At 38.8% G+C, this 72089-nt stretch overlaps 3 protein-coding genes across 5 annotated transcripts; 2 read left to right on the forward strand and 1 right to left on the reverse strand.

Annotated features, from left to right (window-relative positions):
* Positions 1-3351: 3351 nt before the first annotated feature.
* On the forward strand, positions 3352-10999 carry LOC131953550 (neuralized-like protein 2). Its single transcript, XM_059316775.1, has 4 exons — positions 3352-3404; positions 5269-5485; positions 5592-6126; positions 6849-10999. The coding sequence occupies exons 2-4, from the start codon at positions 5285-5287 to the stop codon at positions 6968-6970; spliced, it is 858 nt and encodes a 285-aa protein (XP_059172758.1). The 5' UTR covers positions 3352-3404; positions 5269-5284; the 3' UTR covers positions 6971-10999.
* A 659-nt stretch (positions 11000-11658) lies between these two features.
* Positions 11659-24493, forward strand: LOC131953549 (cytoplasmic tRNA 2-thiolation protein 2). 3 transcript variants are annotated; one of them, XM_059316772.1, is made up of 16 exons: positions 11659-11766; positions 13988-14109; positions 14482-14559; positions 15929-16067; positions 16253-16313; positions 16572-16681; positions 16872-17044; positions 19424-19559; positions 20697-20746; positions 21068-21149; positions 21407-21498; positions 21848-21908; positions 22081-22199; positions 22660-22723; positions 23405-23466; positions 24385-24493. In XM_059316772.1, exons 2-16 carry the CDS (start codon positions 14045-14047, stop codon positions 24437-24439), a joined length of 1347 nt encoding a protein of 448 aa, XP_059172755.1. In that variant the 5' UTR covers positions 11659-11766; positions 13988-14044; the 3' UTR covers positions 24440-24493. The 3 variants fall into 3 exon arrangements, with proteins under 3 accessions (XP_059172755.1, XP_059172756.1, XP_059172757.1); XM_059316773.1 differs by lacking the exon at positions 11659-11766 and adding an exon at positions 13074-13177; XM_059316774.1 differs by lacking the exon at positions 11659-11766 and adding an exon at positions 13085-13221.
* Positions 24494-24606: 113 nt separating this feature from the next.
* Positions 24607-37016, reverse strand: LOC131953551 (uncharacterized). The gene is made up of 8 exons (XM_059316776.1): positions 36617-37016; positions 35325-35555; positions 32637-34325; positions 31705-32594; positions 26436-30660; positions 25917-26014; positions 25449-25622; positions 24607-25238 (listed from the first exon to the last, which is right to left on the reverse strand). Exons 1-8 carry the CDS (start codon positions 37014-37016, stop codon positions 25014-25016), a joined length of 7932 nt encoding a protein of 2643 aa, XP_059172759.1. The 3' UTR covers positions 24607-25013.
* Between the last annotated feature and the right edge of the window lie 35073 nt (positions 37017-72089).

The raw sequence follows: 72089 nt of genomic DNA on the forward strand, positions 1-72089 counted from the left end.
ACCACACACACACGCCATCTTCCAACACAACAGACACACACTCACACCCCATCTACCAACACCACACACCCCATCTACCAACACCACAGACTCACCACACCCCCATGTACCAAAACCACACACATACCCCATCTACCAACACCACACACACACCCATCTACCAACACACACACACCATCTACCAACACCACAGACACACAGACACCCCATCTACCAACACACACACACCCCATCTACCAACACTACACACACACCCCATCTACCAACACCACTTACACACCCCCCCATCTACCAACACACACACACCCCCCATCTACAAACACCACACACACACACACATCTACCAACACACACACACCATCTACCAACACCACAGACACACACACACCCCATCTACCAACACACACACACACCCCATCTACCAACACCACACACACACGCCATCTACCAACACCTCAGACACACACACACACCCCATCTACCAACACACACACACACCCATCTACCAACACACACACACACCATCTACCAACACCACACACACACACCCATCTACCAACACCACACACACACACCCATCTACCAACACACACACACACACCCCCCATCTACCAACACCACAGACACACACACCCATCTACCAACACAACAGACACACACACACCCCATCTACCAAGACCACACACACACACACACACATCTACCAACACACACACACACACCATCTACCAACACCACACACATACACACACCCATCTACCAACACACACACACACACCCCATCTACCAACACCACACAAACACACACCATCTACAGACTAATGTATGATTTAAATAGTTTGTACACCAATTGTTCGACTGGACGCCCGGCTACGTAAATTACTATATAAAAATGTGATGGGGGAGGATAGTTTGCTCTCCCCAACTAATGTCGGTGAGCCTCTTTAGCCCGTGTACATGAGCGCTACCGAACGGAATCGCCTCCACCTACCGGTCCCCCCGAGTACCAATGCACCGGCGTCGGTCTCCTGAAGTCTCCGTACCGCTAACGGCCAGTGTAACTAAATTCGCGTTATTGTTAAAGTAACAATACAATCCACATGCTTTAATTTCACGCGCACCCCAGTCTTCGCACTGTCCACATCATCCCGGAGCCCCCACCCCCCACCCCCAAAGGAAGTCCCCCCCCACCCAAAGAAGGAAAAGGAATTTATATTGAAAATATATACTTATACCAGTACGTCCCCGCCCCGTCCGCCCCCGGAGAAAAAAAGTCTGGAATAAACACTGCATTTAGTCGTTTTGTACTGACCATAAAAAAATGCCAAAGCCGGCCAATGCGGGCTTTGGCCGCACTTCGGGCTTTGACTGTAACATATATTATACTTGTAACAAGGGAGGTCATATAAGAATATCTCATATTTCAAATTTACTTTCGCTTTCTCTCCCTTTTAACTAGGACAATGACACTGACAATGTGTAGATCTTCCAATGTTTAAAATATATATACTGTTTCAATACCAATAACCAGTTCGCCGCTACAGACGTAGAGTTCTAATGATGGTTAATATTGACGTGAATTATACAGTTGGACAGTAATTAAAATCGTTTGAGAGTGTTTTTTTTAAATGTAAAAAAAACAACAACCTACTCTTCCTCAATTTTTAACATTATAAAAACCTTGTCGAACATTCATTTCTTTGTTGAAAGCGAGGAATAATATATATATATATATATATATATATATATATATATATATATATATATATATATATATATATATATATATATATATAGGGCCTATATATATATATATATATATATATATATATATATATATATATATATATATATATATATATATATATAAATCGTAACAACTAAGTCTGTTTCGTTACCTGGAAAAAAAACCAACGACATCGACATGACTATTTTAATGCAAGTTAAAATAGTGTAATATGCATCCTGCTCTGCTTGGTACCTAAGTCAAGTTTGGGAAACTAAGGCGACTGGGCATAGTACTAACCACACTATCCCCTTTTATGCCGAGGTCATTGAAACACGAAGTTTATCTTCCCCGTGTGTCTTGCTTGGGTACGAGCGGGAAAAGATCATGTATTGTGTCCACTGTGTAGTCCTTCTGTCTAGATCTACGTATTTAATAGTTCTAAAAATAAATTTCAAATTTCAAAAACAATTACCGCAAGAGGATTGCATCTAGATCTAAATACCATATAAACGGTGGGTTTTTTTTTTCAGATTTTTCTCTAGGGGGTGGGGGGCGGCACTTGAAACTTTCGAGGGGGGGGGGGGGGAGGAGAGAAAGGCGTTGGATACTGGTAAAAAGTGTACATTTTATTTGCTCTAGAAATGCTATTTAGTGGGGGGGGGGGGGGGGGGGGGGGGGCGCACGGTTAATCGAAGAGATGCCTGATAGAAACACTGCATGCATATTCCAGCAGAGACGTAGCGACGGGGGTGGGGGGGGGGGGTACATATGTTCCCAGGGGCGCCGACCCTAGGGGCGCCAAAATGGGTTGGAAAACATAATTAAAAGAACATTATAGTTGCAGTTTTGAATTATAATTAAATATATTAAAAATATATGGGGAGGGGGGGGGGCAAAATGAAAGTTTGTCCCCGGGCGCCGAGAGGGGTCGCTATACGCCTCTGCATTCCAGACTTTCTATGACTGAACACAGATCTAGACTGTCTTATACGCTGTCTTGAAATTTTATTTTAAAAATTAAGGCATTCTATTCGCAGTTAGAGTTATGACTATTTAAATTTGTGCGAAACCTTTTCAATTACAACGATAAGACTCTCACTCTTAGACTTAAATGGACCAAATTTATGTCTCCATGTCAGGCACTGTTAAAAAATTGGAAATTTAAAACTAAAAATTATGCCCCATAATATTTTCTATAGTTTATTATTATTTATTTATAACTAGCCTTCAAAAGCTACAAGTATTAAACTAATTTAATTTTAAGCAAAGCAATCGTAAAAAAACTCGATCTAGAAGTATAGTTGGCGCATTTGGGTATCTTGAGAATGAGATTAATATTTTAACTCCTTCAGCGTTTAAAAAATATTGTCAAAAATAATCCACCATAGTTAAATTAAAAAAAAAATGACAACTTAATATAAGCCAAGCATTCTTAATTTTCTAGCCATTTTCTAGATGATATGGCATTTTGATTATTCATCCGAATAAACAATTATCTTCTTTTGTCAACCTTAAAAAAATGTTTGGCTTTTTATGTTCTAGTTCTAGATTCTAGATAGAAGAGATTTTAGAAATTGTGAGACAATTTAATAAATGATCTGGCAACCCTGAACACCAGTGAAGCATATATCATCATCTACATTTAGAAATGTCAGCGAAGGCTAAGATCTGATAAGTTAGTAGCATTGATTATGTTTACAAATATGCTCATTAGTTACATTTACGTTAAGAAGCTTAGCCATTAGATTAATTGACAATTCAAAATTTCTGAGACGTCTCTAAGATAATTCAAAAGCTTTTATTGTGGTTTAAATTTGTTGATTCGTCTGGCGGCTGGCTCGGTCAGTCACTCATCACAACTGGTCGGTCAGTAGTAAAAACTTATTAAAAACTATTAGAATCTAGATCTAGATCTAGATCTAGAGTCAGTCCTGTGATAACGAGTTTGAACCAGGTCACCGATATCTGAATAAGTGAAATTATTGATTTATTCAATTGATTAGAAATGTGTATTTGGCTTAATTCAGTTAACATTGTTGATTGTAATTAATTCATTAGCAAAGCATTAGGCCTAAAATTAAAAATAAAATAGTAAAAATAGGCCAATAAATCACAATCAGTAGGCATATTCAATGATATTCTGATCAGTTTTTAAAAAATAATATTATTACTAAATATAGGCCCTAAAAGTAAATATCTCCATTTCTGATTTTATATCATTAGGCCTATTCCTTAATCTTTATTATTCTAATTTTATTCTAATTCACTAATTTTTATTTTTCAAAACAAGTGTACTGAAGTAGAAGATTAGGAGGTAGATCCATATCCAGATGATTTTTTTAGATACTAGACTAGACTCTCTCAAAAATAGGTGTGTTGGGTTGTTAGTAACTTAAGTAGTATTGTAATCTCGACTAATTTTGTAGGGTTAGCATTAACTTTAGCAAGCCATGTGTGTAGTTTTGTTATAAGTTAACAATGAGCAATCGTACACCTTTTTTAAGAAGATTCTATTACTGGTATAAAATAAACAGGCTATATAGGCCTATAATATATTACTGGTATAAATATTCCCCCTTCCCCCCCCCCCCCACACACATATTTATAGCAAGTTACAACTTCGGCATTAGACTAAGAACATCAAGTTTTTTTTATATCATGTCAAGTTCTACTTATGTTGTTAATAGTTAGCCTACATGTTGAGAATCTATTTTCAAACACTAAAAAAAAACTCGCATCATTTAGGCCCATAAAAGCTAGTAGAATGAATTTACTTTAGCCCTTATTTACTTCACCTACCTAAAATAAACAGCATCTTTGATACATATTGCATTGCTCAAGAAGTTTACATTTATTTTTCAACAATGTAATAATTTATCTACTCTATTCAGGCCTAAATAAAAACATTTCTTATTTTAAATCACTAGTGCTTATCAATAGACCATGTGTAGCATTGTAAGCGTAGGGTAGGGATCCAACATAGTAAGTAAGCGTACACTGTATCATTTTTATTTAGTTAAAAAAGTATATAAAAGTTCTTTGTCATTCTCAATAAATTTAAATAAAATGCAACTGCCAGTAAAAAAGGCTATGCTAATTTATACCGACAATGCAATAGTCAAGCACAAAAATGTATTTAAATATACTATTTGAGCTAGAAAGAAATGTTTTTTATTTTATATAGGGCCTGTTTAAAAAAAATTCAATTCTTAGTAATTTAATCACTTATTGAGAATCCATGAAGCTGTTGTAATTGGAGAGGTCGTTTTTTTATTTGCTGCAGTACATATCAATAGCCGAAAAGTAGTCTCTTACAATTTGATGGTACTAAGTTATACCAGTATTAAAAGTAATGGAAGAAAGTGTTTTAAAGGATTAATGCACATTTATGTTAATAGGAGTATTACTCGGAGTATTCCCATGAAGCTTTTTAAACTGACTTTATTAGATAAAAAATAATCAACTGTCAACACTGTTAAAAAATGTCATTTTATAACATGCAGCTTATTTTAAATACAAATTCTTCATTTGTTTTACAGCCAGCTATTATAGGAGATGCCTGTGAGGAGGTTTCATAAGTCTCATGGTCAAAATATTCGCCTTCTTCAAAATAACACAATAGCATTAAGAGAAGTAAGTTTCGCTCACGCCTTGGTGTTTAGTGAAAAACCTTTACAGCCTGGAGAAATTTTCCTTGTTGAGATAGAGAAGACGGAGAGAGGATGGAGTGGTCATATGAGGATTGGACTTACTGAGGTATTTGAAATTCATGATTATTTATTTCTTCAGGCATTTTTATTCTATATTAATAATCAGATTATTCTTTTACATTCCTTACATATTACTTGCATATTGGTTACAGGTAGATCCTGCAAAACAACAAAATGGCTTGCCTCAATATGCATTGCCTGACCTCGCCCAACTTGGAAGATGTTGGGTTTCAGCTGTAACAAAGTCAAGAAATAGACTTCAGTACCACAGCCCTGAACGGGCGGTGTCAACACTTCAAACACCATACACTTCTGTTCTCGGAAACAGCGAGGTTATTAGCACATCATGTGGTAGAGTAAGACGCTCTATGCTACAGCCGTCCTATTCATTATTTAGGTCTACATTTGTTAATGGTTCAAATGGTCAGGCTTCGTTTGAAGGGGAAGAACCGTCATTAAAAGCTGCAAAAAAACTGATACTTGCAACAGATGTTGGTTCCAGAATTGGAGTTATGTACTGCCCTGATGAGACTGGGTTTTTTGCTCGCATGCATTTTATTATCAATGGTGAAGATCAGGGTCCAAGTGATGAACACATACCTTTAAATGGGGATTCAGCTCCGTTATATGCTGTGGTTGATGTTTATGGGACTACTAAACAGATTCGCCTGATTGAACTTTATAAAGGTAAATATAATCATTATTTTTTTTTATTATGAAGTATTGCTCAACAGAAAGGTTTATAGTTCATTTAGAGGGTTTTTATAATCTTACTTAGGTCAGTATAAGCGTATGTAAGGGAATAAACTCACACATGTATATGTAATTTTATTTTCTGAACCCCTTCTCCCTCCTCCTCTCCCTCAAACAAAACCCTGCCTTTGTCACTTAATTACATAGTAAATTAGTCATACATTGTTGAAATAAAGATTACAAAAATGAAATTGGAAAAATAATAGTTGGTAGCGAATACAGGTGAGCAGCTGTTCATTAATCTTCTCTTCAAATCCTAGAGCCGAGATAGACACTAACAATGTGATAGATTATTATGCTTTTTTAGAGTTATTATTGTAAACTAATGAAATATTGCTGCCTTGGTTGTTGGAAATATTTTTTCATTGTACACCCATAAAGCACACAAACAATAATTAACTAAATATGAGACAATATTTTTACCATTCTATATGATGAACAATATTGCATGCAATAAATATTTTTGCACTACATTAAAAAAGTCTAGATCTACTTTTTTTAATGGTAAAAATATTGTCTCATATTTAGTTAACTATTGTTTGTGTGCTTTATGGGTGTAGACTTTTTGAATGTAGTGCAAAAATATTTATTGCATGCAATATTGTTCATCATATAGAATTTTGTAAAGAAAACAATTCTTTATATTTTGTTTACAGTGAGTTCCTTACAAAATGCTTGTCGTGATCTGATTCTACAGACAACGTCTAAACATCAACTTTCAGCACTGCCATTACCACAGAAAGTCATTCATTTTCTTTGTGAAGGGGATAACTCCTAGCCCCCACCCAGGAATTTTTGTTTACTGTGTCTTTTACATATCTTGATTGACCAGGTTTTTCTTTTAATGAGTCTGATGCATTTTAATAATTAGAATGACACTAATTGTGATTTGCTTACTAAGTGGTAAGTGTTCCCTGATCCCTCCTGCATTACCCATTTGTAATGGTCACTGTTGTTTTAAAGATTTTAATTACTCTCATATTTCCAAGATTTCCTTCTTGGAAACCAGCACAAGCATCAGTGTGTCATTATTCCATCATCTCAGTATTTAAGGTTAATTTTTAAATATTTGAAAATGAGTTTTTAAGTGTATAATGATACAAAAGATATTATTGATTATTCTGTTATTTTTCATCTTTTTGAATATAAGAGCATTATGTCCAAATTTAATTCAAGATACTGTAAAAATTCGTTCCCCTCCCCAAGTATTATTAATGAAATAATTTACAAAGCTAAAATTTATTTTAGTGTTTGTTAGTCCTAGTTTCTGGTTTTGATGCAGTTACAATTGTGGCCTGAACTTGCTTTATGTCTGCAGATAAACTTGAGTTATATCCTATCTTTAACTTTTTTGCAAAAAATAATTAATTTAAAATAGATAACCTACATTTATTAACACTCCTATTGTTAGTATGAAGGTTTAATTACATTAGCTCAAGTCAAAGGTTATTTGGTTGGTTTTTATTTTTGTTATTGTAATGTCAATGTTAGCATTATTAAATTCTACAAATAAATTTTCTGTAGTGCTCATTTAACATCAGGATAGAATGATACCGCTCAAACATCTGCTGTTTATAATACAAAAATTTGCTGTTATAGGAGTTTTGTCTTTTTTATTTAGCCATTTTAAAAACTACATTTTTGTATATAAACATAAATTATAATTTTAAAGCATGCTTAGTTATAACATTGGTTGTGTCATAATGCATAGTTATTGTAAATATTTGCAATGTTATGATTATTGAAGTATGTTGAATTTCCCCATAGGAATCTTGTGTATTTATTCACAAATGTGAATTATAATTATATTAATTATAACAGCATTTTGATGTATTTAAATTGAAGTAAGTGTAAACAATTTGATATTTTTAGTAAATCATTTAGATTTTTAAATTTGAATAATTGACAAGAGTTAACAGTCAGTCTTCCACCAATATAATTTGATACATTTTACAAAAGGTTAGATATATTTTAAGTATTAGATTTGAAGGCTCATGAATGTCTTATATACTTAACAGTGACATTTTTAAACCTATCAACACCTAGAGTTGTAAATTTATGGTGTCCATCATTATCATTATGACACACACAATTGATATTATCATCATTACTGAACATTTAAATTTTCCTAGTGCCAAAACAGATCTGATTATAAAACAGTTTCACTTTTTATTCATCTTCTACATTAAAATCACATAGCTTTTACCTTAATGAATTTTTCACATAAATATTGGTGTTTTCAAGGAATAATATAATGTAGTATTTTTAAAAAATAACATATTTATAGTTTCTTTGTGACTTAAGTTGCTTAGTTAAGCTTTTGAATACTTATTTCATTACTTAGTCCTTAACGTTTTTTTTATATCATATAATTGCTGTTTTCTTGTGTAGCTATGAAGTATCTTGAGTATCAGATTGGGTGATAATTGAAAATTTGAAATATAATCTAAATGTGAATATAGCACACATGGTGGTTACAGGGTACTTGAAGTTATTATTAAACAAGTATACACAAAGGCCAACTTAGAAATAAAGAAACAAAAATATTTAATGCTTAACACCTGAAATGTGTGATTATTTTTTTCGCTTGAGCCACATCTTTTATACCATTTTAACATATGTTGAAAAGTTATTTTAAACTTGGTAAATCCTAGTCACATGATCAAGTTTCATTAGTAAAAAGATTTAAAGATGCAATTTTATCATTACTTTTGGGTATATTTTTTCTTCTCTAGAATTTAAGAAAGAATTATCCAACAAATATGCATTGTACGACTAATGAACTATAAATTTCAAATTATAAGAAAAAAATACTGGTATATAAAATTATTTTGGCAGTTTCATAAAAGTGATATAGTTTTGGAGAGGAAAATGTGTTTGTATAAAAACAAGTATATGACTGTTAAGTTGGATAAACTTTTTGCATAATATTTTTTGATGAAACATGTTTTAGTGCAATGTGAAAAGCATTGGTTAATTTGAAAGAAATAATCATACAGATTTAATCTCTAACTTTTCAAATTTTTTCTCTCCAAAATTTATGTCTTTCATTAGCTAACAGAAAATGAGTTGCAATCTATGAAAAGAAAGCTATAATGTTTTAACAAATGTATAAAAGCTGAATATTCTTTAATAAGCATTTGATTACCGAGCTTGTTGGTAAGAATAAACAAGCTGTCCATTGTTACTTCCTTTGATATAATTATCAATTTACATGATTTTGGGTGTTAATGAATGAATATTTTCTTATTTTAAAAAGTTGTAAAAATGTTGGCAAAGAGTTAAAAACTAGTGACTAAAAATTTAAGCAATGACAGTACTCTGATATTGATGTTAAAAAACTTTGAGGTGAACTGAATTTTTGAAAAGATTTAATCTAATGAATGTGATTCTTTTACCATATTTTTTTCACATGACTGCAAGGTGTCGCTAGAATTTAATAAAGAAGAATATACTCTGAACAAAATGATGGGCAAAATATTGCATACAAAAAGCCACAGTATTGACACATTTGATACACTTATGGAGTGGATCTGCCACTACTTCAGCACTTCCCTAGCCTGCCATTGTAGACTTGCAGGCAGGGAATTGACATCAGTCTCTGTGCTGATTCACACTACAAGACTCGGATTTTCCCACACACTTTGGTGTCCCATTTTGTTAAAAATGTGGTACTTAACCAAGGTGCATGTAATTAAGTAAGAATAATTCTTAAACAGTTTCAAAGTGATAACATTGTTACTTTGAAACACTGTTTAAGGTTTGGTTATTGCCTGAATGTGATCAGTCTCATTTTGTTAAACTTATAACTTATAGTATGATTTATAGTATGATTTTAACACTTTATTGTGTGGCCAGTATGTTCAAGCTTTCAATGTGTAACAGTTTGTATGGTTATATATATTCTCCTATATTGTTATAGCAATTCTACCTTTTGAAGCTACATCTCTACGTCTGAATTTATTAGTCAGTCAGTGATTTTTCATGTCATAGCAATTAGTGAATAGTGAGACAGGATTTCCTAAATTTGGTTTTTATTTAATAGTATTTTCTTATGCTAAAATGCAAATGATAAAAATGTTTCCCATGTCAAAATGTTATCTTTTGCCTTTATTCTGGTTAACATTTTAAAATATTTTCTGCTACTTTTTGCAGAAAATAAATGGTTATGGTAATACTGATGTATTAAAATTTTAGAAAAGATAAAGTTAAACCATTTTTTAAATATTTAAATTAAAAATAGTTTCTTGGTAATAAATGAGAATGGTAGGCCTGCAGTTTTTATTTTATTTTGTTATTCCAAGGCTGGTTCTATTATTTTTTAAAAAATATTTAATAACTGATATCTAGGCATGCAATCTGATTAAACAAGTTTCTCTATCCTTAGCTCAACTTCAATGATTTGTATTATAGATCTAGTAATAGGGCATTTACAAAGAGGGTATATAGGAATCACAGGACTAGGCCAATATTTATTCAAATATTTCTTTGATAATCACATTAAAAGTAGTATTATGAGCAATGTTGATTTCCTGATTTCTAATCATTTGAAATCTTCCATCTCTGCTTTTTAAATTGCTAACCTTAACCCTAACAGTTATCTGGTTTAACTAGGCCATATCCTACTAAAATATTATCAAATTGTGATATGTATATGTACATACAGTTAGTACAACATTGTGTACACAGTTGTGCAACATAACCAGTATTGACAGATAAGTGTGTGTGTGAGAGAGAGAGGCATGGTTCACTTTATTATGTATTGTATGTGTTAGCATTAAAATTATGTCTAGAATCTCGTGTTTTATTATTATGGTTGTTTGTTTTTATTGAAAAATAACCCACTTTGTCAGAGCTTTGGACATATTTTAACATCTGACATTCATAACACTAACCCTAACACATCTAAGTTTATTATAACATAGATTGTATGGGGGATTCTAGTGCTATCATTACATTTCTTCAATTGTTTTTTTAAATTTTAAGTGAAACGAAGATGGGTCAACCACTCACCCACCCTCTACGTGTTTGAATGTGGAAGGGGGGGGGATCATCCATCTCTCTGAGAGGGAACGCCCACCACATGGGTAAGCGGGTTGAGGGTATATAGTATATACACTACGGCCTTTGAAAATGGTTCCCACCAACTCAGGTCGACTCTGACTTTATTGAGAGTGTGTGGAAAGTAGGCCTATGGGTTGGGTGGGTGTGTGACGACTAATCTATGCGGTGGAAATATATTATTAAATACATATAATTATAATAGGCTAATAATGGATCCATTAATCGGGAACCCTTTTGTTCTAGCCGTTTAGAGTGTCAGGGTGCTGTGTATGTTCTAATGTAATGTAGGTGCGACGCTACTAAATCTAACTACTAAACCGCAGGACACCAACCATCTCGATAAATGGTAACACTGAGCAAAAAGAATCTTTCTAAGTTACTCGGTATTTGGAGAAACCGTCACATCTAGACATACACCACCACACGATTTAGATCTAGAAATCTAGATTCTAAGTCTAGTCTAGAGATTGTTTATTCTAGATCTAGTCTAGTCTAGTACGGGTTTACACAGTGAGTATTAGATCTAGTTAGATCTAGAATCTAGGGTAAAATCACGATATAGCGTCGGTTATTATTCCGGAACTGTACAGCAGTAAAAAACAGTAAAACCATGGCGTAGTCTGTCGAGCCGTTCCGGAAACCACCGGAAATACTGTAAACCATCATTTATTTGCCGCCATATTATTTTTAATACATAATGTTTAAAACTGTGCAAGGATTGATTTTAGTTGCATTTTAAATACTGTTTTGCTAATTATTTTGTATTTCTAATTATTTTAAGTGTTTGTGCTAATTATTGCTGCTACTAAACATTATTCTAGTTATTCTTACTACTTTTAACTTTAGTTAATCTAATCGTCTTATTTACTAACAGAACAAGAGCTGGTTGTCGCAAATCTTCTGCAGGTTTTTTATGTTTCTTAAAAAAAAATAATTAATTACTACACTCGAGTTTATTAATAATATTTAGATTTTCTATCTGTTATTAATTTTCTGTCAATTAAACTGTAAATTAAGTTAAAACATTAATTTAATGCACTTGACTTTATTTTTATTTCACCGGTCAAATAAACTATGGTTTACAGTAACAAATGTTACCGAAACTCAACGAACATTACCCAATAATTTCCGACGCTATATCGTGATTTTACCGAATCTAGATCTAGAGATTCTAGAATGTCTAGATGATATTACTATTTATTAGATCTAGATCTAGATCAGATCTAGATTCTAGATCTAGATCTAGATCTAGATCTAGAATCTAGATCTCGATTTCTAGCTTTCTTAGTTAAGTAAGTTAAGTTAACTTAAGTCTTAAGTTAAGATACCGGCAGTAGCGTAGCGAGGGGGGGGGCATATGTCCCCGGGCGCTGACCTCAGGGGCGCCAAAATGGGTTGGAAAAATAAATTGAAAGGTTGGGGGGGGGGGGTGCAAATCGAAATCACGAGGGGGGTGCAAATCGAAAAGTTTGTCCCCGGGCGCCGGGAAGGGTCGCTACGCCTCTGGATACCGGCCAATGTCCGTTAATAAAATCATAAATTAAATGTATTTTAAATGATAATACTATCATAATACAACTCTTGTATAATTAAATACTAAATAGTCATCTAGATCTAGTATAAATAGGTCGACACACATACTAGATTCTAGATCTACATCTAGAAGATCTAGATTTTTTAGATCTTGATTCTAGATCTATTGGTACTTGACAGAAACAAATTTTGTATTAATTTTCAAATGGGTTATTTCGGGCGGTTTTGAACAAGGTGGTTTTCTATTCTGTATTCTGAGTTGACACAAAAGAAAGAAGTAGATAACTCATCAGCACTTCAAGTGACAAAAAATTGGACATTATAACAATATAGTTACAAACTAAATGTCTTTGAAGTCTGCATCAAATCAAAGTTCTTTGTAAATTGGGTGCGGTATAATTTTTTCAGACATTTTCGCATTTTACTTGCAGTGTAAGTATTGGTGGGGGGTAATATGCGAGGCAAAAATGTCACATGACCTGTGGTTTTCATACCCTTCTTGCAATATGTCAATAAAAATGTCACGGGACTTGTGGTTTTTGTACCCTTCTCACAATTTACAGACTCGCTGTTTCGCGTCTCGCAATTTACCAACACCCGTCACACTGTGACTGATCACCGTGTAGTAAAGTAAGCCAATTCTAGATCTTGATTTCTGCTTACTAACTAGATTCTAGTAAGACTCTGAATCTATATTAGATCTTCAAAGTACTCGAAGTAGATCTGATTGGATGTAGATCTAGATTCTAAGTAGTGTTTCTTGCATACTTTTTCTCAGGATGGGGGACACATGAAACTTGTGGGGACAGGGATAGGGGGAGGGGACACTGGTGAAAGAATATAGACTATAGACCTATATATACAAATTCTGTTGAAATCCCCCCCCCCCCAGAGAAGAAATGCCTGAAAGGAACACTAAGTCTCTATAGGTAGACAAGCCTAATACTATGCATAAGGCTTATGGACAATCCCAAAAACTACATTAGTTTAGCTTTTACCTCTATGTCTACTGCCTTTTTCACTTTTACTCTATTTCAAATTTTGTTTAGTCTTACAAAACTTAATGATTAATGATTTTCAATCTGTAGAAATAAGATTACTAGATGCATTAAAATATATTTAATAACATTTCACAAGAATTTAAAATATTTAATCTCTGAGTTTGTCTACTTCTCAGTCTTCATTTGTAATAATATAGGCATAGATTCAGATCTACAGTGGAATAATCCAGGCTGAAAAGAAAGTGGTTAAAGAAATGTGTGAAGCATATGGAGAAGAGGATGGGGAACAAGTACCTGTAAAATTGATCCGAGATAAAAGGTAATTTTGTCCTTATTTTATACCAGTCAGCATGCTTGACTAAATAAATTATTACTATCTGATGGTGTCAAACCATTTAAAAAGAGATATTAAGAATTTCCTGCCCATGTAATTTTAAAAAAATTGTGAGGATCTTATTTAGAAGAAGCGTACGCACTAGTAAGATAGAGATTAAATCTACATAGTTTTTTTTTACTATCATTTTAGCAAAATGTTTTAATGAAACCCTCCTCAGCTTATAGTCTCTACATTATCCTTTTAGTAGGCCATAGCTTAGTTTAGGTCATTTAAAATTAACCAGAGCTAGATGCTAGAATTTTGATTAAAAATTTTTTTTTTAAGTATTTTTTGTTAACTTTTCCATTTTTTCAGCAACAACAGAGAGCAAAAATGTGTCAAATGCAATGAGTCTGGTGTACTTAAAATACGCCTTAATGATTCATTCTGCAAGTAAGTAGTCTTAATGCTTGCCAACTAAAATGTTTAATACATCATGTTTGAATTAATGTCTTTAATTCTAGTTAATAAAGCATTTGGAAACTCTAAAACTCTCGTAGTGGTGTGGATAATAGTACAAAACTTTCTCAAAATTTCCAAAGTTTTACTTGCTTACAAAAGCAGTTGCATTTAATTACAGTCCTGTCACTGGCATAAAGATGACTAATTATGTACCAGTTATAGTCTGAAATCCTAAAATATTAAAGCCCATGTGCGCACTTCTGTCTGTTTTTTTGTCCGTTTGTCCCGAAGCTATGAGAAAAGTATCTTCAGCAGTATACATGTAGAGCTTAAAAATACTGACTTTTTAAAAAAATGATATGTTGAATGTATGAAATGTAGATCTATAAACTAAATTTTATTTAAAGAAGAAATTAAAAATAAAGGCATATTTGAATGTAGAAACACATTTTTAATTATGCAACCTGAAAAGTGTTCATAGTTGTGACTAGAAAAAAAAAATAATGATGTCATATGTTTAAACTACGGAAAGTATGCAACACTAATATGAATAAATGAACAATTTCATTTAAATTTGATTTAGATCTATAGTTCTACTTATCAAGAAATGTATACAACTTTCTCAGCCAAAACTAGTACAAATTTCTTTAAAAAACAACATAAATACCATTGAAAAGCCGGGTTTTTAAAAGAATCATAACTCTTAATCAGCATTAAAGATAGTGTTGTGTTAACTTATTTTATTATAATGTATATAGATCTAATTTGGTTTTAATTTTTCTAATTAGTATTGGTAGCCTATGTTATTTTAAATGTGTCAGATTTTTAGCTATTTGGTTATTTCTTTGCTTTGTCACCAATATCGTTCAACGTGTAGTAAAGCACATTGCGTTTTGATCAATAACTATTTTATAAATTATTTTTCCAAAAAAGCATAACATTATAAATATATAGGCCTATAATTCATGTGAAACGGGTACCCATCGCTAGTATATGCATAATATGTAATTTAAAATATTCTTGGATTATTTTAATAAATAAGTTATCCTTTTGGACTTGCAATCTATGGGGCAAATAAAGTTGAGTTCACCTGTTTCTGGGATCTCTGCATATGAAGGGATATTGTGGATATATGCCGTGTCACCTTTACTTTCCCTAACATGATTCAAATAGCAATCAGAGCAGGGTGGACTCAGGGACTCTAATCTTGAGACTTTGGGTTAGCAGTCATACACTCTACCATTCAACCATGTTGTCCCAATATAGTTTACAAATGTAAGATTTCTTTCACAAAACAAGTAAAAACTGTGCATCTACTTGTGAATATAAACAAGAAGTTAACTTAAAAACTTTACTTTAGGAACTGCTTTCAGGTGTATATTGTTCACAAGTTCCGAGCATCAATTGGCAAGGCTAAAGTCATCAGGAGTGGTGAGCATGTTGTGGTAGCTTTCTCAGGGGGCATCAACTCTGCTGCCTTGCTTCATCTCATTCAAGATGTAAGTGTAAACTACAACAGATGCTCCTATCATACAACTCAATAACCTGGTTTAAAGCTGGGGTATATTTAGAGTCAAATTTCTTTGGTTCTTGTAGCCTGTTACTTTTGACTTCCTTTACTGAAAGCAAATATTTAGTTAAAAGCGCAGGTCAGCCTTTCCAACAATTCTTGTTTCTTTTTTAGGGAAAAAGTGAAAGAGCACACAAAAAGTTAAGATTTATTCCTTCTCTGGTGTATGTTGATGGTAGGTCTGGTTTTAAACTTTTTTTTGCATTTTTTGTTCAAGAAACTTCTTGAAAATAATTAGAAAAGACTGTTTTGTAGTGTCACGTGTATGTAAAAAACAAAGTTTGGAATAATCTCTAAGGTCTCACAATGGAAGGATGTGTTGAGTGCAGGCACACATGTTCAACCTATTTTAAGTTTTGACTGTGCTACTGTGTACCAAAATTTGTCACACTACTTGATTTGTTTACAAACATTGGAGCTCTCTTGTTTACAGAAACCAGTTTACTAGATGTTTCTGATGAAGAAAGACAGACTGTCAGGTCTAGTGTCACAAAACTGATGTTAGATTCTGGATTCCCAACTTACATAACAAACCTAGAGCAAGTAGGTGTCATTAATTGGATGTATTATACTTACTTATATACAATACAGGATGCTATATTATGATATATATGTAAATAAGTATTTATTGATGTCTCACGTACATCATCTGTCTGACTAATAATTCAAAATTGATCATTTTACTTTACCGTAATAAACACAGATTTAGTCAGTCCAATTTTGGTATTTGCAGGTGCTGGAGTTTGAGAAACAGCAGAGTACATTAGATTCAATGTGGCAGGTTCACCCCTCTGATGGGTGCTCCAACATCCCCATGCCAACACAGTCTCAGTCTGGAAGGTTAAAGGCTCTAATCACTGGCTTAGGATCACTCTCTAGTGCTGAAGATTTTATAAGAAATTTAAGGTCAGTTGCATAGCAAATCAAATTTTCTTTCTTTAGCATGTCACATTAAACTAGTTCAGGACTGTCAGTGAACCACTCTAACTCCTGGATAGTCTTAGTTCAGGACTGTCAATGAACCACTCTAAACCCTAGATAGTCTTAGTTCAGGACTGTCAGTGAACCACTCTAAACCCTAGATAGTCTTAGTTCAGGACTGTCAGTGAACCACTCTAAACCCTAGATAGTTCAGGGCTGTCAGTGAACCACTCTAACTCCTGGATAGTCTTAATTCAGGACTGTCAATGAACCACTCTAAACCCTAGATAGTCTTAGTTCAGGACTGTCAGTGAACCACTCTAAACCCTAGATAGTCTTAGTTCAGGACTGTCAGTGAACCACTCTAAACCCTAGATAGTCTTAGTTCAGGACTGTCAGTGAACCACTCTAAACCCTAGATAGTTCAGGGCTGTCAGTGAACCACTCTAACTCCTGGATAGTCTTAATTCAGGACTGTCAATGAACCACTCTAAACCCTAGATAGTCTTAGTTCAGGACTGTCAGTGAACCACTCTAAACCCTAGATAGTCTTAGTTCAGGACTGTCAGTGAACCACTCTAAACCCTAGATAGTCTTAGTTCAGGACTGTCAGTGAACCACTCTAAACCCTAGATAGTCTTAGTTCAGGACTGTCAGTGAACCATTCTAAACCCTAGATAGTCTTAGTTCAGGGCTGTCAGTGAACCACTCTAAACCCTAGATAATCTTAGTTCAGGGCTGTCAGTGAACCACTCTAAACCCTAGATAGTCTTAGTTCAGGGCTGTCAGTGAACCACTCTAAACCCTAGATAGTCTTAGTTCAGGACTGTCAGTGAACCACTCTAAACCCTAGATAGTTCAGGGCTCTCAGTGAACCACTCTAAACCCTAGATAGTCTTAGTTCAGGGCTGTCAGTGAACCACTCTAAACCCTAGATAGTTCAGGGCTCTCAGTGAACCACTCTAAACCCTAGATAGTTCAGGGCTCTCAGTGAACCACTCTAAACCCTAGATAGTCTTAGTTCAGGACTGTCAGTGAACCACTCTAAACCCTAGATAGTCTTAGTTCAGGGCTGTCAGTGAACCACTCTAAACCCTAGATAGTTCAGGGCTCTCAGTGAACCACTCTAAACCCTAGATAGTTCAGGGCTCTCAGTGAACCACTCTAAACCCTAGATAGTTCAGGGCTGTCAGTGAACCACTCTAAACCCTAGATAGTTCAGGGCTCTCAGTGAACCACTCTAAACCCTAGATAGTTCAGGGCTCTCAGTGAACCACTCTAAACCCTAGATAGTTCAGGGCTCTCAGTGAACCACTCTAAACCCTAGATAGTTCAGGGCTGTCAGTGAACCACTCTAAACCCTAGATAGTTCAGGGCTCTCAGTGAACCACTCTAAACCCTAGATAGTTCAGGGCTCTCAGTGAACCACTCTAAACCCTAGATAGTTCAGGGCTCTCAGTGAACCACTCTAAACCCTGGATAGTTCAGGGCTCTCAGTGAACCACTCTAAACCCTGGATAGTTCAGGGCTCTCAGTGAACCACTGTAAACCCTGGATAGTCTTAGACTCTTAGTTCAGGGCTCTCAGTGTACCACTAGACAGTCCATCCATTTCCAGATTTGCTGGGATTTGTGTTATCATCTTCTTTGTTTCTTTTTAAAGCAACTGTTAGTTTTTTACAAATAAGTATTTACTTAGATTTAGAGTAATGTCCCTTCTATTTACATGTCAACATTACCTTTCAAGTTATAGCCTGAAGGGACGCTATTCTAAATGGACGCAAATACTTATATGTGACAATTCTCTGAAGGGTAATGTAAACATGTAAATAAAAGGGACACTACTCTAAATCTACACAAATACTTATATACGAAGATTAATTTTTCCTGGATTTTTTTTTACATTTGTCTTAAAGTTTGGTGAAATAATTTTTTCTTAATTTACTGTTTTTAACGGTTGAAGTAACAACTGTGAGTGACATGTTGATAAATATACAACCTCTTTCAGAAATCTGAAATAGCCACTGTGACATGTTGATAAATGTACAACCTCTTTCAGAAATCTGAAATAGCCACTGTGACATGTTGATAAATATACAACCTCTTTCAGAAATCTGAAATAGCCACTGTGACATGTTGATAAATGTACAACATCTTTCAGAAATCTGAAATAGCCACTGTGACATGTTGATAAATATACAACCTCTTTCAGAAATCTGAAATAGCCACTGTGACATGTTGATAAATATACAACCTCTTTCAGAAATCTGAAATAGCCACTGTGACATGTTGATAAATATACAACCTCTTTCAGAAATCTGAAATAGCCACTGTGACATGTTGATAAATATACAACCTCTTTCAGAAATCAACTTCTAGCAGCAGCTGCCAGAAAGCTGGGTGTGACTAAAGTACTGACAGCTGAAAGTGCCACCAGACTGGCGGTTAGAATACTGTCTGATGTTGCTCAGGGGAGAGGGTCACAAGTTTCACTCAACACAGTAGGTGAATAGGTCTTTGATACGACTGCTTGTTAGTGAATGTCTTTGATACGACTGCTTGTTAGTGAATAGGTCTTTGATAGGACTGCTTGTTAGTGAATGTCTTTGATACGACTGCTGTCAGTGAATATGTCTTTGATACGGCTGCTTGTCAGTGAATATGTCTTTGATACGACTGCTTGTTAGTGAATATGTCTTTGATACGACTGCTTGTTAGTGAATGTCTTTGATACGACTGCTGTCAGTGAATATGTCTTTGATATGACTGCTTTGTCAGTGAATGTCTTTGATACGACTGCTTGTTAGTGAATGTCTTTGATACGACTGCTTGTCAGTGAATGTCTTTGATACGACTGCTTGTTAGTGAATGTCTTTGATACGACTGCTTGTTAGTGAATGTCTTTGATACGACTGCTTGTTAGTGAATGTCTTTGATACAACTGCTTGTTAGTGAATGTCTTTGATACGACTGCTTGTTAGTGAATGTGTCTTTGATACAACTGCTTGTTAGTGAATGTCTTTGATACGACTGCTTGTTAGTGAATGTCTTTGATACGACTGCTTGTTAGTGAATGTCTTTGATACGACTGCTTGTCAGTGAATGTCTTTGATACGACTGCTTGTCAGTGAATATGTCTTTGATACGACTGCTTTGTCAGTGAATGTCTTTGATACGACTGCTTGTTAGTGAATGTCTTTGATACGACTGCTTGTCAGTGAATGTCTTTGATACGACTGCTTGTTTGTGAATATGTCTTTGATAGGACTGCTTGTCAGTGAAAATGTCTTTGATACAACTGCTTGTTAGTGTATATGTCTTTGATACAACTGCTTGTTTGTGAATATGTCTTTGATATGACTGCTTTTCAGTGAATATGTCTTTGAAATGACTGCTTGTCAGTGAATATGTCTTTGATACGACTGCTTGTCAGTGAATATCTTTGATACGACTGCTTGTCAGTGAATATTCTTGTCAGTTAATATGTCTTTGATATGACTGCTTGTTAGTGAATTCTTACAGGAACTCTGGTGGGTAATTTGCTTTTTTTATGGATGAACCCCGAAACCCACAGTTATCCAAGGGATGACGGGTAGTCTAGTACTTTATAAAATAGTCTGAATTTTTCTCTTGTTCAGGGTTTTTCTGATGAAAGAAATGGAGATGTTATGTTTATTCGACCAGTGAGGTAACTTCCTAGTTGTAGTTGTGTTTTCTGTAAACATAGATCTATTTACCTGATCCTGAGTTGATATTAACATGCTTTTACAAAATGTAAATTTTTTTTTGCATTAGGCCTACGATTAACTATTGTAAATTTGTTTTTCCATTTTCATTTCTAATTTATAACAAATTGTTTGTTTGGATATTAAAGTACCTGGACCTGGTATAATTAAAAAAAAACCTGAATAACATAAGCCAGTCAATAGTTGTGAAAGTTCATGAAGCAAGTTATACTTAATTCAGTTTACACATGACTGTTCACTTGGTGTTGTGCTTCTCTCTACAGAGACTTGAATGCTAAAGAGCTGGCTATGTACAACAGCTTGTTCCATGTTGACAGTGTTTTCATACCTACCATAACCACTAAGGTAGGCACGGATACTGCTACATTTGTCTGTCAGTGTTCACCTATCATGAACTCAAGGTTGGGTAAATCATCAGTAATCAGGGATTCCCAACTGTCCACATGTGATTCATGTGGTCAGTATAAAGTGTTGCCTTCTATCTAAGTACATGAGTTGTAGTTCACTGTTGAAGTCTGACATCCATGTCTGTAGATATTAAACCAAATCACAGCAGAATACAATGAGCACACCTTGACTGATGCAAGTGTTTCAATCCACAGACTGATCCAGGCTCCAGCATTGAGAGATTAACAGAAACTTTTGTCATGGGACTACAAGAAGAGTTCCCCTCAACAGTCAGTAACATCAAAAGGTACTGAAACAAATCCTTCTAGAAACAGCAATTTTGTCAATGACAGACCTAAACATTACTAAAAGCTTTGATCGTTTTAGTCAACTGAATTTATTTATCCTCATGACCTGTTCACAAGCAGAAGCCTCTACTTTTCCCTAGAAGTAATTTTTATGTTTAACCCTGATAACATTTTAATCATTTAACATTTGAAAGCTGAAACTGTGGCTAATTTTGCCCTTGTTGTTGTACTTTAATGGGAATCTTTTCAACTTGAAACATACTTGGACATTCAAAGTTAAGCCATTAATAATTGTATGTAGAGAGTTGTTGAAAGTTGAATGAAAACTGATCAAATTGTGATCTGCAGAACATCAGAGAAACTTGATCTTCCAGATGTGAAGGACAGCATCAAGTGCTGCTTGTGTCAGGTAAATCAGATTTCATTGCTAATCTTTCTAACAGAAAGCATTTTGTGTTAATTAAAAAGGAGAATAGTTCAAAAAGTTTTCAAAACAGTGCTCCATAAATACCCTATGACAATCTACCTCCATTAAGTTTGGTGTTATATATTTTGTTAGAACTTTGATTGTACTATTTCAGTCTCCCCTTGACACTGATGTTGGACTAGCCTCAGCACTAAATGCTATTGAACTGTCCAAGCAGTTGTCCAAGTCTTCAGGACGGACACCAGTGGATGGCGCTGATGTAATTACACTAAGGTACAGATACTCTTTTTTTATTCGGTGGGATTTTTGGCACGGGCTAACACATCTGTTTTTCAATAGAGGCACATTGGTATTTATTCTGCATGGGTTTTTGAGTTTTTTAATGTCAAAGTTAGCCTGGTTCTTATGTACTCTTTTTATTAAGATTGTAAAATGAATATAAACCCAAAAATTCCATATATTATTCACTGAGTGTTCTTGTGTAGCACCTCCACTCCTGCTTTATGTGGAGGAGATTTTCCTTGCCTCCATGATCAAATACAATGGGATTAGTTGAATTCTAAATTACTGCTTACTTTTGATACTTAACTTTGATTTATACCATCTAAGCTACATTATTTTTAATTTAAAATATTACATGGAGAAGAAACAAGATTAATCCAGAATATTATTTGACAAAAGGAACAAAATTGATTCAGTATATTATTTGATAAGTTTTTCTATTTGATTTCAGTGAGCCTTTTCAAGATTTGAAAAAGTTACTTTGTTATGGCTGTAGCTTGGGTCTTAGTCAATTTGTAAGTCATTTCAAAAGTTTGTTAATATCAGCCATCAGATTTGTCATTGATCCTATTACCCATTTCAAAAGTTTATTTATTAATATGAGCCATCAGATTTGTCATTGATCCTATTACTCATTTCAAAACATTATATTTAATAATATTACATGATCAGATTAGTCATTCATCATTTGACCATTTTCAAAACATGTTGGTTTTATTAATGTGATCTGTCATCAGATAAGTCATTCATCATTTGACCATTTTTAAAACTTGTTGGTTTTATTAATGTGATCTGACATCAGATTATAAGTCATTCATCATTTGACCATTTTCAAAACATGTTGGTTTTATTAATGTGATCTGACATCAGATGAGTCATTCATCATTTGACCATTTTCAAAACATGTTGGTTTTATTAATGTGATCTGTCATCAGATAAGTCATTCATCATTTGACCATTTTCAAAACATGTTGGTTTTATTAATGTGATCTGTCATCAGATAAGTCATTCATCATTTGACCATTTTCAAAACATGTTGGTTTTATTAATGTGATCTGTCATCAGATGAGTCATTCATCATTTGACCATTTTCAAAACATGTTGGTTTTATTAATGTGATTCATTCATCATAAGAGCCAATTGTTTTATTAATGTGATTCATTCATCATAAGAGCCAATTGTTTTATCTCTTACAGAAAGGTGATTTATCCACACTGCCACCCTTTGTGATGTGTACCAGCAAAGAAACAAAAACTCAGTAAGTTTGAGATTTTACAACAAAATCTAGAAACAACTCACATCTGAACAGTACAAAAAAAATAAAGGCAGATCATGAAATAGTTGATAAATAAGTAAAGTTTTGGCTTTTCACAACTGTCATCATTTTTATATATAGTTTTAAAAATTAATTTTGATAGAGCAGTCTTAGCATGTCTGTTACAATTGAAATGTCTTACCATGTTATTACAGTCCAATGTTTTTGTAATTTTCTATTGGGAATGGTGCTTTTTACTTTCTCGTATATACGAAGTATAGAGAAAGTATTGTAATCGTGCAAAAAAAAAAAATCGAGATTTTTACAGATCTCGACGTTTTACACCTCACTGATACAGAAAAACATAATTTTGCAATCTTGTCCGTATGTCTGTGTGTGTGTGTGTGTGTGTGTCTGTGTGTCCGTGTGTAAACACGATAACTTGAGTACCGTTACAGCTAGGTTGATGAAATTTCATATATAAGTATTATATCAAAATCGTAGATCCGTATCTAATTCTCTACCTTCTGTTAAATTTTGAGTAATTTCCGTTGACTGGAAGTAGTAATTTACGCTACTTCCGATTTCTCAAAAAACTAATGTAAATTTTAAAAGTACTAATAATATTGCGCACTATTATGCGCTTTTTTATTGGGCGTTCACTTGGTGTGCAATTAATTTGTCTACGAGATTTTATTCTATTTTTAAAACTTTAAGTATTTAAAATGGATTAAAAATCATGTCTATAGCCCGAGTTCCCATCCCCTGTTATTTTATATAAGAATATTCGAGAAAGTTTAGGGGAGATCACTCCCGGTTTATTTTCTTTGTTAGTGTAAGAGTTGATGTTTCTACTGAAAGATTTTTATTGGCAGTGCCAAAAATGTCTTGTTAAATGTCATTTATTTTTCTCAATCCCAGGGAGTGCCTTAGAGAAAAAATTTCCAGTTTTTTGTTGACAGATGAAACAGAATGACAACGCAAATGATGACACAAAAGTAACTAGGAATAAAGACAATTTTAAAGCTGTTTTTTGTTTTATATCTTTATGTCAATCTATCATCTGAGATGACATACAAAAGTCAACATTTAATAACCTTCAGATGGTACAAAAAGGTTTTTTTTTTAAATAAAAAAAAATAAACATTTGTAACATTAAGTCTTATTCTTATACATTGTCTTGTAAAAAACCTGCTCTTATTTTAAGAAACAAATTTTAAAAGACGTTACAAAGTTTATAATTGACCTATCTAAGGCCATATAAGTTGGTAACATTGAAAAACAATTTTTCTTTAAAAGAAAACTGTTGGTACATGATTGTTTTGGTACATTAAACTCAGCTGATGGTAGCTGTATGAACTATGATCTTTACATTTGTCAGTTTTATACACCGTTACTAAAACTTGAATTTTCCTAAACAGAAGACATACTTTTTCAAATATATAACCACTTAAGCAATTTGAAACAATCACCGTTTGAACAATTTGAATTGTATCACCATTGAGCAATTAAAATAGTATCACCATTGGAGGAGTGTGAAATGTATGGAGTCACCAAATGAACAATGGCCTGTGGTCACAGTTGGACAGGTAGACGAGACTGTTGAGTAAGACGTTGAGGTGGCTCATTTCACTGGGACCTTGAGCCAGCTGCTGGATCAGGGTGGAGATGGCTAGTGGGTCGTTGAGGCGGAATTCTTCAATGGTCACCTGGTCTGGCGGGCAGGCCAAGAGGCCATATTTGTTGACTATCTCTTGGGCGAATTCAGCATGGAACTGAAATACAAAGGCCAGAATAAAAATAAATTGTATTAAGAAACACTACAAGAATTCAGACAGGGTTCCTTTTATTGGAACTATTTTTATTTAATTTTTTTGTTGACGAGTCTACATTACGTGTCTAAAAATACTAAAATAGAAGTTGATGTAAATATGACATCTGAACTATATTCAAGCACAAAATAAGGGTCAAACCTAAACTCTCACCTTGATATTATAACCGTACTTCTCCAAACCAACCATTAGCTTTCTGAGTCTGCAGACCAACTCACTTTTGGTTATTGCGTCACTTCCGCCTCTTGGGTTTTTTGATTCTCTTTCCATCATGGAGAAAATATTTCCCACGGTGTAGCCGTAAAAACGTTTGCGTTTGGTGTCTTCCTGGATTTAACAGGAGAAAAAAGACCAATCAAGTAGCTTGTCTTACTCCTAATCATTTAAAAAGTAATAATGTAGTCATATCGCAATCCCACAAAACCATCTAGCTCTCATGTTTCCCCTCACAATCAAAAGTAACTCACACAATCAAGTTACTACATATTTACCACAAACAAAAGTAACACAATCAAGTTACCACACATATTAACCACACTGTCAAAAATAACTCACAATCAATTTACCACACGTTTACCACACAAGTTACCACACGCGGTATAATACAAAATCAGCACTCACCATACCAAAAACATAATCTAAGATCCTTCTCTCCAACTGAAATGCCAGCTCTCCTAAAATTTTTAAACTTGGTCTTTTTTTCTTGTCCTCACTTTCATCTTTTAGGAAAAATATTTATAGTCATTTCATACTCAAAGGAAAAACAACTTGTTTTCTCATCTGATCATTTATATTGTTTAAAAAAAAAAAAAAATCAGTGTTGTTGAGTTTGATGGAAAATAAAGGGAAAGTAAAACAAATGGAGTAAAATATCTAAAATAGTTTAAAATTTTAAAACATTGACATAACGACAAAATACGGGCATTAATCTATAAATCTACAGTAATATACATCTACGCATAGGCCTAGATCTATACCGTGGAGTAATATTCAAATTCTCCTCACGATCGAAATGTGTTGTCAAAGTGGACAATGATTCAAAGCCCACACTTTTTATACAATACACTTTTGATACATTTAAAAAAAAAAGATACTTTTTAAAATTCAGATAATGTAAACTTAGCAAGCACCCATGTTTACCATAGCAACAGTTGGTATTGCAGTTTTCTGTAGAACAACTACTACATTCACTTGAGTTGTCGTCTTCGTCAGATCCTGAATAACTTTCATCTGTATTGTCTGAAGAATCATCAGCTGAGTATGACGTCGTGTCACTTCCGGTGGACATAGGACGCTGTTTGTGCGAGCAGTTTTTGTCATGCTTGACGTCACCAGAGGACCATGTAGGACAGTTTTTGTCATGCTTGACGTCACCAGAGGACCATGTAGGACAGTTTGTGTCATGCTTGACGTCACCAGAGGACCAAGTAGGACAGTTTTTGTCATGCTTGACGTCACCAGAGGACCATGTAGGACAGTTTTTGTCATGCTTGACGTCACCAGAGGACCATGTAGGACAGTTTTTGTCATGCTTGACGTCACAAGAGGACCATGTAGGACAGTTTTTGTCATGCTTGACGTCACAAGAGGACCATGTAGGACAGTTTTTGTCATGCTTGACGTCACCAGAGGACCATGTAGGACAGTTTTTGTCATGCTTGACGTCACAAGAGGACCATGTAGGACAGTTTTTGTCATGCTTGACGTCACAAGAGGACCATGTAGGACAGTTTTTGTCATGCTTGACGTCACCAGAGGACCATGTAGGACAGTTGTTGTTGGCGCACACGGTGTAGGACTGTGAGGAGACAAGACGTGTCCTGCCACCCTGACTGCCCGTCCCCGCGCTGGACGAAGACTGGATGGTTCTGACGCTGAACTTAGGGGACGAGCGGAGCGTGTCGTAGGTCTTGACCACCACAGGCACGGCACTGTCCGCGCTGTACGTCTTGACCACCACGGGCTTGCTGACACGGCTGTCCTCCACGTCTATGATGACAACGTTGCCGTAGCTCTCACCCTTGACATTTTTCTTCTGGCGTTGTGGACTAGTTTGGTACTGGCCGACACGGGACGTTCGTATTGCGGTGGGTTTCAATCGCCGGTGAGTTTTGGGTAAATCCGTTTTTAAAGTTCTACTCAAGCTTTGATCGTTGTTTAGTTTTTTATGTGAACTCACGGCTAGTCGTCTACTAGTCGCAGGCGTGCCACTGTACGTTTCAGTTTTACTTTGGTGATTGTTCTCAGACGACACATACGCCCTAAGCGAGTTTCGACGAGCTTCCGGTGTCCTTGACTTCCTGTACTTGGAGCACCAAAATTTGATGTTATTGAAGTTCTGGATGGAGGTCTCATCCATGCTGCAATGCCTGGCTTCCCTAGAACAGTTGCTCTTTTGGCCACTTCGGGCTCCATCTGTTTTTCTAGCTTTTGGGGGTTCTTCTGCCCAAACTTTTTGAACATTGACTCCATTTTGTTTCAACTGTCTGACACCTGGCCGTGCACACCTTTGGGAGGTCCGTTTGTCCTTTACCGCGCCCCTTTCTGCACTGTTGTCTTTGGTCGCGGGGCTTGAGGCTGAATCCATGACGTCATTTTGTTCATGAGAACTCTCTCTATGGCAGACGGCGCTCGATTGACGGGGCTTTGCTTGGTCTTGACATGGCCGGTGTTGATGTCCACAGTGTGGTTTGACTTGACTAGACACTCGCGACTGACTGACTTCTCCGAGGTCAACTTTTGACCTCCACCCCGACTCAGGCTTAAACCCACGAGTCGACTGTTGAATGAACTTGGTACGCTGTGGACTCATCCTGAAGTTGTTGTTGTATGCCGCCCCGCGCTGTGAGCCTGGCTCCCATGCACGCTCTGAGCTCTTTCTCCGCGAGCTGCTACTGACAGCTCTCTGCGCATGCGCAGCTGGAAGGTCCGGTTCAATTGTTGCCGTCCAAAACTCCTCAAATTTATTGAGGTAAATAATCTGAGGCTCGTCTTTGTGTTGTTTCATTTTAATTGGATAGCGAAACACAGACGATTGTTGATTGGAGGATTTCGAATTTCTCTGCACCAATCGACGAGCGACACTAGTCTCACTGTCAAAGGATTTGCTATTGGAAGTACAAGTTGTAGACTTGTAGTTCAAGTCTCTAGCCTGAGGACCAGCCAGATCTGAGCCCTTCCTTAGTTCCCCAGACACACTGGTATCTTCCTTGGAGTTGTCAGCACTGAATGAGAGGCTGGTCTCAGCGGTGGTGTCTAGATGGGTGACGGTCGCCGTGTCATGTCTGGCACGTGTCTGCTCGTGCGTTGAGGTTTCTGTTGGATCACCAGTAGAGCGCACGTGCTCAGCGCTGGAGGGGTTCTGCGAGGGGGTGTTGGTCACTTGCTCGCGCTTTGGCGTCACTAGCTTAGGCTGGCTGTTGAGCCTTTGCTGCGGTTCTAGCTTCTGGTTTTGCTGCAGTTCTAGCTGTTGATTTAGCTGCGGTTCTAGCTGTTGATTTAGCTGCGGTTCTAGCTGTTGATTTAGCTGCGGTTCTAGCTGTTGGTTTTGATTCATCTCTAACTGTTGGTTTATCCGCTGGTGTGCCGAGTCCGTCTTGTTCTGGTCGTGTGTCTGGGCCAGCAGACTGGCATTGAGGGAGTCGTTCCTGCAGGAGGTCGACGACTTGCTGGCCGTCGTCCACGTGCTGTCGTCGTCTGACAGCTCGATCTCGCCCCTGCCGCCCGCCCTTCTGTTGGATATCAGCAGCGGGTACTTGGTGTTGATGTCCACAGGCGTGATGGGAGAAAAGTTCTCGAGGAAAGACAAAGCTCTGCCCAAGTCAGGCTTTCTGATGTTCAGCAAGGAGTGAACCATTTGATCCAGGCATCTACACGGTAAGTGATTGTCACCTGACGTCATCATAGTGTCTTTAGTAGCAGCTGTTTGGTGTTTATTGGTGTTGTCAGCAGGTGTCTGGTGTTTATTGGTGTTGTCTCTGGTAAAGTCCACGCAAACATTGTCTCCTGAAGCGAAGCTGACACGCGACTTTGTTTCCGATGACGGAGTTTTGGAGTTCACAACATAATTTTCGTTAACTCCAGTCACGTGATTAGACCCCCGCCAATCAGATGACCTACACGATTCTGTTGGCCACGCAGGCTGTCTTGGCGTCTGCTCTTGTGCCGCCTTGCTTGTAGTTTCCAGAACCCGGGGGCTGTAATGAAGTTCAATCACGTTCTTGCCATTTGTTTGAGGTGTCACCCCCGACCCATCACGGCCCGTGTTTCTTGTGGTGACCTGTGTTAGCTCGTTACATTTCCCAGTTGGCTGTGTTGCTGAGGCCACACCGTTACGCCCACACGAGCCTGGTCGTCTAGATCTAGTGGCTGTGCTGTTAACGGAGCAACGACTGGCTCGGTGCTCAACATCGATGTTTAATTTCTCATGTGGACATTTGATCATTGACGAGCTTTCTTTAATATTAATTGTTCCCTTACTCTCCCCGCTCAACTTAACAGAAGACTTGGCGTGTTCTATAGAGTTATCCTGGAAGTTGGCCTTGACCTCGGCCAGCTTGGTGGTTAGAGAAATGCTGTTGTCCAGAGTATCCACTGACACAGACAGAGCGTCCAGGTCCACGGAAGCTACCGAAGCTTCTACCCGGGCAGTGGTGAAGTTGTCCCAGTCGTCGGTTGTACAGAGAGAGGGATCCGTCGACTTACGGCCACTGGCCTCAGCCGGTGGGTTGGTCAAGCTGCTCTGGTCAGTGTTGATACCCACAGACACGGGGTTGCTTGTGACGTTTCCCGCCTCGACCTGTTGGCTGAGGGAACGTGCTGACCTCACTGACCTGAGGTCATAGCCAGCGTCAGCAGAGGTTCTTTTTGATTGGTCCGTTTTACTGAGCAATGTCTGCGTTGTGGGTAGGAGATCGGCGTCACCGTGTGGATACAAAGATGGCGGTCCTCGGGCAGACGCATTCTTCTGGCATGGTTCAACTGTCTCCTCTACAGACCGATTAGAGCTAGTTGGGGATTTTCGTTGGCCGGCATTTGTCGGCAGATAAACTGGCTCGAAGCTTGTTTGTAGACCTCTAGAACCTGCCTGCAAGTCTGGCTGCTGATGAGCTTCATGCAGCGATGGCTCCAAGATCTGATTAGACAGAGGTGCTGCTGATGAAAGCTTGAGAGTCTGGTCAACTTTGTTTGTTGGTGCTGCTGATGGAAGCTTGAGAGTCTGGTCAACTTTGTTTGTTGGGGTTTGGGAACTTCCAGTCGTTGGAGTTGAGTGAATGTTGTTAGACGTGTTACTAGCAAGCTGGTGTCGTAGCTGGTCAGTGCTAGATTGGTGTCGTAGGTGGTCAGTGCTAGATTGGTGACGTAGCTGGTCAGTTTGGTGACGTAGCTGATCAGTGCTAGATTGGTGTCGTAGCTGGTCAGTGCTAGATTGGTGTCGCAGCTGGTCAGCGCTAGATTGGTGACGTAGCTGGTCAGTTAGGTGTCGTAGCTGGTCAGTGCTAGATTGGTGACGTAGCTGGTCAGTGCTAGATTGGTGACGTAGCTGGTCAGTGCTAGATTGGTCACGTAGCTGGTCAGTGCTAGATTGGTGTCGAAGCTGGTCATTACTAGATTGGTGTCGTAGCTGGTCAGTGCTAGATTGGTGACGTAGCTGGTCAGTTTGGTGTCGTAGCTGGTCATTACTAGTCGTTTGTCGTAGCTGGTCAGTGCTAGTCTGTGTTTGTCGAAGCTGGTCAGTGCTAGATTGGTGTCGTAGCTGGTCAGTGCTAGATTGGTGTCGTAGCTGGTCAGTGCTAGATTGATGACGTAGCTGGTCAGTGCTAGATTGGTGTCGTAGCTGGTCAGTGCTAGATTGGTGTCGTAGCTGGTCAGTGCTAGATTGGTGTCGTAGCTGGTCAGTTTGGTGTCGTAGCTGGTCAGTGCTAGATTGGTGTCGTAGCTGGTCAGTGCTAGATTGATGACGTAACTGGTCAGTGCTAGATTGGTGACGTAGCTGGTCAGTGCTAGATTGGTGACGTAGCTGGTCAGTGCTAGATTGGTGTCGTAGCTGGTCAGTGCTAGATTGGTGACGTAGCTGGTCAGTTTGGTGTCGTAGCTGGTCATTACTAGTCGTTTGTCGAAGCTGGTCAGTGCTAGTCTGTGATTGTCGAAGCTGGTCAGTGCTAGATTGGTGACGTAGCTGGTCAGTGCTAGATTGGTGACGTAGCTGGTCAGTGCTAGATTGGTGTCGTAGCTGGTCAGTGCTAGATTGGTGACGTAGCTGGTCAGTTTGGTGTCGTAGCTGGTCATTACTAGTCGTTTGTCGTAGCTGGTCAGTGCTAGTCTGTGTTTGTTGGAGCTGACCAGCTATATTGTGTTGATAAAAAAATAGTTGAGTCTCAGGATCACGGCCATCTGATGTATCTTTAGCCGGCTGGATGTCCTGGTAGCCTAGGATGGGAGGCTGGTGGCCGTGGGTGGTAGGCTGGTGGCCGTGGGTGGGAGGCTGGTGGCCGTGGGTGGGAGGCTGGTGGCATAGGGTGGGAGGCTGGTGGCCGTGGGTGGGAGGCTGGTGGCCGTGGGTGGGAGGCTGGTGGCCGTGGGTGGGAGGCTGGTGGCATAGGGTGGGAGGCTGGTGGCGGTATGCAGATCCTAGAGGACTCAACGCCCCGGACACAGCGGGGACAGACGAAGTTTGGGATGTCGGATGTCGGTGTGGTGAAGTGGATGTCGGATGTCGGTGTGGTGAAGTGGATGTCGGATGTCGGTGTGGTGAAGTGGATGTGGGCCAAACGGATACATGTCTGTCGTGTGACTGACATGGTGGCTTATCAGCAGTGCTAAGATACAAATTTGGTTGCATCTTGGACAACGTTGGTGGTATCTCGTACATTGTTGGTGGTATCTTGTACATGGTTGGTGGTATCTTGTACATGGTTGGTGGTAAGTTGTCGAACAGTTGACGGTCAGGCGAGCTGTCCGTACTCTGGTCAACACTGGCCCGTAGATTATGGCTAAAGGCTGGCTGCAGGCAGGGCTGGTTGTTGGCGTCGGGCGGCTGATTGTAGGGTTGTCTGTGGTTGTACGCGGTGTGGTTGGTGTGTGTTAGTCGGCTGGTGTGTGCTACTAGGCTGGAGTGTGGAATTGGGCTGGAGTGTGGCATCAGGGTGGTGTGTGACAATGGACTGCTGTACGTAAAAGCCTTGTGGTCCCCACCCACTGTATTGCACCAGTCGTCCTGATGACACCGCCGATCTAGACGTTGTTTGAGCTCGTTCAGCCGGTCAGAGCAGTAGGGCACCCTGTACCCACTGGCTGGACCTTGCAGCTGGCCAGTGGGCACCCTGTACCCACTGGCTGGACCTTGCAGCTGGCCAGTTCTGTATTTATACGTCATCGCCTCGCTAGACTGGTCGTTAAGACTTGACTCACACCAAGGTCGTCCGTCTTCGCTCGGCAGTTTCTTCTGTAGGATCGATACAACATTTTTCATCAGCGATTTCGATTCCAGAGTTGACAAATTGTCCGGGAGATTTTCTAAAAGTTGAGTGAACTTCCGTTTGTTGACGTCACTCTCGTCTGTGTCTTGTGTCTCCAGCGACATGTGGTACGACGGATGAGGTTCGTCCGCGTGTCGGTCCGACAAATGCTGCATATCATACGTCATCGATCTATTAAAGTTGAGTTCTCCGTGGTGACAATGCGATGCGTTCAAGTGATGTTTGGTCCACGGGAAATCTTGGAGTAGACGGTCCGTTCTGTCGTGGCTATAGTCATTTCGTTTTTCCTGTTCGTAGTCCGTTCTGTCGTGGCTATAGTTGTTGAGTTTTTCCTCTTGGTAGTCCGTCTTGTCGTGGCTATAGTCATTTCGTTTTTCCTGTTCGTAGTCCGTTCTGTCGTGGCTATTAGTATACGCGTTAAGTTTTTCCTGTTTGTACTCTGCTCCGTTGTGGCAATAGGCGTTCAGTTTTTTCGAATGGATGTTGTTATACAAACGCTCAAATACGTCTGTTGACCTACAGTTCCCTTTCTGTTTGTTTCCTCGCACGCAATTCTTTCGTTTTTGTTTTTTCTGGACTTTTTTTCTTCTCTCTGTTGTCGCTGGTTTTGTTTTTATCAGTTTCATCTCATCTTGGCTGTGAGGAATACCGTTTGTAGTAGTGCAGTCGTCTTCCACGATACATTTCTTCAGTAAAGTTTCATCCAGTTTGTCTAGGTAACTCACGTGATCTGGGTCCATGTGTTGGATCACTATATTCTTGTTGGCCTGAGAGCCCAGGATGAATTCCTTCCCCTGATAGTTAAAATAGCTTCGAGGGCGAGTTGTTTCCCTTTCAATACAAATTTTCGCTCTTTGAATTTCTTCTTTTAGTCGATCGGCGACTTGGCGGCGAATATGGGCTTTAGTACTGGGGTCAAAGTTCGCCACCTCTTCTAAAATCAGGTTGTCTATCTTGGGTGGACTGGAGGATTTTTTCCCGCAGGAAGATTTAGTTTTATGGAGCTTACAAGAATGAACTTGGTTGCCCGAAGCTAAGCACTTGTTGTCTCCGCGGATAACGGCATTGTTTGCAACATTTTGGGCACATTTGTCGTGACAACAGTCCACAACATTTTGGGCATATTTGTCGTGACAACAGTCCACAACATTCGGGGCACATTTGTCGTGACTCCCGTTACATTTATACATGTCCCCGAACCTTTGATCTAGGATATTCCATTGTTTGACTTGACGTACCTTACTGGTTATCTCGTCGTAACCTTCACCTTGATCCCGAACATAATCTAGAATCGAGCTAGTTTGAGCGCTGGCCAGAGCGGAGCTAAGTTGGCCGAAGGACTCAGGCGAATGACAACCCCAAGCCCAACCCTCACGTTTCGATACCTCATTGGTCTCTCTGGCTGCATGGGACAGAACTCTCGCCCAATAATCGTGGGCGACCTGACTGTCCTTGTCATAGGCTGTCGCTTCTACAGCTGGCACAAAGCTCAGAGCTGACTGAAAGGGGGCGGGGGTACACACGCGTGAGCTCAACTCACTACTGCCCATTGCTAAAGTTTAGATCAGGAACATGTCACTTCCGTCTAGGAATTTCTGTTCAGCTGAAGAGCTGATGTGAACGTCTGCACCGCCAGTGTTGCGCATGATGGTGTGCAAATAGAGGTCACGTTGAGTGCTGTTGTTGAGTGTATCTAACACACCTCAAACACTTTCTAACACAAGCAATTCGTCAGATGAACAAATAATTGACTTGATTTGTTGTATGCTTGACACGGAGATATCATCGTTTGCTGGAGTTATGGTAAAGACTGAGAGAACGGGCCAAGTTATGGGATAAGTTGAGCGAGTCAACTATGGGTTTAGAGACTATTCGAGGTCAAATCTTTTTTTTGGGGGGGGGGGGGGGGCGGACTAAAATTTCAGGGGGGGTGCACAATGTTAAAAGTATTTATTTTCTATATAAATTCCATTTAGTACGGGGGGGGGGGGGGGGAGTAGACTTTCTTCGGGGGAGGGGGCGGAACCCCCCCGAAGAAGATGCCTGGAAGAAACACTGCAAACATGGGTTTAGGGACTATTTGGGGAATTCAACAATACCCGCCCCAGCTGCTAGTCTTATGGTGCTTTATGTTTAGAGCAGATTAAAATGGAGCATGCTGTTTAGATAAGACACACTGTCTGTGGTATTATCTAAAAATTTAGACCGATGAGGCATTTATTCTTTTATCTACAAATAACTTTTGTGATTTGCCTAGTTTTAAGTTCAATATTTGCATCCATACAACGCACATAAAATTGTTTGGGTCTTAATTATCACCAGAACTATAGATAGCAATAAAACAAAAGAACAATAATATATTCAATTTACCGGTCAGCTTAAATCCACTTGAATTAATTATCTACAGGGAACGTTTGCTTGGTTTAATTTAATTTAGAACGTGACGCTGGATGAAAACATAACTCGTCGAATTATTAACGCCCCTAGTCTGGTTGTTTCCCCTGAAGGCGCCCTGTCTAACAGGAGAGAAATTGAAAACGAGGCAACCTACCATTGGGCGCGCCCTGTGAGTTGGACGCGTCTGCGCATGGGTTAGGTTTGCACCGCGGCTTCCGTTTAGGTGGGCACGGGGTGCACGGGGTGCACGTGCACTCAGCCTCCTGTTCCTGCATGAGCCGGCATTTGGTCATGAGCTTGTTCCAGCCAGATGGAGTGTAGCCACCACAGCCGCCCTTGCTGCAGCCAGCGCCCAGTCGGCTGTTGTCTCGGCAGATGGCTGGCACTGGAACAATAACAGGCAGGTGTTGGCAAGGTGGGGACAGGTAACACGGGGACATTCACATTAGGGACAGGTAACACGGGGACATTTACATTAGGGACAGGTAACACGGGGACATTTACATTAGGGACAGGTAACACGGGGACATTTACATTAGGGACAGGTAACACGGGGACATTTACATTAGGGACAGGTAACACAGGGACATTCAAAGTTGGGACAGGTAATACAGGGACATTCAAAGTTGGGACAGGTAACACGGAGACATTCAAAGTCGGGACAGGTAACACAAGGACATTCAAAGTTGGGACAGGTAACACAGGGACATTCAAAGTTGGGACAGGTAACACGGGGATATTCATATTAGGGACAGGTAACACAGGGACATTCAAAGTTGGGACATGTAATACAGGGACATTCAAAGTTGGGACAGGTAACACGGAGACATTCAAAGTCGGGACAGGTAACACAAGGACATTCAAAGTTGGGACAGGTAACACAGGGACATTCAAAGTTGGGACAGGTAACACGGGGGCTTTGAAAGTCGGGACAGGTAACACAGGGACATTCAAAGTTGGGACAGGTAACACGGGGACATTCAAAGTTGGGACAGGTAACACGGGGACATTAAAGTGGGGACAACTCGTGGATAACACAGGAATATGCTATTCTATAACCTTAAAAATATACAAGGAATATAAACATTTTTTATTCTACATCTTAATGTGCACGAGTTCAACTTCCTGTAATCAACTGTAATTGTGTATGAAATGTTGATGTTCAGAGAGAGTAAGAGAGAGAATAAGTTAGACAGGGATGGGAAGAGAAAAAATGAATTGGAGAAATAGGTAGAGAATGTGAAAAAGAAGGAAAGATAGTCGGAGAACTAGAGATAGGAAGCGAGAGAGACAGATAGAGAGAGAGAGAGAGGGGGGGGGGAGGAGGGAGGAAAAAACCCAGAGAGAGAGATAGATAGAGAGAGAGAGAGAGAGAAACCAGAGAGAGAAACCAGAGAGAGGGAGAGAGACGAGGGAACACACCACATCTGCACTCCGGCGGCTCACAGCAGCAGCAGGCTTTTCTTGGTTTTGGTGACGTGCAGGCGCTCGCTGGGCGGGGCTTGGGTTTACACACACCTTGACCCCTGACCTGAAACGTGGACGAACACGAGCTAGGGAACGTCTTCTGGTAGCAGGACGTACACTTGGGCGTCTGGCTGACCTTGTCTAGACAGCAGAGGCAGCAACAGGTCGCACACTTCTTGGGCTTGGACGAGCCTCGTTTTGGACAGCGGTCAGGTTTAGCTGGGCATTTGCCGCAGTTACCGCTGCCCTTAGAAGACGGAGTACACTTGAGGCAGCGGCAGAATGCCGGGCAGCTGGACGGGCAGCTGGGCGGGCAGCTGGGTGGGCAGCAAGCTTTCGATGGAGCGATGGGGTAGCAAAGTTTCGGACATCTAGACATATAGCTTTTGTTGGGTGTGTCGGTACATTTCCCGCAGCAGCTAGGATCCGGGCATTCCTCTTGGTTTCTCTTTGGCGATCGGCTACATTTCAGGCAGCAACAGTATTCTGGGCATTCAGATACGTTGGGGCACTTCTTGGGTGTACGGATACATTTAAGGCAGCAACAATATTCTGGGCATTCCTGTTTTTTTGTTGTTTTTTTCGGTGATCGAATACATTTCAGACAGCAACAATATTCTGGGCATTCCTGTTTTTTGGTTGTGTTTTTTGGTGATCGAATACATTTCAGACAGCAACAATATTCTGGGCATTCCTGTTTTTTGGTTGTGTTTTTTGGTGATCGAATACATTTCAGAAAGCAACAATATTCTGGGCATTCCTGTTTTTTGGTTGTGTTTTTTGGTGATCGAATACATTTCAGACAGCAACAATATTCTGGGCATTCCTGTTTTTTGGTTGTGTTTTTTGGTGATCGAATACATTTCAGACAGCAACAATATTCTGGGCATTCCTGTTTTTTGGTTGTTTTTTTCGGTGATCGAATACACTTAAGGCAGCAACAAAAAGCCGGGCACTCGGTTTCCTTAGATTTTATTTTGGACGTGCAAATACACTTGAGACAGCAACAATTTGCTGGGCACTTAGAAGTCGTCCCCCGTGGAGAGCGGACACACTTGGGCGAGCAGGATCTGTCGGGTGGTGGGCAGGGTGACGTCAGCTTCTCGCAGACTCCAACCGGCGCAGCAGTCGGTGTCTCCTCGCATTTCTTCTTGCAGACGGCAATAATTGATGACAGAACCTTGTCGCACTCCAGGAAAGGGTTGTCGCTCAGGTTCTTCAGGGTGCATTTCAAAAGTTGGTTGGTGTTTCGTATCACGCAGTTTCTCCTCCTCAGACAGTCGATTTCTTCTTGCCTCACGCGGACCATCATTGTGACAGACTTTATTCCAGCTGGCAGACTTTATCTCAGCTTATACACAGACAAATCTATTTTTATCTCACCACAATTGGAACATGCATCAAGCTACAGGAAACCATAAAAACGACAGCTTTAATTTTGTTGATGTTATATAGTTTAATTATCTAAGAAATATTTTTACTCTAAACTTCCTAAACAAGCACGTCTGCCCACGGTGTACAGACTCATAGCATTATGTTTTGTTAATTAATTTAGCTACCAATCAAAAGATCATTATGTTTTGTGAATTAATCTAGCTACCAATCAAAAGCTCATCTAAAAGTGTAGAACGAGTGAAACTCCGACAGACGGAGGACCTAACAAACTAAAAAGGCAATGTCTTTGTTTTGTTTCACATTGCCAGAAGATCAGACGCTCTTATCATGGAACTTCCGTGAGGGTGGGGTTCCCTGCGTTCACAAAGCTTTAGTGCGCACTGGTGCGACACAGCCAAGAGATGCGCGCAGGTGCAATACAGCCAAGAGGTGCGCACGGGTGCGACAAAGCCAAGAATTTGGACAGACTTGGAGGTAAACTAATTGCACACGAAGTAAAATAGAAACGTTGGAGGTAGGACAGAGAAAACGTTGGAGGTAGGACAGAGAAAATGTTGGAGGTAGGACAGAGAAAATGTTGGAGGTAGGACAGAGAAAATGTTGGAGGTAGGACAGAGAAAATGTTGGAGGTAGGACAGAGAAAATGTTGGAGGTAGGAGAGAGAAAATGTTGGAGGTAGGACAGAGAAAATTTTGGACAGGAGAAAGATTATTTGGTGAAATGGCCAAATTTTGGAAGTGGAAAATAAGAAATGTTGCATGTGGGGAATAACATATGTTGGTTGTGAGTAATGATAAATGTTGGAAGTCTCACAAGATAGACCTGAACATATTCTACCAATCTCCGTGGCTCTACAGACCACTGAGGTCTCTGTCTGCTACACCACCAGCTTCCCTGCTCACCCCAGCCCTACAGTTGCCCATTGGGGTTTATGTTTTATATCATGTTTACAACCCTCTCCCCCCCCCCCCCCCCGTTGTTTGGCATACCGTCCAGATATATCGCTACTGAAAGGAATCATTGTGTCTGTACAATTCATTTACCTCTTGGTTAGTTGAATTCTTCATCCTTTCAAATTATTAGCATGACTATAATTATCTTCTCTGTAGGATTTTCATTTACAATGTGTTAAAATATGTTTTCGGTTTTTAAAATCGTCCAAGTTTACTGGCATAAATTATTACTAATCGGATTATTGTTTTACACATTATTTGTCTGGTGTTCCTATTGTTTTCCCCATTATGACTGCTAAAATAAGTCCTGTCCCGCAGAGATTTTTTCTTGAAATTGTTTTACTTTGTCAAATCTGTGATTTGTAATTGTAAATGTTTCTTTTATCTGTTCATCGCTTGCCATTGCCAGGTCTATACTTTGTTGGCCATTTACTTCTATACTGCACGTCAAGATGTTGCTTTACATTCAGTAAAAATAAATTGTGAAGTCTTTAGTTGTTTTACTATTTTAAAATAATACTTGATTTCTTTCGAGTGTATATAGCACCCGTTCCACATATCATAAAAAAGGTAAGCACATTTTTAATATAACAGATGATAGCTAATGACATACGATGGCAGTTGATTGATGTAAGGAAATAATTGATGATAGCTAATGTCACATGAGAATAAATGACAGATGCCAACTGCTTTCGTTGGATGAACTGAGGAGTGTTTACACTGGCATTTCTCCCACAACACACATCAACATCAACCTACAGCCCCCAGCAACATCAACCCACAACACATAGCAACAGCAACATCGAACTACAAAATCCAGCTACATCAACCCACAACACACATCAACATCAACCCACAACACACATCAACATCAACCCACAACACACATCAACATCAACCCACAACACACATCAACATCAACCCACAACACACATCAACATCAACCCACAACACACAACAACATCAACCCACAACACACATCAACATCAACCCACAACACACATCAACATCAACCCACAACACACATCAACATCAACCCACAACACACATCAACATCAACCCACAACACACATCAACATCAACCCACAACACACATCAACATCAACCCACATAACCCAGCAACATCATCCTACAGACCCAAGCAACATCAACCCACAACACCCAGCTACATCAACCTACAGCCCCCAGAAAACATCGACCCACAATACACAACAACATCAACCCACAACACCCAGCTACATCAACCTACAGCCCCCAGAAAACATCGACCCACAATACACAACAACATCAACCCACAACACCCAGCTACATCAACCTACAGCCCCCAGAAAACATCGACCCACAATACACAACAACATCAACCCACAACACCCAGCTACATCAACCTACAGCCCCCAGAAAACATCGACCCACAATACACAACAACATCAACCCACAACACCCAGCTACATCAACCTACAGCCCCCAGAAAACATCGACCCACAATACACAACAACATCAACCCACAACACCCAGCTACATCAACCTACAGCCCCCAGAAAACATCGACCCACAATACACAACAACATCAACCCACAACACCCAGCTACATCAACCTACAGCCCCCAGAAAACATCGACCCACAATACACAACAACATCAACCCACAACACCCAGCTACATCAACCTACAGCCCCCAGAAAACATCGACCCACAATACACAACAACATCAACCCACAACACATATCAACATCAACCTACAACACCCATCATATAATGTTTGCTTATTGTGTACGCACAAAGGAGCAAATATTGAGGCGCATTTTCAACAAACTTTACGAACTTTGGTTTATATTTCAATATCACGAAAATAAATGCACATTTTAACGAAAACAAATGCACAGTTTAGTAAATATCACGAAAATAAATGCACATTTTAACGAAAATAAATGCACATTTTAACAAACATCACGAAAATAAATGCACATTTTAACAAACATCACGAAAATAAATGCACATTTTAACAAACATCACGAAAGTTGATGCACATTTTAACAAAGATCCCAAAAGTTGATGCACATTTTAACAAAGATCACAAAAGTTGATGCACATTTTAACAAAGATAACAAAAGTTGATGTTTTTATGTAATCTTACCGTCACAAAAGTGGATGTTTTTATGTAATCTTACCGTCACATTTCCCACTCGCTTTAAAGATGGCGGCACACTCAGCGCGTGCTTCACAGTATCTAATTATAGCCCTGAGTATTTTGGCGCACTCTGCTGCAGCTATCTTCTTCCTCACTCGAATGTTGTTTCTGTTCATGGGAAGAAATGCCATCATTACATTCAAATAATGTTAATTTAAACATTACAATGTAAGTTGAAGGAAAAAGAAATATTTTATTAAGAAGAAGAAACAAAACATTCTGTGTGAGCACTCTTGCCATTCTATTCCCCCCCCCACCTCCCCCGCCAGCGTTACGACCGCGAACTGACCAGGCGTGTTGATGTAAACATCAACAAAATAAAACTACAGGCGTCTGTTGATGGTGGCAGGTTTACTACATACCTGCAATACAGTGGCAAGTTTACCACACACCTACCTCCTGTGACAAGTTTACCACACACCTACCTCCTGTGACAAGTTTACCACACACCTACCTCCTGTGACAAGTTTACCACACACCTACCTACTGTGGCAAGTTTACCACGCACCCACAATACAGTGGCAAGTTTACCACACACCTACCTACTGTGACAAGTTTACCACACACCTACCTACTGTGGCAAGTTTACCACGCACCCACAATACAGTGGCAAGTTTACCACACACCTACCTACTGTGACAAGTTTACCACACACCTACCTACTCTGGCAAGTTTACCACGCACCCACAATACAGTGGCAAGTTTACCACAAACCTACCTCCTGTGACAAGTTTACCACACACCTACCTACTGTGGCAAGTTTACCACACACCTATACTACAGTGGCAAGTTTACCACACACAACTACAATACAGTGGCAAGTTTACCACACACCTACCTACTGTGACAAGTTTACCACACACCTACCTACTGAGGCAAGTTTACCACACACATATAATACAGTGGCAAGTTTACCACACACCTACCTACTGTGACAAGTTTACCACACACCTATAATACAGTGGCAAGTTTACCACACACCTACAATACAGTGGCAAGTTTACCATACACCTACCTCCTGTGGCAAGTTTACTACACACCTACCTCCTGTGGCAAGTTTACCACACACCTACCTACTGTGGCAAGTTTACCACACACCTACCTCCTGTGGCAAGTTTACCACACACCTACCTACTGTGGCAAGTTTACCACACACCTACCTACTGTGGCAACTCTACCACACACCTACCGTAGGGGGGCAAGTTTACCACACACCTACATACTGTGGCAAGTTTACCACACACCTACCTCCTGTGGCAAGTTTACCACACACCTACCTACTGTGGCAAGTTTACCACACACCTACCTACGGTGACAAGTTTACCACACACCTACCTCTTGTGACAAGTTTACCACACTCACAATAAAGTGGCAAGTTTACCACACACCTACCTCCTGTGGCAAGTTTACCACACACCTACCTACTGTGGCAAGTTTACCACACACCTACCTACTGTGGCAAGTTTACCACACACCTACCGTAGCTCATAGTTTTCAGCTGTGAGTGAGCAGTTCTCTTGGCGCACCCGTTCCAGCTCTTTGCTCATTTTCTTGGCCATAGACATGTTGACGATCCTGTGGTTGTTGATGTTGAGTTCTGGCTCCCAGCCGTCACCCACCTCACTGTCCACACGTGTGTCCCACACACCCACCTCACCGGCCGCACGCGACTCCCTCACATTCCCCCCACTTCTCTCACGTCTCCGCTTGCCTGTGCATTCTTCACGCAGCAGGAACTTTAAGAAGGTAAAAATGGTCAAATGCAGATCCTTTTCATCCAGGTGGGTCTTTAAAGACTTGAGAAACCCAAGGCAAATCAAGTCCAGGCTAGTGCCGTCGTCGGCTTCTAGTTCTCGGCAAGTCTCATCTAAGACCACGCCTTCTTTTTCTAAGAGCCCAATGAAAAAATCACTTTCAGAACTTCCATGTTTGTCTGTCCTCCCTCTATGTTCCACAAGTTGAATGCCTGGGTTAATTTCATTGGACGATTGATCTGACCACGTGACCTGTTGGCTTTCTCCCTCATCATCAACCAGCTGAAGATCCTCAATGAAGAAATCCTCGCTAGCCTCGTCCATCTTGTGACACCGTTCTTTGCTGTCACTTGGCGAGGGGTGTCCACTAACACTGACCGGCTCTTTGTTTCTATGTAGCCTTGTAACTTACAACTGAGTAATTTACAACAAATTGCAATCTTGGGACGATATTCGTTGACTTATTTTATTACATAAAATTATGAGCACTGGCTCTTGAAAATTTAATCTTAGGCATGGAGATGTTACAGACGGACTAGAAACTGAGCACTGGTCACATACAAGAGCTAAGCTCAAATCCGAGAACTTATCACATAAAGAGCTCAACTCAAATCCGAGCACTGGTCACATATCTAGAAAGCTCCAGCATACATGTACCCCGGCTACCCACATATAAGAGTATGCGGTTAGATACTCGGTTATATTTTCATTGCTTTGAATAACGTATGACCATCAGGTAAACATTTATTTCTCATGTCGCCATTTTGTGTGAAAATACAAGGGGAACCGGATGTTTACATGAGCTTATGAACACATTTGTTCAGTGACTTTACAAAGTTGAATTTGTGGGGATTTCCGTTTACTTTATTGGATGCATACATTTTGCTCACTCACTTCAAAACATTAACTGGTTAGCCTATAATTTGTTTGAAGTTCTAAATCAGTCAAATGGTTGAAATGTTAAAATCCCAAATCGTGCTTCCTTGCTACATATTTTACACGCTGGGCATATTTTACACGCTGGGCATATTTTACACGCTGGCCATAGTTTACACGCTGGTCATATTTTACACTTATGTCAGGGTTGGTTAAGGCTTGGATAAATAACATACTACAAGATAAATGGTGGTTCCCATAATATGCGCAGACGGAAAACTGCGCAAACAGAAAAATCCCAAATACAAGAGAATTAACTAGTTAATATAAATTAAATTTGATAATATTTCGTGGAAAAGTGTTTAATAATGCAGCTATGTACATGCGGTCAAATGCCATTGCGCACATTTTCCGGTCACCGCTACGGGTAGCCTAGGTCCAATCTTTGACGTCTTCCGTCCAGTCACGCCTTGGAGTATGTGTGGTGTGGTCAGAACTAAGTGTCACATGGCGCCGCCCACACCTCTCTATGCCTGACTACAGCGTGATGCCTCTATCTAGGTGGCTCGCCTTGGTCACGTGGGCGTTCTTATTTAGGAACTTTGGTGTGGCCAGCTAGCTGGGTTGTGGCGCCTGGAGCCACGTGTGGGAGATGTAGGGGATGGGAGGAGCCCAGTGAGGCACCAAGTTAATAACATAATGCACCCCCCCCCTCTCCACAAGACCCGATGCCGAAACCTGACCCCTACACGACCCAAAGTCGATGACGTGACCCCCCACTAAACCCCTAACCTTTGACCTACTTACTTGAACTTTGAATTCTTCATCATGAGGTCCTGCTGAGACATGCACAGCCTGATGCACTCCCTGGCGATGCAGGCCGTGCTGCTCTGGAAGGTCCAGAGGCAGCACCTGTTGTTGCAGTTGAATGACCTCTCAGGTTCGCGGAACCTGACCTTCTTGCTGCTGCAGTTCTGGTTGCTGGAGCTACATCTGAGTACAGGCAGATGGAGGTACTCGCTGCTCATGGTGCTGGCACTCTGGCTCCGTCGGCATGAGACGGGGGAGGGGGGTGGGGAGTACATGGTCGGGCTTTGGTGGATGGGTGAAGGTCAGTACCTGGAATATGGTGGATGGGTGGATGTCAGTATCTGGAATTTGGTGGATGGGTGGATGGGTGGATGTCAGTACCTGGAGTTTGGTGGATGGGTGGATGGGTGGATGTCAGTACCTGGAGTTTGGTGGATGGGTGGATGTCAGTACCTGGAGTTTGGTGGATGGGTGGATGGGTGGATGTCAGTACCTGGAGTTTGGTTGATGGGTGGATGGGTGGATGTCAGTACCTGGAGTTTGGTGGATGGGTGGATGTCAGTACCTGGACTTTGGTGGATGGATCAATTGATGGAATTTAGTGGCTTTTACTGAACTATGGTGATTGAGTGGACTTTGGACTGCTGTGAATTTTACTGGAGTTGAGTGACTTGAATTCGTGACATTCAGACAAGACTGGCGTTTGGTGACTGACTGGAAATGACTGAGGTTGACTTGAGTGTGTAGGTTCAGTAATTTCGTTTTATTTTCTCCTTAGATGTTGAAGCTGGAACAAGAGAAAAAAGCAATAATGTAACAGCCATTAGTGAATATAGGCTATTGGTTACACCATTACCACATTCTAGATTTTGATAGACCCCCCACCCCCAATTTATAAAGACATGTAGGTCGTTTTCTAGATGGTCATCCAGTACCATTTATAGAGTCAACTTCTTTTTCAATTTCAAAATGTCAAGTGCCCCCCCCCCTCCCCCCCTCGGAAAAAACACTGAAGTCAGGATTTAAAAAAACTAAGACCTAGATCTAGATGTAAGAACGACTTACGTAGAACAAAAATAAGATGTTGGTTACGGTTGTAATTTCCCACGGTAGATGGTGTCTAAAGCTGTTGGAATAAAGAAAGTGGGGGCTGGTATAGATGTTTCTACAATGATATTAGTTCTTTCACCGTAGGTACACGTTTTACTGAAAAAGTTTACACTTGGAAATAATGGCCGCCGCTACTCACATAGTGTCGACGTCACAGAAATGTGGGCACACATTTATAGTAAACAAAGGGCGACTACAGATGGTATAGATTACTATAGATGTTGCATACTTGGGTATTCTAAATCTAAATACTAATTAATTTATATTTAATTGTAACGATTGTTTGAATTTTAAAAAGATCGGGAGATAAACTTCTACAAATGTGTGTCGGTTTATTAATAGTTGTGTAGGTTTCCTCTCTAAATTTTTTCTATATTAGAGCGTTCACAGCTATATAGCACATTTATAGCACAGCACGTAATGAGCTCGAGAGTACTAGTGTGAAAGGTTCTGAAGGGAGCTAACAGCCCTGTCACTAACAGAAAAAAACATTCTTTAAGTAGCCTCTTTTGTTTTTTGTGTTAAAAAATCATGGGTATCCGGTAAACCGATGCGAGATTAAACTAGAATCAGTAAGCCACGACAAACCGACCCCGATATATTGCTCCATAACCATCCCGATTGGACCGTATACAAAAATCCCCAGCCAAAAAGCTCCACATAAAAGGGTCCACTCCAGTGTTTCTATCAACCATTTTTCTCCCGATATGGTGGGGGGTGGGGGGGGGGGGGGAAAGAGGGGGGGGGGGTGTATTGAAACGTTCGGGTGGTGTTGGGGTTGGGAGCTGGAGTGGACTTTAAAATGCTGGGGGTTCGAGGGGGGGATGCGGTGGAGTGCTTTAAGAAGGAGAGGACAGTGCCCCCACCCCTAAAAATATGTCTGAAAGAAACTCTACTCACCTACAACAGCACAAGTATCAGTGTAGTTGTACAAACCTGCCCCACTAAAATCTGATGGGAAACGTTGAGCAAAAACGTGTTGAATCAACACTGTACACCTTTTAACCAACATTTTAATTGTACACCTTTTAATCAACATTTTAATTGTACACCTTTAACAAACATTTTAATTGTACACCTTTTAATCCACATTTTAACTGTACACATTTTAATCCACATTTTAATTGTAAACATTTTAATTAACATTTTAACTGTACACATTTTAATCGATATTTTAACTGTACACATTTTAATCGATATTTTAACTGTAGGCTACTTATTTTGATAACATTTTAGCTGTGCGTATTTTGATCAAATTTTGATCCGTCACAACCTCTTTATGTTTCCTGTCAACCCTTAAAACATAGCTTCGGGCAGTGTTTCTTTCAGACTTTTTTCTCCCAGGGGATACTTGCATTTTTTGGGGGGGGGGGGGAGGAGAGGAGGAACGCCTGAAAGAAACTCTGGTTCCGGGCCATTCCGTGTAAATAGCCTAGAAGATTTGAAAACAAATTATGGAGACACCTGTCAGTGAAAACCATCTAGTTATCCCCCGCCTAGCCCAACACTCTGATTGGCTAATGAAATATTTGTTATGTGATTCAAGATGACATCCATCCATATGACAGCCTTGAAATGTTAATGTTAATGTTTACCCAAAACATCAGCCAATACATGATCCATCTGCTCTATATGTTGGACATGATCGATATTCTCTATATTTTATATACAACAGGAATCTTGACACAAGATTGACACATCATCAACTTTCCATCCTATACACCCACACAATCACCCAAAGGATACACCCACACAATCACCCACAGGATACACCCACACAATCACCCTCAGGATACACCCACACAATCACCCACAGGATACACCCACACAATCACCCACAGGATACACCCACACAATCACCCACAGGATACACCCACACAATCACTCACAGGATACACCCACACAATCACCCACAGGATACACCCACACAATCACCCACAGGATACACCCACAGGATACACCCACACAATCACCCACAGGATACACCCAAACAATCACCCACAGGATACACCCACACAATCACCCACAGGATACACCCACACAATCACCCACAGGATACACCCACACAATCACCCACAGGATACACCCACACAATCACCCACACGATACACCCACAGGATACACCCACACAATCACCCACAGGATACACCCACAGGATACACCCACAGGATACACCCACACAATCACCCACAGGATACACCCACACAATCACCCACAGGATACACCCACACAATCACCCACAGGATACACCCACACAATCACCCACAGGAATCACCCACACAATCACCCACAGGATACACCCACAGGATACCCCCACACAATCACCCACAGGATACACCCAAACAATCACCAACAGGATACACCCACAGGATACACCCACAACTTTATCCTCTTCTAAAAACATGTTGGAATCGTTATAAATGACGTCATAGCCAATCAACTGTCAGAGTGGGCAGCTATACATAGCAGCAGAGTTCAAGGTCACCAGCATGCTCATAGTTTAAGTGTTGACAAGTGCTCACTCCCTGCCCCAGTTTGTTAGGGCTTGATTGACACTTGCTGGTGAGATAGACACGACACCAAGTCACGAGAAGGTCAAAGGTTAGGCTGTATGGTGACACTTGCTGGTGACATAGACAGAACATTAAGTCACGAGAAGGTCAAAGGTTAGGCTGTATGGTGACACTTGCTGGTGACATAGACAGCACATTAAGTCACGAGAAGGTCAAAGGTTAGGCTGTATGGTGACACTTGCTGGTGACATAGACAGCACATTAAGTCACGAGAAGGTCAAAGGTTAGGCTGTATGGTGACACTTGCTGGTGACATAGACAGCACATTAAGTCACGAGAAGGTCAAAGGTTATGCTGTATGGTGACACTTGCTGGTGACACGACACCAAGTCACGAGAAGGTCATAGGTTAGACTGTATGGTGACACATAATGGGCATATTTTACCTTTCCTGTAATATAGACAAGCTGACGAAACCAAACAATCATTTGTTTGAATCTCGTTTAGAGTGTGGCTTAAGTTTAATTCATTATTCTGTCAATTTAAGTAGTACGTTTCATCTTATGCTAACGTTTTCAATGCGTTCTTGTCTCAATGGAACTTCTTTAATAATCTTAACACGGTCAGTCTATAGCCAGATAACCTTATAGCATGGCATAGTTGGCATAAACATGAGATACAGGCAAACGGACTGGACGAAATAAACATGATGTCACAAGTAAAGAAGTAAGTGTGTAAAGTGGGAAATTGTGGAACAGAAATTCGGAATCGTTGGTTTCCTTGCGTATGTTTATGTCTTCAATGTTTTCTTATTCAAAACGTTTGTTAAAATTTGTTTTGGAACAAACTGTCAACAAAGAGAATGGATATAATTACATAAGCTGTTGAAGTTTTCTTGCACCGAGATAGCCTGGACAATTTCCTGGTGTAGGCAGGACAATTTGGTGAGTTGCCAGAACAATTTTCTTGTAAAAGAGTCAAATTGTCTGTTGTGTGGGTGTGGCAATAGACGCGACAAATCTTTTGATTGACAAGACAGAAGACGGAACTAAATATCACCGTTATCTCTCTAAGACCCATAAGACCCACATTCGGACACTGGCGCGTGCAGGGCTCAGCGCGCGCATGCGCTGTTCACCTACACACATACACGCGCGCTTGCCCGCGTCTTTCTTCCACCTAGGAAAAAAAAATCAAGGGAGAGAAAAAATTGCGAGGGCTGACGAGTTGTCGGACCTGGCGCATTTAACAAACTTTGTCAAGTGAATTTACGTGTGATTGTTCGGATGTGAGATTCATCTATTTGATATTTCCGGATTTTGTACATTATTATACCCGTAAGTTTTATCATTTTAATTTTTCCTTAAAATTTTCTCACTTTCTCTTTAAACCCAAACTAATGAAGCCAGGTACCAACCAAAAGTTGAAAATTAATTTTATAACAACAAAAAAATTATAATAGAAGCGCAGAAAAAAAGCCCACATAGGTAAATACATTTCCACCTTATGGCTCCGTTAGGGTGAAATAAAACATAAATAAACCGGGAGTGATCTCCCCTAAACTTTCTCGAATATTCTAATATAACACTACGTGGGATGTCAACTCGGAATATAGACATGATTTTTGTTTACTTAAACTTTTAAAAATAGAATAAAATCTAGTAGAAAAAAAATTGCGCACCAAGCGAGCACCAAAACCAAATGTGCGTAATAGTGCGCAATATTATTAGTACTTTTTAAATTTACATGCGTTTTTTGAGAAATCGGAAATAGCGTAAATTAGTACTTCCGGTCAACGGAAATTACTCAAAATTTGATAGAAGGTAGAGAATTAGATCTTTTACTTACATGTGAAATTTCATTTATCTATCTGAATTAGTACTCAAGTTATAGGCTTTTGAAAAATTCAAAGTAGAAAAAGTACCACTTCCGGTTATCGGAAATCGCTCAAAAGTTGATACGGATCTACGATTTTGATATAATACTTATATATGAAATTTCATCAATCTAGCTGTAACGGTACTCAAGTAATCGTGTTTACACACAGACAGACACACAGACACACACACACACAGACATACGGACAAGATTGCAAAATTATGTTTTTCCGTATCAGTGAGGTGTAAAACGTCGAGATTTGTAAAAATCTCGATTTTTTTTTGCACGATTACAATACTTTCTCTATACTACGTATATACGAGAAAGTAAAAAAGATGTGTAGTTCACTTAAAATTGTAAATACGTCGAGAAAGACGGATACAGCATTAGAGTTAGAGTGCACATCTTAGACGTCAGAAAAGTTTTGTGTTGATGTGGGTGTACAAAGGTGTTGTGTTGATATATTTTGTGTAGATGGGTGTTTACAAAGGTGTTGTGTTGATATATTTTGTGTAGATGGCTCTACAAGGGTGTTGTGTTGATATATTTGGTATAGATGGGGTGTACAAAGGTGTTGTGAATAACAAAATATAACTCTATGGCTTACGCTAGTCAATGAAATATATTTCTAGTGTAAATCTTGTTTTTAGTTTGCACTCTAATGAAGACCTATTATCAAAACAAATTTTACTCACGTTTATTGTTTAACCAATGTTTTAATAAAGTTCTAATAAAGTTTTTATTAAAATATGTGATTCTAAACCGTACACAAGATCTTTTATCCCTTTACACACATACATTTTTCGTATTTACACAAATACACGTTTATAAAAATATTTACATTAATACACGTTGATAAAATATTTACATTAATACACGTTTATAAAAATTAAATTTTACCTGTTTACACCGAACCCATTTGCTTCAAACTTGACACGTAGTCCAGTTTGATTGTTGACATAGATCTAGTTCGATGTTTAATTAGTTAAAAATGACTTTAAAGGCCGCTATTAACACAATAGGCCTACTACAATGAGATGCACTACCACACACACATTCGACAGGTCCGACTGGTGCCAAAGTTTGTCACACAATAGGCTTGAAAAGTCTATGTAATCATAACAAATTCAAAAACAATCTTTAACATAAAATTGCAAGCAATATATAGTTACTTTTTAAAAACTAAAAGCTGTTTGAGAACCATAGATTACACTCATTTTCATATTTTTGTATTAAATATAACCCGTTGAAAAGCCGTTTAGAAGTATTTTTATCAATTCAAATATTAAAAAGACCGTCCTCAACCTCTTCTTTAATAATATAACATCACCACAACTATACTAATCCAAATTAAAAATAAAAGTAATGATTTGTTTAAATATTTCTAGCGTTGATGAAACCATAAGTAATTGTGTGTTTATTACACAAATGTTATAAAATATTCCATTTTAGTAAAAAAATATGCTTTCTGGCAATAACCATTTGGAACCAGCTTATCAAGCCTATTTCATTTTCTTAAAACTTAAAAATAAAATAAAAAGTAGTTGAAGCGTTATTAAAAAAAAATTATTCATGGATTTATTTATGGATTAACAATGCACAGCTATTTATACAATTGAATGCGTAGGTCGATTTCTTTTTTGGTAGCGACGGTATTCAGATGCCAATCAATATAAGTACCGCCCACTTTAGCAAAATTTGAGTTACGGTGTAGTTATACATCAATAAATTACATTACACAACACATGACGTGTATATTATTGTTTCTTATGTATATAGCCGACAGATTTCCATTTTAGCTTTCCCGCTTTCCCGTATTTAGAGTATAGCGCAAGTATTATATTGGTGCACACAAACTAATTAAAATTTTGATAGTTTTCGCAGTTTTACACCTTCTTACTTTGTACACGGAATATAACGGATGTATTGTCATTGTGCGAAAAATCTAAAACGAGAGCCGTAAAAAACTTTATACTATCCATCCGTCGGTGTGTATGGGTGTATGTGTAGTAAACACGATAACTTAAGTACCGTTTTAGTTAGGTTAAAGAAATTTCATATAAAAGAAATCAAATAATTTTCTATTCTGTCAACTTTTGAGCTATTTCCGGTAACCGGAAGTGGTATTACTCTACTTCCGGTATCTCAAAACTTAAGTACCATAAAGTTAGGTAGATGAAAATTTACATACAAGTATTAGAGTGTTTGCGCAGTTTTCTAACAACATTTGAACGATTTCCGATAACCAGAAATGGTACTCAACTCTATTTCTTTGGGAACAAAATAACTTATGTAGTGTTTCAGTTAGTAAACGAAATTTGATGTTTAAATAAAAGATCTTATACTTGAATGACTCAATTTTAAAGTGACTTCCGATATCCGGAAGTAGTCGGTCCTTCTTTATTTTTGGTTTCTTAAAATACCAAATATAAATAACACGAGTACTGTTTCAGTTAACTGAACGACAGTTGATTTCATCCATAGGGATATGATCTCATTCGGTGGTTTCTGTTAAATTTTGAGTGATTTCCAGTGACCGGAAGTAGTACTCTGCGCTATTTCTGATTTCTAAATTTGTCAGCTAGACAATGCGTTCAATCCTTGATTTATACTTTATTTTCAACATTTAGATTGTGTAAATTGTAGTTTTATCTCACAATCTCGTTTACAACCTTCTTTACAAGTTGGACATAGTCAATTTAGATTACAAATCTTAGAATTTTTTTGGGTACAAAATGACATATCAAGCTTAATACATACATGTCATAGGTTATCTCAAACTCTTCAAGTTAAACACACACAAGACTTAGGTCTACAAACACCCTTCAAGTTAAACACACCCATGTTGTAGTTTAACGCTGAAACACCGAGTAGGTAAATCAAGAGGAAAACAAGTCTTTAGTGACGTTGACACATCATGTGGCATGTCACCTGTCATCTGACATGTCACCTGTCATCTGACATGTCACCTGTCATCTGACATGTCACCTGTCATCTGACATGTCACACATCATCTGACATCTGACCCATATAGACTTAAACATTAGCCCTTGCCTTGTCAATTAACATCTGTATATTTCCCTCGACGGTAATAACGTCAGTCGTAAGTATAGTTATGGCACATGATACTTGCATACTGGAAAAAAGTTCAATTAAAATGTATACAACTGGTCAACATAGTAAAAAAAAATCAATAAAAAAATCTTAGAATACAAAGGTATCGGTAAATATAAAGCTTACTGTCTTAAGAAATTTTACTAACCCTAACCCAAGGGGAGTAATGTCATGATCCCGTGTATGACATCTAATGACATGTATTTGGGCTAAATTGTATGACTGACATTTATTTTTGCTATCTTGTATGACATTGTCTGACATGTATTTGGTATTTCTAACTCACAGTAAGCGCGATGTTTCTGGAACTTGCTCCAAATCATGTGATGTTAGGGTTGTGTGTGGGTGGGGAGTGTGTGTGGAGTGTTTGTGTTGTGTGTGGGAGTGTTTGGATTGCGTGTGGGTGAGGAGTGGGTGTTGAGTAAGTGGGGAAAGTGTGGGAAGTTGGTGGGGAGGCTGTGAAGAGTGTGAAATAAAACGTTAAAAGATTTGATTTAGTTATTTCTAGGTTGTAACCAACCAGCTTTTGTCATACATTTCTCAACCTTTACTATACTGTCCCGTTACAAAGGGGCTTTTGTCATACATTTCTCAACCTTTACTATACTGTCCCGTTACAAAAGGGCTTTTGTCATACATTTTTCAACCTTTACTTTACAGTGCCGTTACAAAAGGACTTTTGTCATACATTTCTCAACCTTTACTATACTGTCCCGTTACAAAAGGACTTTTGTCATACATTTCTCAACCTTTACTTTACAGTGCCGTTACAAAAAAAATCATTTGAGAAGGGGCGAAAGGGGGTGAACAATAAAGCACAACCCGTCACAGAAAACAGACACATAAAACAAGTTTGAATAATTTATCCATCCAGCTATTAATCCCCAACACCACAATAAAAATACCACCCCGGCTCAAAAGATTTGTGTAACGACGGCAGGAAAAAATACTTTTATAACCAAAAATCTAAGGCAAGCTTCAGGTAATGAAAACAATCTCTACCGCTTCAAAGGATCTAATCTGGCCAATTTGGTGTATTGTATTGTCCGTGGTGTGGCCAGATTTTTCTCAATCTTCAGTGCGTGACTCACAGCTACGTCATGCAGACCGTTGGTGTGTCATTGACAGACACCTTTAGATGGGGTGTAACGTGTAGACACCATTAGACGGGGTGTTTCGTGTTGACAGACACCAATCGATGGGGGTGGTTTGTAACACCATTCTATGGGGCTGGTTTGTGACACCATTCTATGGAGGTGGTTTGTGTCGACAACGACCGATCTATGGGGGTGTTTTGGCGTGTTTTACCTAGCCAAACCTTACCAACCACCAACACCAGATATTTTTGCTAACCAGTTTAACATTTGAAACACACATGTTAGGAGGATAAGATCTGATATGTTCACGCATGTACGCACACACACACACACACACACAAACAAACACACACACCAAACCACACACACACACACACACACACACACACGCACACATACACACGCACACACGCACGCATATACACACACAGCAAACGTTTCTTGTTTTAATGTAAAGAAAAATGTGTTTAAACGCATTATACTCACACAAACACCAGTATTTATGTAGCCTACATGTGCACACAAAAAATATTTCAAGATGGACGTTGGTTTCTTAGACATAACAGTTGAGCCTGAACCCCCCCCCCCCCCACCTCCCCATGCAGGCTTACAGCTAAATCTATCTATTCAGTTCTGGCTCTACAATCCTACGTCATCACACACAAGCACACATCTATTTTTAGACGCTTTTATTTGTTCTTGGTCTTTCCCCGTGTTTTCGCCTAATGAACTTTTAATCAGTTTCTTTTTTTTTTTTCATTTGCACCCTAGCTCCCCCCCCCCCCCCCACAACCCCTTCCAGAAAACCACGGATTTACAATTGCCGGCAAGTGTAGAGTTACTATTATACCAATCTCTCAGATTGTTTTTCAGCCCTATATAAAGATAACATTTAACACGAGAATATCGTAGGTTGATGGTGATCGTGTATTTTCCGCTCCTTTCAGATTCATGAACTGGCTAGATAAAAAAATATTTTTAGGCCAAAATGAAATTTGTTGAAATAATTGTGTGCCTGATTCTTTAGTTGCTGCTAAAATTAGGTTTATTATTTGTAAAAATTAAATCATTAACTTGGCCCTTGCTTGAATTATCTTAATAACGCCTCTAATTAAAATTCTCGGCCAATCTACGATTTTTAAAATTGGTGTGTTTGGGAAGAAAAAAACGTGAGAGATATTTGTCGTGTGAATTGGGAGCTAGTAACGTTACACTAACATTAATGATGTAATAACGTTACACTAACATTAATGAGATAATAATGTTACACTAACATTAATGATGTAACAATGTTACACTAACATTAATGATATAACAATGTTACACTAAAATTAATGATATAATAACGTTACACTAACATTAATGATAGATTAATGTTACACTAACATTAAAGGTATAATAATTTTAGCACTAACATTACTGATCTACTAATGTTACACTGATATTAATGATATAATAATGTTAAACTAACATAAATGATACAATAATGTTACACTAACATTATTATATCATTAATTTTACACCAAGATTAATGATGTAATAACGTTACAATAACATTAATGATATAATAATGTTGCACTAACATTACTGATCTAATAATATTACACTGACATTAATGAGATCATAATGTTACACTAACATTAATGATGTAACAATGTTACACTCACATTAATGATATAATGGCACATTACATAGAGCAGACCACATTACATTGAGCAGACCACATTGCATAAAACAGACCACACTAGAACAGACCACACTAGAACAAACCACAGTAGAACAGACCACATTACATCAAACAGACCACATTACATCGAACCGACCACATTACACCGAACATTTATATTTATAAATAAACCATAAATATTGACTAGACTGTAATGAATGCCACACATACTTAAACAGATGAAGAAAATCAAAGACTATCCTCAGATCATGAATCGATAAGAGAAAGTAAATATTGAAAAAAAAACAATATAATAGTTTAAAGGCAGAACAAATAGTGTACGTGAAAGAAACTGGATATTGAATGGACTAAATAGACTGGACCTAATCAAATGACCCTAATTAAATTGACCTAACAGAATGGAATTAAAAGAATCGACCAAATAAAGTTGAGCTAATAGAATGGACCTAATCGACTGGGCATAGTTGAATGGACATACAAATATACCTATTATAGTGGACCTTATAGAATATACCAAATAGTCTAGACCAAATAAACTGTACCAGATAGAATGTACCAAATAGACTGTACCAAAAAGTCTAGACCAAATAGACTGTATCAATTAGACTGTACCAAATAATCTAGACCAAATAGACTGTACCAAATAGACTGTACTAAATAGACTGTACTAAACAGGCTGTACCAAATAGACTGTACCAAATAGTCTAGACCAAATAGACTGTATCAATTAGACTGTACAAAATAGACTGTACTAAACAGGCTGTACCAAATAGACTGTACTAAACAGGCTGTACCAAATAGACTGCACGAAATAGACTGACTGTATCAAATGGTCTGTACCAAATAGACTGTACCAAATAGACTGTACCAAATAGACTGTACCAAATGTAATGTACTTAAAGAATGGACGTATTAAAATACGTATTAGAATGAACCGTGCAGATTTGACTGGCCATGACTTAACTCACACAACTTATTTCCTAATCACTTTTTGCCACGGGTCACGGTAGTACACGGTTCTGACCAGACGTCTCCAGACCTTCCGGCTCTTCAGTGCCGGAATTTGCCGGATATTTTATTCTACAGAAAAATAGTGTAAAGAGAGTTGCTGGTTACTCTATGATGGTGGTCTAGGTGTTTAAGGTTGGCCCGTACGTTACTTTATGATGATGTATGTGTGGCCAAGGTGTTTGGCTTTAAAGGTTGGCCCGTACGTTACTTTATGATGGTGGCCAAGATGTTTGGCTTTAAAGGTTGGCCGTACGTTACTTTATGATGTTGTATGTGTGGCCAAGATGTTTGGCTTTAAAGGTTGGCCCGTACGTTACTTTATGATGGTGGCCAAGATGTTTGGCTTTAAAGGTTGGCCCGTACGTTACTTTATGATGGTGGCCAAGATGTTTGGCTTTAAAGGTTGGCCCGTACGTTACTTTATGATGGTGTATGTGTGGCCAAGATGTTTGGCTTTAAAGGTTGGCCGTACGTTACTTTATGATGGTGGCCAAGATGTTTGGCTTTAAAGGTTGGCCCGTACGTTACTTTATGAAGGTGGCCAAGATGTTTGGCTTTAAAGGTTGGCCCGTAAGTTACTTTATGATGGTGGCCAAGATGTTTGGCTTTAAAGGTTGGCCAAACGTTACTTTATGATGGTGGCAAAGATGTTTGGCTTTAAAGGTTGGCCCGTACGTTACTTTATGATGGTGGCCAAGATGTTTGGCTTTAAAGGTTGGCCGTACGTTACTTTATGATGGTGGCCAAGATGTTTGGCTTTAAAGGTTGGCCCGAACGTTACTTCATGATGGTTTATGTGTGGCCCAATTGTTTTTCCAACCCATTTTGGCGCCCCCTTATGGTCGGCGCCCGTGGACATATGTCCTCCTCTGCCCCCCCCCCCCTCGCTACGCCTCTGTAACACTGTAATCGGTGGCCTAAACCTATGGACCAGCCTTTAATTTAAAAGATGGCCCAGTAGTTTAGCTGCACTAAATGGCCCCGATTGTTTGCTACTGACCATTTCTTAGTTAAAATAACGATAATGTAAAATGGCCCAATTGTTTTTACCTAAATTGGCCCCGTCATGTGTTGGCCATGTAATGGTCTGCTGACTTAATATAATCCTTCACAACAATTGGTTAAAGTTTCACATCACTGGCAAACGGCTATGTAGCTGACATGGCCAGATTATTGTATCTGAAATGTGGCCAAAAGGTTTTTGTACAGTCTGTCTTCTGTTATTACATTCAAAGTTTTTTAATAAAAGAAAAATATATTAAAAAATTAAGAAATCTAATATTTTAAGAATCAATGTTACAAAATTTAAAAACGCAATGGTTTTGATTTTTTATTTTGCCTTCAAGGCCAAGTTTCTGTTTACATAAATCTACACAACTTTGTAACCTTGAGGCGAAACCTTCTTACAACATGCTGCTTTGTGGGAAAATGACGTAACACTATCAGACGTTTTTTAGGAACTACAGCAAGAATTTTAAAAACAAAATCATCGAACAGAATAGACACAAGCAATAAAAACAGTGGAATGGCTTTATATGGAATTGTATTCAATGTATTCTAGCTGCCCAAACTATATAGTCTAATTTTTTTTACTATTACTCCTCCCCCCCCCTCCAATATTTAGTTGTTGGTTATACCGTGTAGCTGTTGAGTGATTAAAAACAAAGTTTTTTCTCAAATCTCCACGTCGATGCCATTATGCAGGGCTGCAGGACAGATGGTAACATACTACTGATGACGTCAATTTGTCAATATAATCCTGTAAAATGACATTGGTTGTTTCATCTGTACCGGTCACAACCGGTTATACATTTTCTGTTTGACTAAACACAAGCCAAAAATCTGGCCACCAGGAAGTTTTATTGGAGCTTTTTTCAATGTAGGCTCGAAAAGTTTGCCAGTTTGGTTTACATTTTTGTATAGTTTGCTGTCAAGTTTGATGTTAAGTTTTGCTGTCAAGTTTTGCTGAAAAGTTTTTCTGACAAGTTTGCTGACAAGGTTGCTATAGACTTGTCACAAAAATCTGTTATCACAAACAAGTAATATAAATTTATCTATTTTAAAATCTAACTAAGGCTCGAGGTGAATAGCCTAACTAGGGGGAAAAAGCATCCCATAATTTCATCTCAGTCTTAAAGAGTTTCTGGGCGGAGAGAGCTAAGAAAAGATCAGCTTTTTAAATTTTCTTTTTCTTTAAAGTTTCAAGTTTTTGTCATTTGTATCGAGTCGTCCCAACTACAATTGATGTTCTTAAATTCTGGACGCATCAGGCTGTCTTGTCATGGGCCCTAACAGAGTACGATGGAGAGGTGTGGTTGCCCTCCAGTGCTTGACATGGGGTCTACATGAATGGTGATCATGGTAATGTCGTGTAGTGCCTATGATTTGAGTAAAGTTCCTTGATAGCAGTCGTATGTTGGGGTCTAGTGACAGCCAGTCAAGCATGTCTAGTTTTGGAGCTGTTGGACAGATCAACTCTGAGAGCTAAACGTCCTGTCTAGTGTTGTATGTGCACCACGTACGTAGACACCCAAACGTCCTGTCTAGTGTTGTATGTGCACCACGTACGTAGACATCCAACTGGTAAAGCTTCTTAATCATTAGAGAAATCACATTTTGAAACTTATCGGTAATTAGTACAGATTTTTATAAAAAGTGCGTAATTAGAAATATAAAAAAATTCTACGTCATTAATTAATTTAAAAAATTAAAAAGCTTGACTCTGAGTGATGTCAGGCAAATGCCTGGAGACGTTGCAGCGAGTTATCTAACCTTTTATACACCATACTCATGTCTTTAGGGAAGCCGGGGATTCCCATGAGTTATTTATAGTCCTATATAGGTAGAAGACATGACGTGCCGGCAGATCAGCACAATAAATGTTCCAAGCTAATCTATACAGGGACCACTCATTGTCTGCATACATTTGATCAACCGGTACTCACGTGCAGGTTTAGGCGATGTTTGGTTCAATAAAGATGCAAATATCAAAATATCAGAAGCATCTTCAATGGAATCTTATTGTAATGGTAGGATATATATATATATATATATATATATATATATATATATATATATATATATATATATATATATATATATATATATAAGAACATTGGAAAAATTAGTAAAATACCACTTTTGGTTCCCGGAAATTGCTTGAAAGTTGACGGTTACCTGGGGATGGGATCTAACATTTGTACGTGAAGTTTTGTCCACCTTACTGTAACGTACTCAAGTTATCATGTTCACACACATACAGACATACATAACCACATACATACAGGTAAGATGGCAAAACTGTTTTTCAGACTCAGTAAGGTCTAAAAGTTCGAGATATTTTGTCAAAGTCTTTATTTCGATTTTTTTACACGATTCAAATATTTTCCTTAGACCTATGGCTACTTCATAGTCAACACAGTAACTCTTGTCTTTTAAAACACCAAGTGGAGAGTAAATAATTCGGTATCGTCATAAAATCCTGTCTTCGTTAATTATATTTATTTCTTTTAATAATTTCTAAACATAGTATGAAAACATCATTTGTATTTTTCATAATTAGTGGTTTGTTTTAATTCTTTCGATGTTTCAAAGTTAATTCAATTAAATTAATACCATGATCATGTGCTAGTTTCAATTAAAAAATGAGCTTTTCACTGTTTTATTATTAGCATCAGGAACATAATGAGTAATCTGTACCACAGGGGCATCAAAATCAGGTGCCTGTGACCTAGTTAACTTATAGGTATATGGGGCAGGTACCCGTGACCCAGTTAACATCTACAGCAGGTACCTGTGACCTAGTTAAAAACGAGTCGCCCCACATTTGTTTACTTCTTAAATTCCCTTATTACTTTCTTCCATCTCTGATTCTGGGCTCAGATATGTTACACGAGTCGACCACGTCTACCCTCTCACATCCTCTCACACTCTCACATCCTCTCACACTCTCACATCCTCTCACACTCTCACAGCCCCTGACACTCTCACCCCCTCTCCCTCTATTACCCACCCTCCCCCTAAAACTCCGGCTATATTAATGACCTGTCGATATTTTAATGCCTCCAATGAAGATGTTTTATAACCCAACACCCCACCCCTCTTTCGTTACTACAAAAAAGTATTCAGATAATCTAAGCCGTAGCTGTTGTTGTTGCTTCTTTAAGTTAAACATCCTCACTCTCTCCTACATCCTTAAGTTAAACATTATCACTCCCTCCTATACACATCAAGTTAAACATCACTCCCTCCTATACACATCAAGTTTAACATCATCACTTCCTCCTATACACATCAAGTTTAACATCATCACTTCCTCCTATACACATCACGTTATACATCACTCCCTCCTATACACATCAAGTTAAACATCCCTCCCTCCCTCCTATAAATCCTCCCTGTTAATCCCCCCTCCCAGTGATCTCACACAGGAAGAAATTGATTCACAAAATATTTGTTTGTTTTCTTCTTAGACTATGTTTACCGCAGTCGTTTTCATCGCGAACATTTTTCTGTTTGTTTGTTTGTTTGTTGGTACAGAAGTTTGATGTGTTGTGTGTAGATTGTTTTTTTAATATTTATTTGTTGTTTTCTTCTGTATGAATGTTTACTTGCATACTTTTGTTTCCTATTATGTTTCTTAAAATGTTTGTATATTTGTCTGATTTTATTTGTTGTATGTTTACTTTTTTGTCGATTTATTTTTAACAGTTTCTTTGTTGCTTGTATATTTGTTTGTTGTTTGTGTGTTTGTCTGTTTGTGTGTTTGTCTCTCCTAGTTATACACGTGGCCTTGTCTGACGCCATAGAACTTTATTGGGGAAATTAAGTTTTATATTTACCAATTTCCTTCCGTTTGATATCTATTCTCTGTTTCTATTTTTTGTGCTAAAAATTTATATGAATATAAAATAAACAAGTTTATAATGCACATTATGTTGAAAACAAATCTAAAAAAAAAAACAACCCCACATCTGATACCGTTTTAATAAGACTCTTACACATTCTAAATATTTTTACTCTCCCTTTTCAAACATTTCCCCTGTCGCCTCCCCTTGTGAAATGTCAATGATGCGTCATTTCACTAGTCAAACCAATTAGAAACTTTGCCTTCGAGGCTGTTTTGTGGCCAGATTTCTCCAAGCCAAGAGGGAAAAATATTAAGAGCTGCTAATTCAGACAAAATCTGACCTCAATAGAAAGTATGTAGAAGGTTCTGGAGTTTATAAAAGATTCACAGGAAATAAATTTAGTATAAAGCGAAAAAAATATTCGCGTCCAACAAGCTTCAAATACTCGTGACAGGAATCAGATGCAGTGGCGCCAAGAGGTCGGGTGTCACTCAGTGCTGCCCGCACCCCCCACCCCCGCCTTGTGACGCCATTGATCAGATAGACTGAGACGAAATGATTCAGTCACAGATAAAAATACGAAAGTTTGACTAGACTATAAGCTTCTTGTCAAATTGTAAAAACAAACAAGAAAGTAAATTACAATTGTGTATATGTGGTCTCACATAAACCATGGACAAGAATCGGTGCATTTGTTCTGTTATACTATAGAGGAATACTTTAAACAGACATGTACTGTTGTACTATAGAGGAATACTTTAAACAGACATGTTCTATTATACTATAGAGGAATACTTTAAGCAGACATGTTCTATTATACTATAGAAGAATACTTTAAGCAGACATGTACTGTTGTACTATAGAGGAATACTTTAAACAGACATGTTCTATTATACTATAGAGGAATACTTTAAGCAGACATGTTCTATTATACTATAGAGGAATACTTTAAACAGACATGTTCTATTATACTATAGAGGAATACTTTAAACAGACATGTTCTATTATACTATAGAGGAATACTTTAAGCAGACATGTTCTGTTATACTATAGAGGAATACTTTAAGCAGACATGTTCTGTTATACTATAGAGGAATACTTTAAACAGACATGTTCTATTATACTATAGAGGAATACTTTAAGCAGACATGTTCTGTTATACTATAGAGGAATACTTTAAACAGCCAGATATTTTTGTACACATTTTTTAGGATCTGAGCCGATAATCTCGTATTACAAAGGAAGGTTGGTTAAAAAAGATTATTGGGGTCTGTGAAGGAATGAAAGGGAGTGTTATATGTAGAGGAGTTAAATAGCGTCTTGTTAGGATAGCTGGAAAATGTAATTGTAAGGTACTTGTGGAATATAATTGTAAGGTAGAGAAAAATGTAATTGTAAAGTAGTTGTAGAATGTAACTGTAAGTTAGTTGTAGAATGTAATTGTAAGTTAGCTGTGGAATGTAATTGTAAAATAGTTGTGAAATGTAATGGTAGGTAGTTGTGGAATGTAGTTGTAAGGTAGTTGTGGAATGTAATTGTAAAGTAGTTGTGAAATGTAATGGTAAGTAGTTGTGGAATGTAGTTGTAAGGTAGTTGTGAATGTAGTTGTAAGATAGTTGTAGAATGTAGTTGTAAGGTAGTTGTGAAATGTAGTTGTAAAGTAGTTGTAGAATGTAGTTGTAAGGTAGTTGTGGAATGTAGTTGTAAGGTAGTTGTAGAATGTATTTGTAAGGTAGTTGTGGAATGTAGTTGTAAGGTAGTTGTGGAATGTAGTTGAAGGGTAGTTGGAAATTGTAATTGTAAGGTAGTTTGGTAATGTAATGGTAGCTTTAGTCTTTTAAATGTTATCATAAAAAATATTTTGCCATTTTGCTAATTAATTCTGCCGTAATTATTTAAACGGCTTGTTAATTATTTCAACATTTTTGTCTTTAATGTTTTCTAATTAAAAGACAGTACAAAAAGTTTAAAAATTTAATAGTGCGGATTTTTAAATCGATGATGTTTTGGTTAGGGATGGCGTGGTCGAATGGCAGAGCTTATAGGATGGTTTCCTCGCTCATGTTGGGGAAAGTAAAGATGGCTTGGGCATAGTTCCGGTCACATTATCCTTTCATATACCGATGGCATAAACAGGTGAACTCTACTTCAACTACCGCATGGTTCTAAAAGGTAATTTATATAGCCCTAGGTTAGCACTAGTATGATGATAAATGGATGTAACAAAAGAAAAACCTCAACCCTTCTGTTAAACCTATCTTATCATAACCCAAGCCTAACCCTAGCTTGGTGTAAAAAAAATAAGAATGGCGATTTGATTACATGAATATGGAACAATGCATTGGCCGGCTGAAATCGTGGAAAGGTAATTGGTGTTACAACTGTCCTAAGCACGGAATTGTTTAAATTTGATGTCAAATTCTGAAGGCAAAATGGGAATGAAGTGTCTTGTCACGACAAATCAGCGAGGATTACGTAACAGTTTTCGTTTTTTTAAACTTTGGTTTAAAACTTGACCAAATTCAGGTTTATTTTAAACAAGACGTGGCGTTGGATACTCACTCCTAAATGTCATAGGACATGTGTTGAGTACTCCTAAAGGTCACAGGACGGGGTGTTGAGTACTCCTAAAGGTCATAGGACGGGGTGTTGAGTACTCCTAAAGGTCACATGACGTGTGTTGAGTACTCCTAAAGGTCACAAGACGGGTGTTGAGTACTCACTCCTAAAGGTCACATGACGTGTGTTGAGTACTTCTAAAGGTCACAGGACGTGTGTTGAGTACTCCTAAAGGTCACAAGACGGGTGTTGAGTACTCACTCCTAAAGGTCACATGACGTGTGTTGAGTACTTCTAAAGGTCACAGGACGAGATGTTGAGTACTCCTAAAGGTCACAGGACGAGGTGTTGAGTACTCCTAAAGGTCATAAAGCGGGTGTTGAGTACTCAGTCCTAAAGGTCACAGGACGTGTGTTGAGTACTCACTCCTAAAGGTCACAGGACGTGTGTTGAGTACTCCTAAAGGTCACAGGACGGGTGTTGAGTACTCCTAAAGGTCACTAGACGGGGTGTTGAGTACTCCTAAAGGTCATAAAGCGGGTGTTGAGTACTCCTAAAGGTCACAGGACGGGTGTTGAGTACTCCTAAAGGTCACTAGACGGGGTGTTGAGTACTCCTAAAGGTCATAAAGCGGGTGTTGAGTACTCCTAAAGGTCACAGGACGTGTGTTGAGTACTCCTAAAGGTCACAGGACGTGTGTTGAGTACTCCTAAAGGTCATAAAGCGGGTGTTGAGTACTCCTAAAGGTCACAGGACGTGTGTTGAGTACTCCTAAAGGTCACAGGACGTGTGTTGAGTACTTCTAAAGGTCACATGACGAGGTGTTGAGTACTTCTAAAGGTCATAAAGCGGGTGTTGAGTACTCCTAAAGGTCAGTTTAACATTCTGGCCCAACGCTGGGCTATAAATCGGGTAATCCCGAAGTTGGAGGAAGTGACGTTTAATTAGGCGAATCACTCGGCGTGGAGGAGAGGGTGGGGCAAATCTGTCATCATGGTATCGGTCCAGGTCACACCTCAACGGATGTGATGTAATGGTGGGGTAGGATGGGGTGGGTGGGTGATGTAATGGTGGGGGTGGGTGGGTGGGGTGGGAATTTGGTGTTATGTTTTGGGTGTGTGGGAGGGTGATGTACTGGTGTAATGGGTGGGAGGGTGGTGTAATGGAGGGTTGGATGTTGACACGGTAGTGGGTAGTGTAATGGTGGGGTGGTGATGGTGTAATGGTGGATGTGGAGGGGTGAATGCTGTATTCTTGTAATATCGAAGTGACACAATCTACCTGTGACCTGAGTTTCTTGCAGGCATCACACTGCCTGTGAGTTGAGTGGGCGGTGTTATGGCCCCATTAATTGCTTTACACCCAGAGAAAAATGCATGGCGCCCATGTATTGCATGTAGACCGATGTTTACACGGCAGGTTATACGGTGTATATTGCTTTATATCGTCCGGTTATACGGTGTATATTGCTTTATATCGGCTCCGTCCTCTTTGTTTTTCGTGAGCTCTTCAAATAGTTTTAGCGTTATCTCAACAGGCAACTAGATCGACGAAGGAGGGGGGGGGGGGGGGGAAGGATAAGATGTGTAGTGGATTTCTTATGGGGCGGGGCTAGGGTGGTGGGTGTGGCCAGGGGAGGGGCTGGTTAGTTGTTTATAAACACGGGCACCAGGACAAAAAGTTTTGTAGCACTAAAACATGTTGGTGTTGACTTGATAAGATGTTTGTCATCTTAATACTGACATGTCATATGCTGTCATCTACAGGCTGACATGTCATATGCTGTCATGTACTGACATGTCACAAGTTGTGCCAGTTAGGCTGCCACAGAACACAAAGCACACCAATAACGTACATGCAACCATCGACCTGCGGGAACAGCGTTTGACGCAGGTTGTGTTTTGTGTGGTTTACTTCAGGTGCCAGTGTTTCAGGGCAGGGGTTCTCAAAGTGCCAGACAGTTACCCCTATGTTTGTCGCGTGTCTCTGCATCTTTCTCAACCCACTGGGTTAGACTTACACAACTAAATCTACGTCACGCTTGTCATCATTTAAAATAAGAACAAGAAACCCTAGATCTAATTTGATAAATCTAATATAATGGTTTTTATTTCTTTACTATTTTTTATTCGACAAAGACCTTAAGACAAAACGTTTATTTCTTAATGAGTTTTGAAAACTTTCGAATACATTACATTCCTTCTATATTGTAAAAAAATTACGAATTACAGTTTGTTGCATTAAGAAAAATTCGTCTCAATCGCTTTTATCGCCATCCATCAACCTAAAAACAGAATTAATAAAGGCGCATTGGGCGGGTAAACAGTTCAATCTTCGCTCATGTAACAAGCAAATTTGGCTGGCGATACTGCGTTTTAACAGCAGCTATACACTGGATTGATTCAACTACATTATACCAACAATTTGAAGTGAAAGCATCACTAAAGCCATTATACCAACAATCTGAATTGAATATGTCACTAACTACATTGTAGCAACAATTTGAAGTGAATCTATCACTGACTGCATTATACCAGTAGTTTTAAAGTAAATTGATAATTAAATACATTAAACCATAGGTTTCGATGTGAATTTATCACAAACAACACTATACCAGTAGTTTTGAAATGAATCTATTACTAACTACATTATACCAGTAGTTTTGAAGTGAATCTATTACTAACTACATTATACCAGTAGTTTTGAAGTGAATTTATCACTAACAACATTATACCAGTAGTTTTGAAATGAATCTATTACTAACTACATTATACCAGTAGTTTTGAAGTGAATCTATTACTAACTACATTATACCAGTAGTTTTGAAGTGAGTTTATCACTAACAACATTAAACCAACAGTTTGAAGCGAATCTATCCCTAACAAATCCAAACAACAAATCGGCTTTTGTGTGTAGATAAGGTCAAAGGTCAACCACCCTGTGCCCCAGTTGTCGAGCCGGAGACCCAGGGACAAAAGCATTGTTAGCCGCACATTTGTGCAGATCTCAAACTTTCACGCGAGACCCCGTGAAAGGGGGAGAAACTCTACGAGAGCGAGGCTCAGCTATTTCATTTCCGGTGGAAAGAAAACTCGTTTGTCATATGCGTCTAGTCGTGATGTAAGATGTAAGCTACACTCTACTCGTGATGTAAGATGTAAGCTACACTCTACTCGTGATGTAAGATGTAAACTACACTCTACTCGTCGTGATGTAAGATGTAAGCTACACTCTACTAGTCGTGATGTAAGATGTAAGCTACACTCTACTCGTCGTGATGTAAGATGTAAGCTACACTCTACTCGTCGTGATGTAAGATGTGAGCTACACTCTACTCGTCATGATGTAAGATGTAAGCTACACTCTACTAGTCGTGATGTAAGATGTAAGCTACACTCTACTCGTCGTGATGTAAGATGTGACGCTACACTCTACTCGTCGTGATGTAAGATGTGAGCTACACTCTACTCGTCGTGATGTAAGATGTAAGCTACACTCTACTACTCGTGATGTAAGATGTAAGCTACACTCTACTAGTCGTGATGTAAGATGTAAGCTACACTCTACTCGTGATGTAAGATGTAAGCTACACTCTACTCGTGATGTAAGATGTAAACTACACTCTACTCGTCGTGATGTAAGATGTAAGCTACACTCTACTAGTCGTGATGTAAGATGTAAGCTACACTCTACTAGTCGTGATGTAAGATGTAAGCTACACTCTACTAGTCGTGATGTAAGATGTGACGCTACACTCTACTCGTCGTGATGTAAGATGTGAGCTACACTCTACTCGTCATGATGTAAGATGTAAGCTACACTCTACTAGTCGTGATGTAAGATGTAAGCTACACTCTACTAGTCGTGATGTAAGATGTGACGCTACACTCTACTCGTCGTGATGTAAGATGTGAGCTACACTCTACTCGTCGTGATGTAAGATGTAAGCTACACTCTACTCGTGATGTAAGATGTAAGCTACACTCTACTCGTGATGTAAGATGTAAGCTACACTCTACTAGTCGTGATGTAAGATGTGACGCTACACTCTACTAGTCGTGATGTAAGATGTAAGCTACACTCTACTCGTCGTGATGTAAGATGTAAGCTACACTCTACTCGTCGTGATGTAAGATGTGACGCTACACTCTACTCACGTCGCTAATCATAAGGTCCAGCCAGTATTATTTGACGTTATTTTGTAGAGTCTACATGATGTGACATGTATGTGTAGAGCTTATCGTCTATAGGATGTTACATGTATGTGTAGAGCTTATCGTCTAAAGTCTACAGGATGTGACATGTATGTGTAGAGCTTATCGTCTAAAGGATGTTACATGTATGTGCAGAGCTTATCGTCTACAGGATGTGACATGTATGTGCAGAACTTATCGTCTACAGGATGTTACATGTATGTGTAGAGCTTATCGTGTACAGGATGTTACATGTATGTGTAGAGATTATCGTGTACAGGATGTTACATGTATGTGTAGAGCTTATCGTGTACAGGATGTTACATGTATGTGTAGAGCTTATCGTGTACAGGATGTTACATGTATGTGTAGAGCTTATCGTGTACAGGATGTTACATGTATGTGTAGAGCTTATCGTGTACAGGATGTTACATGTATGTGTAGAGCTTATCGTGTACAGGATGTTACATGTATGTGTAGAGCTTATCGTGTACAGGATGTTACATGTATGTGTAGAGCTTATCGTGTACAGGATGTTACATGTATGTGTAGAGCTTATCGTGTACAGGATGTTACATGTATGTGTAGAGCTTATCGTGTACAGGATGTTACATGTATGTGTAGAGCTTATCGTGTACAGGATGTGACATGTATGTGTAGAGCTTATCGTCTACAGGATGTGAAATGTATGTGTAGAGCTTATCGTCTACAGGATGTGACATGTATGTGTAGAGCTTATCGTGTACAGGATGTTACATGTATGTGTAGAGCTTATCGTCTACAGGATGTTACATGTATGTGTAGAGCTTATCGTCTACAGGATGTGACATGTATGTGTAGAGCTTATCGTCTACAGGATGTGACATGTATGTGTAGAGCTTATCGTCTACAGGATGTTACATGTATGTGTAGAGTGCAGCACACTAAATTAGCTTCCGGTAACTTCCAAACTAAGAAGCGTCAAAGTTTACAACCGGCTAGAATGTTAAGGTGTTATAGATTCTACGTGTTGTTTATACTGAAGTAACTGTTGATTACTGAAAGGCGTTCAAACGAAAGAAACGTAAAAGAATTAAATGTTTGACATATGAGTACAGTAATTAGAACCCTACCACATTTCTATTCAACTCCCCCCTCCCCTATTTTTTATTGGTATCATTTATCTACTGAATTGAGGATGTGTGATGTTCAAATCAATCGGGAGTGATCTCCCGTGAACCTGAGGGTTGGGATGTCACTACCACTGGGGTCGGGCTATACAGATGGTAGGTGATGTTGTGACATAACTTTTTGTTGTGAAACACGTCAAGTGAGAAGTTCTTGGCGCACATTTTATTTTTAAATTATTTCGATTGTAAGTATTTCAATTTCAATTATTTCAATTTCAATTATTTAAATTTAACAAAATCTTAAAGTTTTTGAAATTTTGTCAATAACGTAAAATATTTATTCCAATTACCTGGAAATCGCTCAAAAATGTATTGAAGTCTTAGAACGGTAGTCAACACTTTTATATGACACTAGGCATGCTGCCCAGCTTCGCTTAGGCTTTCGAAAATATTGAGAACTTGAATGCTTAATTAATTCGCCCGAGGGTCGGTCTACGACCTCAAGAGTTATGAAGAGGTTCCTCCGTGGACATTTTTTTTCGATTTATAGCTCATATAAGGCACCGGTCAGTCGAGGTCAGGTTTGACCCCCTCATCGTATACTTTTGGCCAACCGGCCCCCGTGTTCTGTCGCCCCAAGGCAAGATCCTGCCAAATTTGAAGCGCCTGCGGCGCCGGGAAGTGCCTTATCGGACACCCGACAATCTAGATCTAGATCTAGAATCCTAATAGAATTTTTTTTTAAGTTTAGCCCGAGCAAAATAAAAAAAATACATTAACCAAGTTGGCTTGGTGCGTCTCGAACCCGCACCACCTGCGTGGTTTATAGTACACTAACATCTCCGCTATTTAGGCACCTTATTAAATACGGAGAATGAAAGACGTATTTTAAAATCTTAACTTACGCGAATATGCCTATTTCTTTCAAATTAATTTTTTTATCCCAAATTAGCCAGTTCCAAACAAAGATTTTGTATAAATAAATTTAATAAGTTTAGGCCGGAAAAATTGTATTGTATACATTTCATAGTGTACGTAGATCTAAATCAAATTTGAATGAAATAGTTCATTTCTTTTTATTGAAAACACGGCAGATGACGTCATTAGTTAATGTATAAATAGTGACGTCACAGTTTTATGCATTCTTCTTCACATATATAAATGCTTTTCCGGTTGCATAAATAATACTGTTTCTCTACATTCGAATACGCCTTTATTTTTTATTTTTCTTCTTTAAATAAAATTGTGGTTATACATTTAAAACATCTAGCATATTATTTTCAACAAAACTCCGTAAAAAGTTCTTCATATATCGCTGCCGATTCTGACGTGATATCCGGCGAAAATTTTTTGCGGACAGAGAGAGAGAGAGAAAGAGAGATGGCGAACGTGGCCCATTATAGATTTAGATTTTTTTACCATAACTGAAACGGTACTCATTTCCTCGTGTTTACTGTACTCAGTTATTTTTATTTAAGAAATTGGAAATAAAGGTAAGTACCACCTTCGGATATCACACATACAGACAGACATACAGATATTCAGGAAAGTGTAAAACGTCAAAATTTGTCAAAATCCCACTTCCATTTTTTTCACGATTCCTATATTTCCTCTATACTCAATATGCGAGAAAGTAAAAATGTAATTTCTATTCACCGCGGGTCTCCAGTCAGTGCCATTACAACAATACAAACGAAATAATTTGTGTGCTTGTACACATAGACCTCTGTCACGACGCCACTTTAAATGTTAAAACAATTTTCTAGATTAGATAAGTGATACAACTAGAACTGTCAGCATTTTTAACCACGTCTAACTAGATTTAATTAATTAGCTGTCAAGGACAAATACTAATTACACTTGATGCTGGTGATGTCGACATAACATTTTAAAAAAAGAGAAAATTTAAGTAGTAACAGATTTGTTTTGATTTTAAAATTATTTCACAATTCAATTTATTTTTAGCCTATTAAATTCGTTTCGCGAAGCTGCGTCTAAAAAAGGTTCACCAAGATGGCGGCGACAGTGGAGATGAATTGTTTTTAAAGGATGTTGTTCTCTTTCTGTCTGAACATGGCCTGTCTTGGATCAATCTCAGTCCCACCCGGACATCGCCTGGATTCATCTTGTGCACAGCTACAAGATCAAATACTCAAGGGACGCGTGGCCGAGCGGTAGAGCGCGCGATTGCTGTCCCGAAAGCTGGACATCCCAAGTTCACGCCGCTGAGAAAATGCCATTAGAAACTCCATTGTTAGCAAATTTTATTGGAAACTTTATGGCACACTTCATTGACATAGAAAATAGATACAGATAAAATACAGGAAAATTTAGACACGTGTAGTCTTGACGAGGTG

The sequence above is a fragment of the Physella acuta genome, unplaced genomic scaffold, assembly GCF_028476545.2.
Source record: "Physella acuta isolate Inbredline_101_S28 unplaced genomic scaffold, ASM2847654v3 ptg000929l, whole genome shotgun sequence".
NCBI lineage: Eukaryota > Metazoa > Mollusca > Gastropoda > Physidae > Physella > Physella acuta.

What these genes read in the sequence shown, in the direction of transcription:
- LOC131953550 (XM_059316775.1), top strand. Translation starts at nt 5,285, where the DNA reads ATGCCTGTGAGGAGGTTTCATAAGTCTCATGGTCAAAATATTCGCCTT. An exon ending in TGAGGATTGGACTTACTGAG is followed by an intron (nt 5,486 to 5,591) that starts GTATTTGAAATT and finishes TATTGGTTACAG; the next exon opens with GTAGATCCTGCAAAACAACA. An exon ending in CCTGATTGAACTTTATAAAG is followed by an intron (nt 6,127 to 6,848) that starts GTAAATATAATC and finishes TTTTGTTTACAG; the next exon opens with TGAGTTCCTTACAAAATGCT.
- LOC131953549 (XM_059316772.1), top strand. Translation starts at nt 14,045, where the DNA reads ATGTGTGAAGCATATGGAGAAGAGGATGGGGAACAAGTACCTGTAAAA. An exon ending in AAATTGATCCGAGATAAAAG is followed by an intron (nt 14,110 to 14,481) that starts GTAATTTTGTCC and finishes CCATTTTTTCAG; the next exon opens with CAACAACAGAGAGCAAAAAT. An exon ending in TCAAGTGCTGCTTGTGTCAG is followed by an intron (nt 21,909 to 22,080) that starts GTAAATCAGATT and finishes GTACTATTTCAG; the next exon opens with TCTCCCCTTGACACTGATGT.
- LOC131953551 (XM_059316776.1), bottom strand. Translation starts at nt 37,016, where the DNA reads ATGTCTAGATGTCCGAAACTTTGCTACCCCATCGCTCCATCGAAAGCT. An exon ending in CAGAACTGGCCAGCTGCAAG is followed by an intron (nt 32,595 to 32,636) that starts GTCCAGCCAGTG and finishes GCCAGCTGCAAG; the next exon opens with GTCCAGCCAGTGGGTACAGG. An exon ending in GCTACCAGGACATCCAGCCG is followed by an intron (nt 30,661 to 31,704) that starts GCTAAAGATACA and finishes CAAACTGACCAG; the next exon opens with CTACGTCACCAATCTAGCAC.